At 41.1% G+C, this 60,948-nt stretch overlaps 1 protein-coding gene across 1 annotated transcript; it reads left to right on the forward strand.

Annotated features, from left to right (window-relative positions):
- Positions 1-14,163: 14,163 nt before the first annotated feature.
- Positions 14,164-60,615, forward strand: LOC114447251 (zinc finger matrin-type protein 4). Its single transcript, XM_028423414.1, has 7 exons — positions 14,164-14,663; positions 27,128-27,244; positions 33,106-33,198; positions 39,539-39,716; positions 43,032-43,292; positions 50,933-51,029; positions 58,424-60,615. The coding sequence occupies exons 2-7, from the start codon at positions 27,134-27,136 to the stop codon at positions 58,443-58,445; spliced, it is 762 nt and encodes a 253-aa protein (XP_028279215.1). The 5' UTR covers positions 14,164-14,663; positions 27,128-27,133; the 3' UTR covers positions 58,446-60,615.
- Positions 60,616-60,948: the final 333 nt, after the last annotated feature.

The following is a 60,948-nucleotide window of genomic DNA, read 5'->3' on the forward strand; positions in this document are numbered from 1 at the left end:
GGTGAGAGGTCACTGCCGAACAGTGTGTGCTTAACCCCTACGCTTCCTGGAAACTCTTCTCTCTGGAGGAGGATGAAGAGACAACAACCGCACATTTTCCATAAGTTGGGAATCCCTGTGGCTCCGGGGACTGGACATACCCCCCTCCCTTTCTCTTCATTTTCCCCTCATTCCCCTCCTCTCACCACTTTCAATGAGCTGCATCATTACCAGCAGATTTAAAGGCAGGGCAGACGAACAGCAGTACAGGGGAAAATGAGGGGCACAGGGTGGGTTAAAGGGGTGAGGGTTAGATATTAGAATGTGTCTGTTAGGCACTGGTGTCAGCAGGGAGACAGATTGGAGAAGTATTTCCTTGCCTGTCAGAGGAAAGACCCTCTCACAGGAGGGCTCAGACATCATAAATCCTCTGTGATTCTTTCCATTCCCCTCTCTCTATGTCTCCCTCTCTGAGAGCGAATTCTAGTTGTAGTGTCGAAAACAATCTGATTCATAATTTCCCCTGAGTGGCTCTGTGAATTAGTCGCTCACAGCTTAGCAAGCCTCACTTTCACACGATCTCTATTCATTAATGTCTGTCGTCACACACTCGAAACCTGCATTAACCTCCAGGCCTGTCCAGCAGCCAGAGCAGCTACACTGGACTTCTTCCACTGATACTTCATTAGGCTCAAACCAGAGCCATTTATCTCTGAGATTCTCTCTTGTATTACTATGTTAAGTATTATGTACAAGTACCGGTACTGTTTTATGAGGCCTTAATTGTGAAATACCATAGACACCCACTTTGGCTCTTTCACACGCTCTCACTTGGCTCTATATATATTCCTCCATCAAAAGCAGGGCATCCCTGATCATTAACATTCTTACACTGAAGAGTAGTTTTATCACTCCAACCACACGAACCAGCCACTCTCTTTGAAGTTCAGCTAAAGCCAGCATCAGATGGGCAAAAATAGTTGAATCGGCTTGTTTGAGAGAGAGTTAAATAAAGGGGGCCACTGTGTATCTGCTGAGTATGTGACAGAAGGATTTACACCGTCACCTCTAGACCAGTTCACTTATCAGGTCATACACGTTCCTCACATTCTATTCTGGACGGGGAAAACTGCGTGCAACCCTCAGCAGACATGATGTACAAGTACTGTTCACACATACAGATGAAACCAGCCACTGAACATAAGAACTTTATCTACAGAATCACACCAAGACTTATGTATACTGCACATGACTGCCCTCTTCTGGTTTTTAACGCTTTACTGAAAATCTTTTGAATTAATAACAATTCATTATTTTTTGCCTGAGTTATAATGTGTATCCTGCAAGCAATGTATGTGTGTATGTTTAAATGCTGGTTAAACCACATCATTCATCAAACAGTAAAATAAATTATTCTATTTATTCAATTGAACTGTTGAATAAGTAGAAATTCCCTGACAGGGAATTCCAGCTTTTCCTTAGGCAGAAGGGACGAAGAATGGCCAGGAGATCGCTAACACTCCGGGTTGTACAAAAATGTGGATATCAGAGAAATCCTACTTTTTTTCTTCTTTTTTTTTTTTTTAAACACAGCTATTGCATGCAACAGTGCCCCTGTGCTCTGCAGAGCTGAGCTGTTCCTCCATTCCCATCAGGCACGGATGTGATTTTAAAAAGAAATGTTGTTCTCCTTTCTGCTGTCAGAGGGCACCAAGCTGATGTAGTGATAACTCACAAAAATGCTTTTATTACAATAACACAACACAGCTGTTCAATACACTGGTTTTAAATACCTTAGAAACAGGACAGGACATTCTTTAGCATGGACACATCTGGGGAAGATATAGGGCTAAATATTAGGTGGTATATATTAAAGATCAGGTGCTATGAAAAAGTGCTGGACTTGATGTTCTTTTGCACTTTGGTCTCCCCCTTAACCCACCCTCCCCCTTTTTGACTTCCTCCCCTCTCAGGTGCCTGCGGAAGCAGACGGAGTCCCATGTGTTCGCTCATCTGTCCCTTGACACACATTCCCTAAACAAGCACTCTCCAAAACACTGCTGGTTGCCATGGCAGTGCTACTGGCCTGAGTAAATAAGAGAGAAGCGGAATAATGTCCTTAGAGGGAGGGAGTGTTAAATGTGGTGAGGCCAATAATGCATGTGTGTGTCTTTGCCACTCTAGTGCCCCCATGGGAGAGCTGCCTGGCAGAATCATTACAGTCTGTGCAAACACACGCTCAATGACATCTCCACTTTAGTCAGCTCTGCCACACACGAACACACATACACTTTAACAGACATACATAAACATATGCATACATCCACACGCCTTTAGCTCAACCACACATCGTCCACAAATGGGCAGTTAGGTGGTGTCAGTGTTCTGCAGATGTTCACTGCTGAATCACATATGCACATTACTTTAATTGCATACTTCCTCATGTTTGTTTGCAGAATGGCTACTTGTAAATCTGAAATAAACCACATCTACTGCCTCTTTCATTTAATTTCGTTTAGTCTGACATACAAATGTAAGGCATGTTTAGTCTGGTTTATTATTTTTCCTTTAATTTCTTCTAAAAGCTTCGTCAATTAAAACAAAAGAAGAAGCCTGGAGCACACAGTTGAGAAAAACAGGTTGTGAGTCAACGTCAGGTAATGACCAATTACAAAACATCTAAACAACAACACATGCACGTGACTAAATAGAACCTTTAATTTTTAATCGTTTCAATTGTATTTGTGTACAATTGTGTGTGGCTACTATTCTTAGGCAACACTCTGGCCAAGGCTGGGGTTTGTGCTCTGTTTTGAGTCTTTCTTTTATTCAGCTGTTTAACTTTGACATTTATTTTCACTAACAGGTTTTGCTATTAAATTACCTGATCAAGTTTACGAAAAAGACTTCATAACAATTTTAGGGCAAAGATCTCTCAGCTGCACCAAGCTTCTCTGCCATTTTCTTAGCTACCCCCTCATTTCACTTGCCTTGAACAATCACCACCTGGTGTCATGTTCTTAGGTAGGTCCAGCTGGCTCAAACTATTCTTCTTAAACAGAATAAAGGATGATGATTTTGACTTGTTTTTGTGAAATCCTTTGGCTATAATAAATGGGCTTACAAATATGGACATTAAAAGTCATTCTCACTCTCTCTCTCTCTCTCTCACACACACACACACACACTCACACACCTCACCACTGGAGCAGCTAAATGCCAATTAGACACTGATGAGAGACATGAATAGAGGAATGTTGTAGCTGAAAGTTTAGTTTGCACTTTTCCAAAATCCACTGCGAGTCCATTTTTCAGCTCAGACTTGGAGAACCTACTGTAACCTGCAGGACCCCCCTAAAGCCCTAAACCCCCTTCCCCCCTTGATCCTTAAATCCACAGCCCAACAGTAAATCCTACCAAGGTTCCTTTATGTATCACTGTTTTAGTTGGCTGCTCTGTATGTATGTATACATGCAACTGGACTTGTATTTATGTGTGCATGTGTGGTGCACATATAGCATGAGAATAGTGTATGAGCGCTTTGTTATTGCATACTATATAAAGCAATGACTGATGGAATTCAGCACTGCAGATGAAAATAAAAATGTCTGGTCTTTTAGGGATTTAGCTAATTTGTGATGTTGCAGTGTGGAAGCATTCTGCCAAATACTTAGGTTTCAGCTGAAATAATCTCTGATTCAATTTGGCCTTCTTTTCAGACATTTTATGTCTCTTAATCTTGTCAATTTTCTAAAGTCTCAGCTCTTATGCCAGCCATATTTAAATACACATGAATACTGTATAATTTAAGAATGCCAGCTCCATCAAAACACAGGAATGATGATAAAGAGCGTCTTACAAATTAGGAGATTTTAAGCACATTTGAGCTGCCTGTACATTTTTTTCCACATTAGAAATAAAAAAAAGAAACAGAAAGAAAAAAAAAAGCTCAAAATGAAGTTAACTAGTTCCTTGGTTACCGCAAGGTAGTTTGAAAACAATCCATAAAACACACCTCAGTGCACTTTACGGACACATAAAGCTTGGTTGGAACACCCCTTGGACCAATTCGCTTGCATGGCAGAACTACCCATTGCATCATCAAAAAACAATGACACCCTAGCCTATCTAAATCATACATATATATGATGTATGACCCTGGTCTGCCCTCATTTCTGACCCAGTGGGGAACCCTGGGCAGGTACGGGCTAAGTTCAGTTGGCCCATCATGATGTGCCTAATCATCCAGAGTCCAAAGACCACATCTGGAGCTAACCAAGCCCTCCAGGCCTGAGGCGAGCCAGAGTGTAGCCCGTCATGGTCAACACATGCTACAGGAGAACAGCTAAAGCACCTGGACTCGGGATACCAGAGCCCAAAGCCTGCAGGCACAGGAGACCATCCAGAGTGATGTTTCAAGCTGCATCCTAAATCCTCTGGTCAGATCAGTACAATTTAATCGTCCATCTGCAGCTAATAAATGAATGTAAAATATATTTCACCCCTCCTTCTCCCTGACTGTTAATTTAGAAAGTGTTGACATTTTTTTACACAGAAGAATGGTCTGGCTGTCTTCTTTAAGCATTTGGGGAAAAAAGTGCTTCAGTGTGTGTGGTCACATGTGAGAGTGTTTGCAGAAACGGGCCTTCATATGGCATGTGTCGTGGGATCTTCTTGGCTGTAAGTGTTTATGATTATTCTTTATCTCCATGTGCACATGAGTATTAGCAACATGAGGAAGGTGTGTGTCAGCCTCAGCACTTCATAAATCGGCTCCCCACCCTGTCCCTGGTTGATGACACATGTCTCTGTCCCACTAAACATCTTGTTCCAAAAAGTCACTTGTTCCAAATGCCACGTCAGTAAGAAACACATTTTCATTAGTAGACCAGAACACACACATTGCTTATATATACAATATACCCACACAGAGTGACACACAGCATTGTCCATGTGCTCGTGCAAAACCACCCACACACGGGTGCATACAGGCTTACAATACAAGAAAACAACTCATAATGAGTACAATCCGAAAAGCCGTTCTTTATGTAATCAACTTTTTACTGACGTTGCTACACAGTAGTCTCACAGAAAACTTCAGAGTGGACAGACAAATAAGGCTTTCTTCTCAACAGAGGACTGCCTCAAGAGGGGCAGATATCAAGCAGCAGGACACAGTGCAGTAGCCAGGAAGAGAGAGGGAGAGAGGGAGAGAGGGGAGAGAAAGCTCAAGCGATGGTGTGGTCAGCAGTCTGCTGCATGATGGATCTCCGGGTGAGATTAAGCAAACAGCGTGGTATCAGCAGCTGTGATGGATGTAGAGTATAGCAGTAACAAGACAGGTCTTCCCCCTAGACACCTTAGATCTACACTCACCTAAGAGACACCAGTGAAGCATAATACTGCACACACACATGACTGATCTGAGTATCATCTCACATTTCCCCAAAGAACTGTACGTCCACCTGAGAGACATAAATCATTGACCCACTGAGCGAGAGCCAAACATACAAATGCATCCAAGAGTACCGCCTTGGCACAGCTGTCAATCAAGTCTTGGCAAAACACACCAGAAGTGGAGGAGAAAAAATGGAAATGATGGATATTGAATTAGTAAAATAACAGTCTTCACACTCACACAAATGGACGCACACAACACAAAGTACACAAAGAGTGAGGTTAGCACAGCCCTCACAGGTAATTCTGTTTGATTACTTTAACAAGCCACCACTTCCATTTCTCTGAGACTGTCTGTTTAAACACTTGCGGTGTAATATTAAATTTTCTGTTTGGTCAGGCCAAACTGGCCATTTGGATAACTTAAAGGAACAAGGTATAAAGTATGCACCTCAGATTCCAACAAGCACAGCAGAGTGGAGCTCACTTCTAATGTGATATTGATATATTTATGAGTTTTTGAGGAGTGATGGAAGAAGAAAGACTGAGTGTTTCTAATTAAAATACATTCAAAATATACCTGCATGGAACAGATTTGGGTTTGAACACTGGCCCTCCATTAGCACCTTCAGTCCTGGGTTCAATTCACCAACTGCCCTGAGACATTTGAAGATATCAAGTTTTCCTTTGTGGTCATTACGTGACTTCAAAAATCATTTCACAAAGTTTTGACGACAGCCAGTTTTTGCATCCTGTCTCTAACCAAGTCATCAACTTCTTCTGATAAAACATCTGCTTCGTTTAATGATTGCTAAATCTGCTCTTGTCTGACATCACTGGTTGAACCATTGCCATCATCACTTTCAAAGAATACGTGGCTGCATTTTGACCAAGAAAGTGAGAATTTAACTTTGCAGATGTGTGTGTGAAGGCTTCATTCAGAGCATGATGTCTTCTTCAGTAATTGGTTTAATTGGTGGATCATGATTCTTTTGGCTGACTAAAAGCAACTCATACTTTTGCTATAACTGGTCTGAGAAACATCTAATCCAGCTGTGTATTTCTGGAAAAGACGATAGAGACATTTTTCAGCTAAATTAATACTGTACACTATCCCACGCAAATGCCATGTGGTCAACAAGTGTTGAATCAGTTAATCTTTAAACTTTTCAGAACATAACACATCTGTCCTTTGAGTTCTTTTGCACAAAATATGTCCAGCAGTCGAGTTTAGACAAAAACATGTTTGATCATTTTCCTCCTAAACAATTAACTCAATCTACTGCAGATGTGAAAGGAAGCACCATGTGGACGCAGCGTATTGACACAGTTTTTGAGACTTTAAACTGTTTGGCTGTTACATCCAAATGAATTTGGCAACAAGGACATAAACAGGAAGTCAACTATTACTCTGCAGAGTGTAGAAATTTACAACCAGTGCTGCAGATGCATTTGTCAGTGAGCTGTTTGGTTTAAACAAAAAGAACCAAAAACATTAAAATGGATAGCCTGTGACAATAATTTCAAACCTGGCCAACTAGATCAAAGATCTAAACAAACGGCAGCACGGGGCATGACGGCATGGTGTTTATTAGCAGGAGAGTTTCCAGGATCTGATTCAGTCTGGAGACACACGTTTTTTACAGTTAAGAGACTATTACAGAAAAGAAATACAGGGAGAACCCTCTGGGGGTGCAAACAGGGTGACCTAAATTATGAAGTGTATGACATAAGAATTATTTCAGCATTGTATCAAGGACAAAATCAAAGTGATAAACATACTTCTAATTATGTGTAATGGGAAGAGGAACTTCATATTGAAATAACAGGAGACGATTGGCTAAACATGTGGGCAGCTCACCAAACAACCACCAGCTGGTGTATATGAAGGGAAAAATCTGATACGTTTCTTTATTACACCCAAGGTGTAAGTAAGTAAGCAGTTACATCAACAGCAGATATGTTGGAGAGAATGTGGACGATTTGATGGTAACCATACATGTGTATTCTGAAAATGTCAGAACATCTGCATTCTGGAAAATGGTATGTGAATTGTTAAAGCAAATACTTGGATATGAGGTTCCTAAGAATTGTAAAATTTGCAGTCTCACAGTAGAAACTGTAAAAGGAAACAATCAATACTTACTTACTTAAACTTTTGTTGGCTGCATGTAAAAAAGCTATCACCAGAAACCGACAAGGAACCAATGGTCGATGGAAAAAACAGGCTTTGTAACATGAATTTATTGACTTTTTTCATTTTGTTGTTCTGATTTTGATTAAACACACTTCCCCTCTGAAGATGAGCACACACACAATGTAAATATACACGTTCCGACCTTGGGAGTCACCGGTAGACCCTTAAACCATGAATGTAATCTTCTCATCTACTGGAACAAGGGCCTGCCAGAGAGGAAATGTTGAGTACAGGTCAAAACCCCAACAAATATGTAGAAACCATCATGCACACGCATGAAAACACATGGACGCTCAAAGTCACCCACACAAATACATGGAGACCCTGCAGCGTCCGGCCCCTGTAAATGTTTTTGTTCAGTTCCAACCACAAGACCATGAGTTCAGTCCTGTTAGCTGGAAAGCTGAGTCCCTTTTGTTTAGAAGAAAGAGAATAATGGCTTGTTGGAAAGGGTTACCCTGCTTTACTTTCATGCCGGTGGTTGTTACGGATTTCTGGGGATTTAGAATAAAGCCATTTGAGGATCATGTCATTGTTCGCAGCGGTGTGGATACACAGGGAATGGAAATTCTCAGAGCTTAGGTAGAGCCTGCAGTTCAGCATGTTTGGAAATGATGATGGAGAGATTAATGTGTAAAGTCAACTGTAGGTATGCACATGTTGTATCGTCTTAAAACACAACTCAATGTGTGTGCACAAACATACATGTGGGTATCTGAATCTGAGACTTGTGGGAAAATTGTGCAGAATTCCTGCTTAAATATACCAGAGAGATGCAGATAAGATCCACCAGAGTGAGAGGAAAACATGAGAGTTGAAGGCTCGGATGTGATGAGGTAGAAAGTGACATTTAAAGGATTACGATGACCCCCACCTCCCCGGTGAGAGCCAGAGAGGAGCTTAGTCATGAGTCACACCACTTGCTGGCCAAGAGAAGTGCTATACAGTACATGTCTGTGAACATACTGCAAAAACAGCATGACAAAGAACACATAATACAATGCAGACAGAATGAGAGTATATATATGCATATGCTGTAGCATAGTTACATTCCTAAGGGCACAGACATAAACACAACAATGTAAGATTTAAATTCCAAGCAGACATCTGTAAAGAGGACCAAGTCATTTGGATGTAATTACAGACACCCAAGTGGAAAAGATGAAGTAAATCAACTTAAAGTGATTTCAGTAAAGAAAACTCTCATTCTGTGTGTAAACCCAGTTTGCCATAAATGTAATTAATGTTGGTTTAAATGGAAGCACGCTGTGTGTCATAAAACATCACTGAGGTTTTGACTTAACTCCGTCTCTCTCATTTATCCTTCCTCGTCTCTCTGCACATTGGGGAATTAACGGTGCTCTACTGCCATCTATTGTTGTCCAATGGATCCTACAACAGGTAGAGACTGTCACTCCACCCTTATTAGGAAAAATGTGAGGAAAAAAGGCACAACACTCAACTATGAATGAATCAAGTGTGCACGTTTGGACGATCTTCTTGGTTTATGCTGATCATATCATTCATGTACCACCACAGACCTATTGTAGCACATTAAATTCTGCTAAACACTGGCATGTAATGAAGAGTAAAGACCCTTCTCATTTTCCTCCTATTTCGTGTGAATGAAAGTCACCTTTAATTGTTGGCTACATACAGAAGTGTAACCTCAGTTGTAACATGTGAACCTTTAGTGTAAAACATAGTCCTGCATTGTGTTCACTTATCCTCTAGATGGCCACAGCTACCAACTGCAGACTGGATGGAGAAATCGGGACAGTATCTGCAGCACAGAAGGATTCATTAAAAATGTGTGGAGGTCGACAAAAGTCATGACTAATACTATCAATAGCACCATGCTATTGATTATATACTAATCACAATAATATACTGGGTGTAAACGCAGACTTGTTTGGGCTTATTTAAGGAATAGAAAAGTGGTTTAGATAAGAATGTAAATACAGAAAAGGCTGAACGTCTGAATGTTAGTTGCAGTATAAAAGAAATAGGATGGAAACTGTTTATCCATTGTCCAATTAATTTGTTTGTTTTCCACACACCAATCACATGAATCTCATCCATACTCTGCTGGCATAGTTACTGTAAAAATACAGCTCCAGACATCTGATGACAAGTATCATGTTTGTACAGTGGAGCTGACATAGATCTGTCTGTCACCTCACTATGAATCAAAGTCACACCCGCTGAGGTCACACATATTTTGTCACTGGTGTCGTCAGCTGTCAGAGAAGAAATAGATTAAAAGCTAAATATTTTTGTAAAGCTAAAGTTTTATTGCATCTTTCCAGCAGAGCAGGGCTTCATGTTTGGGCTGCTTTAACTTACAATAGAACAAAAAGGAACACACAACACAAGAACTGTGTTGGAGCTAATGCTCCACAGCAGATATCAGTTATTTGTCTGTTCTCGGTCATCTGGTGTTCAGAATGGTGACAAGATCACGTTCATTTTGATTTAGCTCCTTCTTGTGTGCTCTCAGCGTCAGCTGCCCTCTAAATATGGCTGTTTGTAAGCGATCTGAGCTGTAAGAGTTGCTGATGCTCCTGAAATTAAATCTCTGTCTCTGGATTTTCTCTCACCTGTTACTAATAAACAGTTTATTGGCAAGAGCATCAGAACCACGCTCATCAGTATATGTGTGGTTCTGCATCACATTGAAGACACTTCCGGTCTCATTACACACGCTCTGTCTGTGGTTTATTTCTGTGTCTCTGACCTGGGGGGGACAAACAGGCATATCACTTTTTGTCAATACTTTAGGGACACTGATTCTTGGAGCATGCCTCACTTCTTTTTCTTTTTTTGTTTCCAACTGTAATGGGCAATCCACCCCGCTCAGGCTTGCCACCAACTGGCAGCGCCAGCAGGCTGCCCCTGGACCTTGGAGCAGTATCAAGCAGACCAGGGCCAATATCCTAGCAGCCAAAACCCAACAGATGCACCGCGCTGAAGACGACATCACAAAATCAGGTGACGAACATTTATTCTGCCTCACACATAAACACACTCATATTCACTTCTAAATATAAACACAGCCTCGGAGAGGGAGTTAGCAGATGAGTGGAAATAAAATCTGGTGTATCAATTTAATCTCTCTCTGATTTCTCTTTGTCCTTGTGGTATCTATTTCAGCATGGCCTTACAAAGTTTTACTGGCAGAGGAGAAGATGAAGGTCCTTGAAGGTGAAAGGTCAGTATCCATTTTTTTTATATAATTAAGAGCAGGTTTAGGCTTATTTTGAGAAATGTTTTGTGTTATTATTTTCACATATGTGAGTCTAACTGTTGTTAAATCCTGGTATATTCAAATTAATCAAATAACAAGCATTCTTCATCCACTGGGAGAACAGGTTCACATTTTACAACATTTGTTTAGGTTTAGAACAGATCTGTGCTCACAATCTGCCCTTTCATAAAATCCAAGGTAAACTTTGCCAGTTTCTGGGTTACTGGGTCGATGAGTCCCAGCAAAGATTCCAGTGGGCACTTGGCCACAGCAGGTCACCCACATAATCTCATTATAGCTCATCCACAAACTTGATAGCACGCTGTCTGGCCTACAAGTAGGTACAAGACGGCCCTGCTGGTTCATACGTGTGTACACGTGCAATGATAACCCCTCTGAATAGTATAAAAACAATCACATTTATAACAAAAATGTTTATAATCTGTCCAAATTTGAGAATGAATATCCAGTAAAGACAAAAATACAAAAGGGCCATTTATCTATAGCACTTGTTTTTACCGTTATTCTGCTGTGTTTATATTGCATGTACTGTCAGGTCAGCAGACAAAAACAGTTTTATTTGTTGGCCTGACACTCCTTTGTTACATATAAACAGCTTTCTATCTCTGTATGAATCCTATTCATGATGTTGTCAGACAATAATAACATATAATAACAATCTGAGCCTGTCAGCTGCATATGCAGTGTTGTATGTTTTCAAGCAGACAGATGCTAAGAGATGGAAAAACATAGCCCAACCTGAAAAACCCTGAACTCATAACTCTAGTATAGATACAATTTACCAAATGAAATGTCAAAATGGCACTATGTCACAAACAGTATGAAGACAATGCAACATTCCAAAGCTAGTGTCATCACAAAACAACCCTGCTGCTGTTCCCCTCCTTTTGAACACAACCTCTTTCCAAGCACAGCTCTGTGTTTCTCTGCTGTGCAGCCTTCTAATAGTGGATTAGCTTGAGCTTGTAAATGCTGTAAAGCTCTGAAAACAAACATCAATCTTGCAGTTTAATGAGAGATAACATGGGAGAGGCCCCAGTATCACCACTTCTCTACTCTCTGTCTCTCACACACACACACACAGACTGTCACTTCTCTTCACCTGCCAGTCAAAACAATGATGAATTCCCTTGACGTGTGGCCATGTCAGCTACAATCAGCAGGTGATGTGTTACTGAAGAAAATTAGCCCAAAGGCAAAAATGCACATTATGTTAAGAGAAGCGCCTCTGCTGTCGAAGCAAATGAAAAAACTCACTCACTCACACACACACTACACGGGCACATCCTGCCCACTTTCTCCAGACTAATACTGGCACTATGCGTCCTCAGGCCTGCCTTGGCTGGTGGTTTGATAAATTGGCCCTTTCATCTCGTCGATGCGCATTGTGTCAGTGGGTTTGTGCGCATTTGAATCTGTGAGTGCATGTGTGTGCGTATGTGTGTGTGTGTGTCTGCCTGGGTACATTGTCTGAGCTGTGAAGTGTTTGGCTTCCTCACTGAGGGCTGCTGTCACAGCCTCTGAAAGCGTGTAATAGGCGCCCATTCTCCCGGAATGAATACACATCCATACACCAGCGAGAAAATGTGGCATTTCAGAAAGACTCGGGATAATCGAACAGAAAAATTAAAAAAGGGGGCATGGCAATGTCATTCTTTTCAGCTAAGCTCTAAATGTGGTACATATGATTGCTTTGGGAAATGTTTGCAAGCCACAGTGAATAAATGCCATTTTTTTTTCGAGCTCAGAGGTGGCTATTGTTGGCTGTGCAACGCCTTCTGGCACCAAACAGGAGGTTTCAGTGAGTCGGACTGTGATTCACGGCTGTGTAATGTTGTCTTGGTTTGATTGTGTCACAAATAAAACGCTTTTGTTTATTCAAATTCCACTTCAGAATAATTCCACTTGAAATATGGGTTCATTTGGAGCAATTTGTAGAATCAACCAGTGTACACACTCAAGCACCGCACTCCAGCAGGTCTGTGTTTAGGAATTAGACGTAGAGCAACACACCATATTGTTCTTTATAGTGCTGCTTTTTTATCAACATGTCTACAGAAAAACACAAAAATATGAAGAAAACCTCCTGGGGAAAAGAGAGCTGCTGATATGGAGGTATAGTGCCACATAAATTCTTTTTTCCTCCTGGCATACTAAAGTGTTTTAGTAGTATGAGATGCAATCACAGGCTTTCCAGCCTATAAAGCTCCCAATTTAAGTGGTATATCCACCTCCTCATTTTTTGTAGGTTTAAAGCTGCCAAACTTTTCAGAGTATCACAAGTCTGGAAGAAAGTATGGGCAAGTTAAAAATGCCTTTTTTTTCTTTTTTGGTAACAGGTCCTTCTATAATTTAATATCCTCCTTATGAAATTTAAAAATAGCTGTAATTCTTGCCGTTGAGTTGTTGATCATACTGCAAGCTGGGTGAGGTACCAGCTGACTGCAGATTAGAATAAAACACTTTGCCATTTGCACAGCTACCTTACACACAGGTACACCTGAGCGTTTCCCCGTGTCACGCTCACTAAAATTAGAAAAAGGATTTCTAAAAAAAGGAGGCGTACAATCCATGCATAGAAAATAAAAACCAATAGAATTAATACTTAAAAACACTAAAAACAAAAAGTGCACTTACAGCAAGAAATATTGTATAAACAATATATATAATAGAGAGAAATGTGCCCAATATAGCAGCATAGGTCCTGTTAGTGTGGTTAGCACTGTTAGCATAATTAGCTGGTTTATTAATACACAAGTTGAGAGATGCCAATGTTGCAACATGATGGATGTGACAGATGTCTTGTATCCAGTGTGTCCAGTAACACATACTAAGAGAGGCTGCAGGTAAATCTGCATGTTAGTCTGCATAGAAGACAATATTTTATTTTGCAAATCTGATTTATCCTTTATGCCAGATAATCCTGGTGGATTCCTGGTTGCATGGCCACATCCATTCACCCTGTTACATGCCATCACTGACACCACCATCATCATCATCATCACACTACTTAAAAATCAGCATAGCCTTATGCATCATAGCTCAGCTACAGATGACTGTGATTGAGTGTGACCAGGTGACAGTGGCGCATGAGGGCAACAGACGCACCTCATTAGCAGAGCATTAGGTTACGTGGAAACACTACATCAATATGACAAAGATTATGTGACAGGAAATTTGGGCGCCCTTTCTGTCTGCTCATTTTTATGTAAGATGATATTCATGTGGGTGCACTGTACGGAAACCTACAGTACTCACTCGACCAGCGCTCCCACTCACTCACTCACTCACTCACTCTACAAATCGAGCGTTCAGTGTACACTATCACGCACGCTGTGTGAGCACGGAGCGCTTTTCTCTCTGTCTTTCATTCATCCCGGTGAAGGCTGCGCACACTTTATTCTTCTTCTCTCCATCTCTCTCTCTCTCTCTCTGTGTCTCTCTCTCCCCATCACGCCGGGATAGCTGACTTTGGTGTTGATGATGTTTTCCCTCCGCGGTGCCTTTCGGTCGGAGTAGTAGTGGATGATATCAACAGAGCTCCGTGTCTTCTACACGCTGCGTCCACAGACTGGAGAGGAGTCGCCAGAGGACACGCGCATCACGAAGAGAGAGCGGCGTGAGTGAGGGAGTTTCTTTTTCTTGGAAGGACACGCGTGACCATTAAAAAAAAAAAAGAAAAAAGAAGAAGAACAAGGTTTAGAGAAAGTGCGCAGTGAGCAGCGGTGAAGTTTGGACGGATTTTATCTGACAGGGGGTACAGACAGGCAGCTGTCGGATGGTTGTCGGTTTCGTGGAGAGGAGTCGCTGCCTCTGCTCAAGGTGAGTGATGGCTGATGGCAAACGGGGACAACGGAGTTTGTTCAAGGGATGAAACATGATTTGACTTCAGTGTGATCCGCTCAGAGGAGAAAGTTGATTTTAATCAGTCAGTATTTCTGTTGTTTGTTACAACCTCTCCAAACTTAGAACGAAAATGTGTTTGCAACGCTCTTCTACTGTTGCATGCAGTGCTAGTCTTTATAAACCTTACTGATATTTGATTATGAGCTTATTGGTGTCTGTGGTTCTGAGGGTGTTGGCCACGTTGAACTATTGTGGGCTAAGTTAGGGCTTCAACTAACAAACTATAATCCAAATGTCACTTTATCTGTGGTTTTTAAAAGACACAGAGACAGATCAGAGAAGGTGAAACCTGAGAATGGATGGAAGGGTAAATTACTTGAATGATTAAAAGATTGTCAGATTAATTTCACAGCCTTACATTATTAAAACAACTTACCATACACCCCAGCCTTTAATCACCTCTTAATGAATTCAGAGAATGTTGGCACAGCATTGCCAATCTACCTTTACTGATGACCTGTCAAAAAAATGAAAATGATGCATGTGCTGGATATAATATGGATTTGTTTTGACACCTCAGAGCCCTCGCTCGCTGTGAGTATCCGTCACTTTAGGAGGAATGTCCACTTGGCCTCATACTGGGCGTCTGCAGCAGCGTGATACCAGCTTGTGGTCTTTCAAAGCACTAACCTGTCCGTCAAAAGGAGTGACACACACACACAAAGAGGAATGCACACAGTGCAGGCTATCCCCACACATCACTCATTCAGACACACTGTAATGAAGTGTCACACATTCAGAAAATTGAGTGTATTAATGTCATTATTTTGCAGCAATCATTTCTATCCTCAGAGAAGGGGACGTTTTCCGTCCTCTCTCTGTGCCTTTTCAGTTCCACTCACTTGCTCTGGGTCTATTTTTTTTTCCCACATGTAGCCCGAGCTGCGCTGAGGCTTCATGCTCTGTTTACATACACTTATTGATCATAAGTCAGATGTTCATTTCTGTGCTGATCGATTCCACCTGTGCTGGATTTTACTGTAGCCTACTTCAGGTCACTGCAGCAGACAGATAAGTCAGCAGGGCGTCTGAAGGGCTCAAGAACTCACAGTTTTTTTCATTAGTAAAAAAAAGCCCACGAAAGGTTAACTGAGTCCAGGAAACAACAGTTCTAAACAAAGCAAGAACTGTTTACCAGCAAGAAATCACATCTCTATTATCACAACATGAACCTGTAGGCTACATATACAATATGATCAGACACTTGACCTTCAGCGAGGTGACAAAGACGCAACAATAAATTGATACTTAAGTTTGGAAATTATATTATGTACTGTTTTCAAACAGTTTCCTGTAGGTTGTCACTCAGATGTGTGGTTTGAGCTGTCATCATTCTGCAGATAATCGTGTATTGTCTGGTACTTTTGGGATTTGGGTGGCTATAACATTTTAAGCTAAATACAAAACATCGCTAGCTTGTCATTGAAGAGTAATTTGCATTAAAGACTCAACCAAAGTGGACAGCTATAGCTACAATTATGACTTTACAACATGACAAAACAGAGGTTTTTTAAGTATTTTTCCCTTGCCAACTGCATAAGGAGTCTTAAAGATGTTTGTTTTGTGTGCATAACAGTGCAGCTCATATTTAAGCCAATTGCCTGTACTTAACTTCAGAGTTCATATTTTAGGAGAAAACAATGCTTAAAAAAAGAGCAGGTTAATCAGCCTGCTCACAGTGTTGGACAGTCAGTATATTCAGTAGCTCTTCTAGAAGTACAGAAGCCTGTTTCGTTCTCCTGCTGTCTTCGGGGAAGAATCTGATTAACCAACTGGCATAATTTACCCATTCCTAAAGAAGCAAACAGAGAAAGGAGCAAACAGAAATGTTTCTTGTGTACATATAAATACACACACACAGTGTCCGAGAGAACTAAGCCATAACTCTTGAAACGTGTTTCTTTGCTTTTTTTAATAGGACAGAGACTGATTGTGAGGTGTACAGCCAATGTGTGTGAGTTCACAAGCGTTCTTTAAAATTGATAGCACATTGTGTGTGTAGGTGTGTGTATGTTATCCTTTAGAGGTGCTCCATAGCAACAGGCAGCATATCTTCTTCAAATATCTCTCTTCTCTCACACCGTATGCTGTGACCTTTCTGCTGACTGTGCGCTGTGTCTTTGTACCGGTGCATCTGCATTTGTGTTAATGTGTTTGTGTGTGTGTGTGTGGGACCATGTTCATCAGCATGTGGGCCATTTGACCTTTCGTAGTGTACGTTCATTAATAGCTGCATTATAACTAGTATTGAAGCACCCGCTGTGCCTGTTTCCAAGAAGAGGAAGACGTTGAATTCATCACTGCTTTGACAGCCTTTTCCAACAAGCTTTTTTTTGTTGTTTCCTCAAACAAAGTCTATGATATTATCACAATTATGCAATATTGATAATGGTTTGACATGCTTTGAACAAGTGTCAGTTTATCATTTTTGGCTTGTTTCAAGCATCTATCTGTGAGAACAAGAGAGACATCTCTAATATATATCTCGACACGGTTGTCGTGTTATGTTAATATCATTGTAGGACTAATAACTGGTTGCATATTTCATATCCGGACATTGCAGATAGAGCTCTTTAGAAATCAATTTTCTTTTGCTCCATCACCATGCTCGGAAACTGGCCTGCTGCCAGATAGGGAGGGGAATAAAGGAAGGAGAGGGAAATGTTGTGGGTGCATTCGTGTGTGAGGAAACAAAACTATGCTTATCAGATGTAAAATTCATGCTTTTCCTCTAAATATGTCAAAGTAAGTTTATTTTTTAAAAACACACTTGACACAGACATGCAAGTTAAGGAAGCACAGACACGTTATACCTGCTATTTATATAGGCTAGGTGCTGCAAGGTCATACCCTATTTAGTTCATACCCGTGTGTGTGTGTGTGTGTGTGATCACAGCATGCACATCAATAGCATACTCCTTTGTGTGGGTCTGTGTTTGGTCATAATTTACACAGAACATGAACACAGTGCAGCGTAGTGGTTATATGTGCGTGCTATCTTTGTAGATCGAAGCAGTGCGTGACTATATAACAAATCATATAACAAATCATAATCATCTGGCCTCTCGCTTCTTTTTTTTTTTAAGTACTTCTCACAGAGAACATAAACAAACACTGTCTGCTCATTTCCCTTATCAAACTTGTATACTCTAGATACTCTGCCAGAAACAGTTATTATTACAGGTTTTAGATGGGCAAGTGGAACACTTCTGTGTAAATATTTTATTGTGAAATCTCAGTCGGTGCTGACCTGTACTGTGGAAGGACTACAACTCTACCATCTTGGATTGCAGCTGGTAGCTTTCAAAAAGATGGGTCACTGCATCCACAGCTTGCAGCAGGTGGAGAACTGTTTCATGTGCTTTAACACCAACCTGTGCCAGGCCGCAGGGCAAAAAAAGGACACCCTGAAGTTCACTCATGATGAGACAACATACTATAATCACCAGTCTGTGGGACTTTCAGGACTCACTGAAAAATCAGGTGTGGAACATCAAGTACTGCAACGACCGCTACCTGCTGCATGGAAATAATAGACGTGATAATATTAGACCAGGTGTAGCACAATGTTATAATACAGAAGATAAACAAGGCTGGATGTTAAGCACCAAACACTTCCAAGCTGCTGTTCTGATTTCATACCCACAATGCAGCCTGACAAAATAACCAATAAGCATACGTTATGCACAAGAGTTATGCTGTGTCTTCTTGTCAGAGAAAAAGACTGAACTAACAGAAAGTTGTGTTTTTGCTGTTCCTCCCTGCTGCTCATTTGCTTAACTATGTAGACAGAGAGATATGCCGTATTGATATTCAGTGCAGTTCAATTTCATTTTATGTTCGTCTCTAGGTGATTTACAGGAACCCAGCCTGACCCTGAGCAAGCACTCTGCATCCTGACCAGCCCTCTTGCCTCAGTATCTTAAGCTTTATCTATAATAACTGAGCACTGAACTGTATATGTTTCAGGTTCATTTGCTCATATGACTGTTAATTGCAGAAATTAATGTTACCAATTTCCTCTCTGTTGAGGTAGATGTAGTTAATGGAAACACTGATCTGTAATGACCACACAAATCCTTCTTTAGTCTTTCAAACTGAAAATTACCAGCAAACCTAGTCAAAACTACATTTTTACAGTTTAAAATTTTGACACACTTAATCAACCCACCATATAATTAACCAAAATTGACCTTTGATTACTTTTCCCGTACCGTTACACAGTAGATTTCACAGCCAACGATGTATTAAAGCTCGGAATTAAGGGTGCATTTGTGAGCGACAAGAAAATGCTGCACTCACGCAGGCCGAAACACACACCACATCACCTCTAACTGTTTGTAGGGATCCCTGCAGGCATGGCAGCTCACATTTAGTCACACACACAAACACACACATAACACACATACTGCGCGTAAACCAGAAGCCCGGTGATTGACAGTTGATCCTACCATGATATTTGTGCACACGTCCCCTGAGGACAAAAATACATCATCACCTCTCCGCTGAATTGTACTGTAACTATTTATACACTTTATTATAGTCCAAGTGCCAGACATGTAGTATTCATTTATATATTTGTATTGTTGAGCCTCACGTGCCACAGAACATGGAGCTTATTTTACTAATTAGTGAGAGATGAAATGTCATATTGCTAATTAGCAGGTTACAGTTAGTATAATGAAGAAGGAAAGGAAGTATTGAGAGATATGGAGGGAAGAAGGATATTACAAAGCATTTTTTGGCTTGTGTCACTTCAGTTGTTTTACTCACTGCAATTTAATGCCTGAATTCTTTTACACTTCTTATTTGTCTTTGCAATTTCATTTTGAATTTGTTATTTCGTCATTCCAGCTTTCGTGTGTGTGGAGGTGCACATTGCCTCATGGGAAATTTGTTTGCTCCTTGTTCTTGGAAATACAGAGGAATGTCATTCTTCTATGGGTGTTTGTTATAAAATATTGAATTGTAATACCATCCTTAGGTGCTCTGATCCCAGCCTCACTCACTGCCTACCAAAGAGGGTCTACGTGTATAGTTGTGTGTAAGAAACAACAGCTGCTGCCAACAGCCGAAATCCTTAAAGCACATTTTTGTGCTTGGTGCAGTACCATGTCTTTCTATTGATCGTTCCATTTTCTTGTCTTTGTTGGATCTCCAGGCTGTGCTGTGACATCACTGCAGTATTTGGTTGGAGTCTTGAGGCATTTTAGTGCAAAAGCCATGACTGTACTTAGCCTACAACTTTCAATGGGAAAAGATTCTGCAGTTATATAAAAAACATCTGGTCAAAATGTGCCAGAGTTTAAAAGCTGTGCAATTAGTTGCTAATGGAACAGAGAGACCCCAACAGTTTTGTTGCCATCCAGCATAACGTTCTCCATATGTTACAGTAATGTAACAGCCTCCTCTCAAACTTCAGACCACTTTTTTGTCTCCCACCATTAACTCAGTTTGCCTAAGAGGGTCACATACACACTCAGATAGACACACTGTGGCAGAGATGTGCTCAGTTAAACCAAGGAAAGCTTAACTTTGCCCGGGATAATGGCGTTCTTTCACCCTCTAATGAGTCCATATTGTGTCCTAAAGCAGTAGATCTGTTATTAATACCATTAACACCTAATGGACCACAGAGGCAAACTTTAACAGACAAAGCAACCAGAGAACCCTCATGGATTAAAAAAGGGTCTTATAAAGGCAGAGAGGTTATAAAATCTAAATAAATGAGATGAAAAGAGGTGACTAATAGATAGTTTGTCTTGTAAATGGCCTTACTGCCAATTCACATTACATTGAATGTATGAGGGGCACATACGCACTACTGAAGCCTTGTTTTTTTCTCAGAGACTTTGACCTCTGCCTTCAGAACTTTCCATCTGTCAACAGAAGAGGAGAGCTGAAAGAGACAAACTGTCCTCACCAGGCTGACTGACAGCATTAATTAACAGGATAAGGAACAGTTTTGTGTGTGCCCAGCAGGAAGAAATCAACAGTGTTTTAACACATGAATTCATTGATTTGATTCACACATAAACACCAAAACACTCATATCAGACTCCAGAAACAACAAGAATGGTCCTTAGATAACATACGGTAGAGGGTGACTGTAATGTTGCTCCAGACATTCACCCTGGTGACCTAAGTCCATGTGTCCCTCTGGAACTATTGATTTCTGCTTGGTTAGGTTTAGAAAAAGGTCTGAACAATACACCAATAATATTTTCATTAAACTGGGCTGTCAATATTCATAGTATTATCACTGTATTTTTAACAAACAATTCCTCCCTTTGGAGACACAAGAATCCATCCGATGTCTGCTGGGCATTTCCTTTGAAAACCATAAATGTTTGATGGTCATTTATACTTTAGCTGTTGCACTCTTCCAGGCTGGACTAGAGGTGAACAAAATGTCCAACAGACAGACGCACCAGTAGCACCACAAATACATTATTCTGTCATTCTGATGCTCTGTCCAACACACACATTTCATCCTGTAGAAAATAATCAATACACAGCTGTAGTAGCATTAGGACAAAATTATTTCCTTTGTGTAATACAATTTAAATTGCCTTTAGGCTGAAGGGTGCTATACAAATAAACCTTCCTCTGCTTGCCTCTGAGGGCCTTTTTCTTTTTTAAGCAATAAAAAATATCAGCGTGTATCCCTCCAGAGGTACGAGAGTGTCCAGCTTCTAGTTGCTCTGTAATTTATTCCACTAGTAAATTGTATAATATTGCAGCTTATCTGCTGATTTGCCTCAAGAGTAATCTAGCCGACACCGTCCCTCATGAATAATCCCTGCCCTATAGGCCATTAGGTGACAAAGGTTGTAGGAGGGAGAGAGGTGACTCTTTGTGACTGTCAGTATCAACACTGATACAAAATAGGGCACAGCAAAGAGAGTCATAAAAGAAACTCACAGACTGACTGGGAGTGTATACTTGACCTTGAAATCAAATGTGGGTCTGTCTGTACTTTCAGTCCTCCCTCCGTCCCTTTCCAATCAATTTCATCCAGTTCCTTATCTATGAGAACATCAGGGCTCATTGGGGTCTGTGTCCGGTAAACTTTGCTCAGCCCAGACGACCAGACACACGACAATATTGCCTTGAAAAGGTATATATTTTTCGGTTGCAGATCTAGTGTTCATACATCTACTGTTGTGTTCACGCATTCTAAGAACAACTGTAGGGGTCTATAAACTCAGACTAAACTGCATGTTTAAATATGTAAACATGACTTTTCTCATAGCACGCATAAAAGTCCCTCCCCTAAGTGGATTGCAGCCATCATTAGTACACCTGTTCTTTCCCTGCGAGCCAAAATGTGGAAAAAAGGTTTCCAGCATATTTGTGTCTATTTTTAAAAGTCTACAGAAAAACTTGCATGTTTGTAGCCTGGCTATATTTGAGGTAGAGCATGTATGCAGTTTGCAGCATTTAGCAAGAACAGTACAAAGCAAACTCCTGCAGTGCCAACAGAATGAATGTGGATTTGGATTCAAACTCAGGCTGCAGCTCCTTTGAAGACTTTATTCCCTCAGTCTAGTACCTTTGATTGCTACTGTACAAAAGGGAGGGTTATGAATCTTGAAGTGAGTGTGTGTGTGAGTGGGACTGACGAAGGGAAGACAGTGTTCGAATAGATTACATTACCAGGAGGGAAACGGGGAAAAAAACGGTAATGTGGAACATCAAAGTGACATGGCAGAGTGCCTTTGCGATATAGGGTTCCACTTTATTAAGCCAGCATCCTTTTTCATTGTTATTCCCACTAGTGACTCATTAGACAGGTCACTGGCTTACGGGCTGCTGTCAATATTTCAACATCTGTGTGCATAATTCGACGGCTAAATCAAAGCATTACTTTATTTAAAATGAGATAGTAGCTGTATAAAATGTGAGCAGAGGCAGACCAGCTTTACAGAAGCCGACCTACAGACGAAGCAAACTGAGGGAGAAGAAAAGGAAGGAAGCAACTTAAAAGCAGCCGTGCTACCATAACCCCCTGCTGTTCCCACAGTCTCTCTCTACAGTTTGGTACTTTGTTTTTACTTCTAGTTTATCTTCAGTCCCATGTTTACCTATAAAGTTATGTTGTCAAGCCATAAAAGAACTGAGGATTTATTCATAATAGGAGCATTGTCTCCGAGGCTTCCCACTGGGGTAATACATTACACAAATATTGCTGTAAATATAACACAATAGTGCCCTCAGATAGCACAATGCTATCTACTGCCAGTGATATTACAACCCAATTAATATTCTATGCTCAGGCGACAAAAAACAGCCTAAGTGGTTGCATTTATTAGTAAAGAACAAAAAGCCACATTCAATTCAATTCCAGCTGTTTAATGAATGGAGAGCCAGAGGCTAAGATTTAAAGAGGGCTGGGTTCACATCTATGTTAAATACTTGATGTGGTCCTGAAAGAGAATCCCTTTCAGCTTCGTTCTGTCTGAGATGCTTGAGGCTTACAAGTGCTCGCTAGTCGAGGCAGCCCTGTGTCTTATTGAGTTAAAGGCTTTTTCATTTTTAATTTGAGCTGCTGTTCTGTTCTGATCATCACTGCTCAGCTTAACTGGGTATTTTGACTACTTCTATATGAGGTCACCTCCTGATATTGCAGGTGATGTTTCAAATTTGCTAACAAGCCTTGTTTTGTGATTATGATTCATGCATTCCTCCATCTACCCACCAGATGTCCTCAGCCTTCCCCCCGCAGCCACACCTATCTCACCTGTGCCCAGTCAGCTCTTCTGTATATACTCTTTGGTACACCATCTTATCTTGCTTTGCTTAGTTATGTGCCTGTCCCTGATACGTCTGTGAGAACTGAAGCATTTTTCCATAAAAATTCACGTTAAATAAGCTACAAGAAATAGTTATATTTATAGACCTACTTTTGCAGGCCTGTGTGTGACTGATTGCTGCACAGGAATATGTAAAGGTTCCTTTTTCTCAGCCAGGCCAAATGTGTCATATGTGAAGCGCCTAAAAATAAAGCAAAGCATGGTGTGAGAAGGGCCACAGACGTTCAGCTTAAATTGGCTGATTGGCAGACATTTCATACATGGCTCATTCACAGCTATGTGGCTAATCATGCCCAATTATGGATGAACAAAACTGGCAGTTAATTTATATTGAGTTTTTAAGACATCCTCACACATAAACAACACAATGAGCTGATGATTGCGGAAACAACACGTAAGGTTGTGATTTAAGCAAGATATTATATAAACCAATAAAACAGATGAAATACCATGGATATTGGCAATAATACAGGTCCAGACATTCACATAAAAAACAGGGCTGTGATCATTATTTCTTCCTTTTACCCCCTTTTTTTCTGATGCTATACAACAATATAATTTGTTTTGACAGTTTAGGTCGAAATAGACTCACATTTCATATATAAGGCACCATTTTTCTGGCTAACCAGATGTACATGTACGTGCATTCATTCATCAAATCCCAGTGGGCACATAACTACACAAACACTGGTCATTTAAAAGTCCTATAACAAAAACTAAAAAAAAAACTATTGGATATCTTAGATGAATGTGATCTACATAGTAAAACTGAATTCTTGGTGTGAGAGTATTCTCTGATCTGTTGTTCACATGGGAACTGGCAATCACAGCGAAAACCCTGATACAAGAAAAAGTTTTCTGGTCCTTTACATCCCTGGCTAATAAGAAATCAGTTTCCATAACCACATACCCACATGAAACTATCTATAGTTATATCCATGTCTTTCGTTCATCATAAATAATTAGTCTTCAGTGACCTCTGCATTGCAGTGAAGAACTACATTATAAAGCAGCAACCTAAATGATCAACTAGAGTTAAACTCTCCTCTGACTTTTTATACTAGCTTTAAAATTGATGCTAACCTTCAGATAAAACATATAAACCAATTGAACCCTCCTCTTCCTCCTCCGTGTGGTCTTTTTCTCTCTCCTTCCCTTTTTCATTATGTTCCCCACTATCTGCCTCTCCATCTTTTCGCTTCATCGGGCCTGCCATTCTATTAATCTCCCCAACAGATTGCCTCTATTAATTAGTCTGCATCTCCTTTCTTGCATGTAATAATCAGAGGTAATAGAGATATTAGGAAGATAAGGATATTTCTGTAGTCACAGTCACTTTTAATTAGCCCAAAGATTAAAAGATAGACTCGGTTTTGGCTGACGTTCATAAACACAGTGCAAGGTTCTTTTATTGTCACAAGATCTGGGGAAGGTTATGAAATTCTGCTGCTCATTGTGTCAGTTTGTAAAATGTGTCTATTCCATCCAGCCCCATAGGAGACTTCACATCGTGGAGGTAATAATGTGTCTAGGCCTCTAGACAAAACAAGTGTACAACTTGTCATCTGTGACATTTCAGAATGAATATTATAGCTCACAGGCATGTGTAGCTTACTGAACATATGTAAACGTAATAGTAAAGTCTGTTGCTCTAAATCAAATGCACTGCCTTTTCATTGTAATGGGTTGTACTGTAGGTTCAATGAGATAATGGAGGAACTGACTGTACAGCATGTCTGCAGTTAATTGGAAGGTCCAGGGTGAACTGAAGAGACAAAATGAACAGACAGGGGTAATTACCAGCATTGTGTGTGTGTGTGTGTGTGTGTGTGTGTGTGTGTGTGTGTGTGTGTGTGTGTGTGTGTGTGTGCATGGGGGAGTTGAACAAATTGGCTAAACATCATTACACACTAGACGTGACATAAAGAATACAAATTCCTTTCACTGCTCTTCCCTGCTGACACACGGAGCACATTTGAGTCTGATCCCATCTCTGTTGTGATTCTCAGGATAACATACCAGGATCTGTTCCTACACATCTACTGCAGCTGGCCTCTGCAGCTGGCCTCTGCAGCTTCCATGTATCTTGTTTTATGAAGCACTCCCTCTAACCCCTCTGTCCTGCTGCTTCCCTGGTGAAGGGACCTCTTCAAGTTTAATGGTGGATGTTCCTGGACTATTACCTATAGCCCACCTACCTATCCTAACTCTGTCAGTGCCCCGAGGGCACATATAATTAAGAGAATAGAAAATTGAACACCATAGACCCCAAAGCACATCATTAAACCATTTTCTATTACTCAATATAAAAGCAAAAGAAAACACTGCTGTCAGGCTGTTAAGAACCCAGAGACACGGCTCCCAGTGGGCTACTCAGGTCTCAGTGGGTTAACTGGCTGAGTATTCCCAGCTCTGACAGGGTTTTAAGACACTGTTTCTCACTAGGGGACCCCGCTGGAAACATTTTAACGGTTTACTTCAGAGAATGTAATCCTCAGCACAGTCCCTCTTGGCTATATTGTTCGCTTTATAGCATTATTACTTCCTGCCAGTGACCATAAATTCATGGAAGTTTAAGTAAAGGGTTACAGTCTTTCCTCTCTATGCTGCATTCTGGAGTGGTGCACTGATACTGCTGAAATTTCACCTGGTCTATTAATGTTCACAATAAAATGGAACTACCAGAAGTTGTGTGGTTTTTAACCGAGGTGTGTCGCAGAGTGTTAAGTGATCCTGCAATCTGTGTGCACCTACACACCACACACTGTGCACACCATGTGAGCAAATAGAACTGTGCTCCTCCACATTGTTTAGGAACAGTGTTATGTCTTCATCACATTAATGCATAAATGTAAACGAATTTATTTGTTCATTGTTTACGTGAGTTGTGCAAAGAAACAAACCATCATTTTTCTCTAAAGTTTATTTATCTGACATGCAATGCTTGAAGCCTGAGAGTTAATGAAGCAAAACTGTGCTGTTTGCACAAACGATGTGCAAACAAATGAGTCACTACTTTGGAGTCATTTGAAAATAAATTAGGTGACTAGGGCCAAATTGTAGTGTTTGATTTTTACAACAACAGCAAAAACTCTCATACAGTTATCTTGCTAGTTAAAAAGTTAGACACTGTAAAAGTATATATATATATATATATATATATATATATATATATATATATATTTTTTTTTTTTTTTTTTAATTATTCAAAATTTCCCTTCCAATAAAAACATAATTTCATCTTTTTCATTTCTCCTTCATGGTCAGTCTTTTCAAAAGTTTATTCCTATATAAAATGCAGAAACTCAAGCCAAAGCCTCGGGCCATTGTTTCTAAGACTGCAGCCAAACTCATCCATGAGAGTTTTTTTCCTGACAGAGAGGATCAACATATTTTGGGCTGGACTGTCATCACGCATCTGTCATTGTGAAGAAAAAATATTTCTAAGTTGAGATGGGATATTTGCATGTTCATGCACCACTAGCACACACTGTAAGGTTTTATTCCAGTCTGCAACCTAATCATATTTATATTTGCATATTTTTTTTGTGTGTGTGTGTGTAGCCTCAGATGAAGATGAAGTCTGCGGGCGTCGTGGATGGAGGCTTGTTCACAGAAAGCTATTGTAACATCTGCAATGCCCAGCTCATCTCTGAGTCCCAGCGCACCGCTCACTATGAGGTGAGTCCCTCTCTGCTCCATTTTGAAAATAAATCTTAATAGTTTGACAGTTGTTTGTACACAAACAACACAAAAAAAGTTGCCATGATTAGTGCTTTCACAGGCAGATTCCTGTGCTGTAAACTTCGCAAGTGCCTTATTTGTACCAATTTATGCTTGTGGTGTTCAAATCAGTGCTCATCCATTATACGTAGACTTAATGCAGCTTGGGCGTAGTCTACCTTTCAGCAGACACTTTAAGAGTAATTTAATGGATGGCCATTAAATAATCAGCCCTTGCATTATTTAAATAGGATCTATATGTGTGTATGTGAGCGTGCAGGCACATAAGAGTGTGTGCTTGCATGCGTGTGGTGCATTGAGGTCGTCCTTGATTACAAGACACAATTGGGATTAACAAGCAGACTAATGAGGACAAGGCCCTTATCTAGAGAGACTAAAGCAAGGACGACAGTGTGTATGTGTCTGCATGCATGTGTACCTACCACAGTCACTTGACAGCAATCTATTTCTGTCTCTCTTCATAATTCTGACAAAAACACACGGCCTTGAGTGGAGCAGACAAATAGGCAAGCTGAGTCACTGCATGTCCTCAGCATCACCCGCCACAAAGGGTCTATGTGGAGGTCACTAGATCAAGGAGTCAGTGAAAGACATCATTTGAATGCTGGCAGATTTTACATCTTGTCCGGAGAGTATTAAAGAAAGGCAGATTAAACTTGTGAAGACATATCTTCATGTTCAATGACACAGTTGTTCTTCTAATAAAACCAAATGTTATCCTATTCTAATGTCATTGTCTCACTTAAGCTGATTTTGATGGTAATTGATGATGTTTTTGTGTACAAAAGCTAACAGCTGTTTGGATGAGATAATATATTTCAAACTAATTGAAAGAGCCTGGTGTGTAACTGCTTTTTAATAAATTGATTTAAATGAACTCCTTTAGTATTTCTCTGAACTTAAAACATCTATTACAACCAAGCTATTACTCCCTGTTGTGTTAGGTTCTGCAAATGATTTAATATTATCCCAACATGAACGACTTGCAGTTGGCTCCTGTCAGAGCTGCTTTTTTTTTTTGTTCAGACCAAAGACAACAGGAAGCTGCTTTCAGGGACTATGCTCCATTCTAAGCGTATGAGGGTAGGCAGTGCATTCAATACTGACATAACGGTTGGAATTATTTTCAACATTATGAAAGGGATCACTTTATATTCACATTTTTTCTAAGAACCCGAAGCAGTTTATTCGTATGAATTGATTTTCATAGCTAGTGATAAGTCTGTAATGTAAAAAATGGGACCTTCCCTGACTACTTCTTTGCAGCGTGCAGACTTATTTCTGTGGAAAGGATGGAAATGTTTAAAACCAACACTAGCCCAATGGTTACATAATGTAGCAAAATCTGCCTTGATCAAGGCTGATCTGGCCCCTGAACTGGCTTACCGCTTACAAATCGAAGTTATCAAACAACCAATGCCAAATGCAACTAAGTAATTAAAGGCTTTGGTGCAGAAAATATAAAAAGAAATACACTCAACAAAAATATAAACGCAACACTTTTGTTTTTGCTCCCATGTTTCATGAGATGGACTTGAAGATCTAAACTTCATTCCAGATACACAATATTACCATTCCTCTCAAACATTGTTCACAAATCTGTCTAAATGTGTGATAGTGAGCACTTCTGCTTTGCTGAGATAATCCATCCCACCTCACAGGTGTGCCACATCAAGATGCTGATCTGACATCATGATTAGTGCACAGGTGTACCTCAAACTGCCCACAATAAAAGGCCACCCTGAAATGTGCAGTTTTGTCTCACAGCAAAATGCCACAGATGCCACAAGCATTGAGGGAGCGTGCAATTGGCATGCTGACAGCAGGAATGTCAACCAGATCTGTTGCTCGTGCATTGAATGTTCATTTCTCCACCATAAGCCGTCTCCAAAGGCGTTTCAGAGAATATGGCAGTACATCCAACTGGCCTCACAACCGCAGACCACGAGTAACCACACCAGCCCAGGACCTCCACATCCAGCAGGTTCACCTCCGAGATCGTCTGAGACCAGCCACTCAGACAGCTACTGAAACAATTGGTTTGCATAACCCAACAATTTCTGCACAAACTGTCAGAAACCGTCTCAGGGAAGCTCAACTGCATGCTCGTCGTCCTCATCGGGGTCTTAACCTGACTCCAGATCGTCGCCGTAACAGACTTGAGTGGGCAAATGCTCACATTCGATGGCGTCTAGCACGTTGGAGAGGTGTTCTCTTCACGGATGAATCTCGGTTTACATTGTTCAGGGCAGATGGCAGACAGCGTGTGTGGCGTCGTGTGGGTGAGCGCTTTGCTGATGTCAATGTTGTGGATCGAGTGGCCCATGGTGGTGGTGGGGTCATGGTATGGGCAGGCATCTGTTATGGACGAAGAACACAGGTGCATTTTATTGATGGCATTTTGAATGCACAGAGATACCGTGATGAGATCCTGAGGCCCATTGTTGTGCCATACATCCATGAACATCACCTCATGTTTCAGCAAGATAATGCACGGCCCCATGTTGCAAGGATCTGTACACAATTCTTGGAAGCTGAAAATGTCCCAGTTCTTGCATGGCCAGCATACTCACCGGACATGTCACCCATTGAACATGTTTGGGATGTGCTTGACCGGCGTATACGACAGCGTGCACCAGTTCCCACTAATATCCAGCAACTTCGCACAGCCATTGAAGAGGAGTGGACCAACATTCCACAGGCCACAATAGACAATCTGATAAATTCTATGCGAAGAAGATGTGTTGCACTGCATGAGGCAAATGGTGGTCACACCAGATACTGACTGGTTCTGAGTCCCCAGACCGCCAATAAAGCAGAAACAAAATGCACATTTCAGGGTGGCCTTTTATTGTGGGCAGTTTGAGGTACACCTGTGCACTAATCATGATGTCAGATCAGCATCTTGATGTGGCACACCTGTGAGGTGGGATGGATTATCTCAGCAAAGCAGAAGTGCTCACTATCACACATTTAGACAGATTTGTGAACAATGTTTGAGAGGAATGGTAATATTGTGTATCTGGAATGAAGTTTAGATCTTCAAGTCCATCTCATGAAACATGGGAGCAAAAACAAAAGTGTTGCGTTTATATTTTTGTTGAGTGTATGTATAAAGATTGTTGATAGCTGAAAGTGATGCAAGCCAGAGGCAATTAGGTCTGTTTCTTCACTCATCGACTTGTTCACCATACTAATACACAGGGGAACAATAGAGCAAAAAGCCTATTACGGTCAAAACAATGCATGCTGGGAAGTTTTCAAGTTTCTCTTGAACAGAACTGTATGCGCCTCATCCAGTTAAGGACCTTCAGTTAGAGTCAATAATAACTTAAACACTCTATCACATTCCTCTGGGAAGTTCTACAGGGGTAAATATAAAGGTGACAGAGGGACAACAGGCCAGGAAATGTATCAGCAATAGCCTGAGTGTATTTACAAACACACAAGGATGATGTGGCAGACATTTTTACATAGGTGTCCTTTGCCCCGTCTGTCTCCTCCAACTTTATTTGACACTCAGAAAGAAGAGACAGAGACAAGCATAGTCCATTAGAGTCAGAAGAGCACTGAGGGTCAGTGCAGGGTAACCATGGCGACACAAGGTCCTGCTTTTAGCCCATATCCCAGATCCACCAACTGCACTCGAGCATTTATACACCTATAAACACTTAGACACACAAACACACAAGCTGACACTGACAAAATGCATTAACAGCAGTCTGACAAGTGAGGAGGCATTTGAGATGGAAGAATGGGGGGTGGGGTTTTTTTTACTAGGGGCAACAGGATCTAATCTAAGCACTGGAGCAGCAAGTGTAGTGTCTTGTGTAGAGTTCACTCGTGTTCTGCCATGATGTAAACTTATACTTAACATTTCGATCTGCGAAAGAGAAGCTATCACACATTCATTTAAAAAAAGGTCTAAAGTAGATATAGCATTTGACAAATGGTCTCACTCTGACTCATCCACATCCACCTCAGTCCATCTTTTCTCCTTTATTATTTGTTATTTTTCATGATCACAATCTCAACCTGTACTGCTGTCCAACGATGTCTTTTCACTGTGTGTGTCAGTGAAGGTTCAGTCTTTCAATGCATTCATCAGAAAAACAGCCTCAGCAGTGGCATTTACAGATAATGATAGATGCTGTATTGTACGAAGAAGTGACGGCCTGAGCATGCCAATAAAATAATATATATGGAGGAAAATAGCTGCGTCAACCTTGTACACTGTGCTCGTTCACTAATCTTTACCCTGCAGGACATCCAGTGATTTTCATTGTTCTACATTAAAGGGACACTTAGCAGCTTCAAGGACAGGCTCACTGTCCTCTCATATAAACACTACTGTACATTATTATAGCTTATATCCTTTTGAGTCGAACACAGGAAACCTACAGTGCGCACACACACACACACACACACACACATTTAAATAGGAGAAATAGGGCGGTGGGGGTATAACGCATGAGAAATCAGGACAAACATTTAGTTGTACAATTACATACAGGCTGTCCTTTGAAGTGGGGAAAATTCACCTGAGCACTACAGCTTAATCATCATTTCGGCATGTAAAAATGAGGATGGAGATTTTACTGGGTCGGGTCTACAGATACAAGACATAACACAACATCTCTATTTGGCACACAGTTTGAGAGAACATATTATTTTAACCCACATTGTTTACAGCACCAAAGAGAGATGCACTGTATCAAGGCTAACAAGCTACCTCTTCCTCTTCTCAACCCTCTCCAGTTAGTAGCATCAGTAGCTTAGCTAATCTCAAAATGTATTTTTGGACCAATGTCATTAATTCAGTGAAAGCAGGTCACAATTTTCTCAGCTAACGCTGAGCTAACATTATTTTTTTTATAACACACAGAAGGACAAAGTGTTCGGGTAAATTTCTACAGCTGCTAAATCAGACTATTGTATCAAAAATCACTTACTTGTCCCCCAAGTTGGCCTGAAATCTATCAGCTTCCACGCTCCAGTTTTTCACAGATGTTTGTTCTCTAACTCGTTCAGTCTTCACGCTCATTTCCCTCTGCTGTTTCTTTGACATAAAATGTAGCTGGAAATGGTCCCAACCCTACAGAGAAGCATATACAAGGTTTTAAAAAGTTACCTTTCAAGCCAGCTGCATTCTCATGAGATGTGCCGGATCACAAACTTGTGTCGCCTTTATCCAGGCACTGTACTTCTGATAACCACATGTGGTTCATCCCAATCAGAATCTAACACCCTATGTTGATGACAGCGACTGTTTTGTCATTAATGCGAATAGTTTTCTTACTAATATGGCAAAAATAAACTAAAAGAAAAATAGTAATAAAGTAATCACAACCAAATGTAACAAACTCTGTTTTTTAAGCACAAATGTATCATTTACTATTTTTTTAATTATGTATAGTCAATGTTCAGTCAATCATCTGCTTTGTTTTAATCTTCTTTGTAACTCCACTGAGTAAAAAACGTCATCCTTTCACTTTTTTGTTTTGCCACTGTGTCAGTTTGCCATGAAGCATAGTGTCCCCCCCACAACCCCCGTACTGCCACTTCTCTCTACTCAACATCTTAGTCAGGACTCCAGAAAAATAAGGCTGACCCCAACCATTAGTCACATAGCTGGGGGCAAAACGTCTGGCAGCTGAAAACAGAGATAAAAGCTTGGAATGAGTTGCCAAGGTGGAGTGACAGTCATTGATTTTTTTTTCACCCTGTTTGGCTCACTTGATGAAACAAAACTCAGTTCACTGGCTGACTACCTCTCTTTATCATTCTCTCTCTTTTAGAGTAAGAAACATGCCAACAAGGTACGTCTGTTCTACATGCTTCACCCTGAAGACGGAGGACCGCCTTCCAAAAGACTGAGGCCAGATAACCCAGTATGATGTCACTCAATGTCTGTGTGTGTGTGTGTACGTGTCATGCAGATTAATACAAACAGGAACCAGAATGGATGGCTGCAGAAAGGAATTATTTGCATGTGTGAATTTGTCCTTTATCCAAAATGACAAAAACCCAAGTTGACTCATTCTAATCCTTTTCTAAGGCTTGTCTACTCTCAGGCTTGGCCATTGTTGCCAAGTGCACATGGAGCACGTGGAGTATTTGTTTGATGTGTTGTGTGCAGTTGCGTGTTATAATTCTCCCAAGAGAGGTTATGCTTTAGCTGTGTTTTTGGTAAGATTTAGCGAAGGCAGACACCGCCAAGCTGCTCTATATCGGAGTATTGCAGGCCATAGCTAAGGAGGTCAGTGCTTCACTTGTGTGTGTGTGTGTGTGGGTGTGTGTGTGTGTGTGTGTGGGTGTGTGTGTGTGTGTGTGTGTGCATGTGCACTAGGTAGGCCATTGTGTTTGTTATATTTCTATGGTTGCGTTCTGCATCAGCAGCAAATGCTGAGGTTGCATTTGCATTTGCAGTGGATTGTTGAGATGCAAACATGAAGTATTAACTGCTATTTTGCTGCTGATTAGATTCTGACTTAGTGGTTTGTGTGTATGTGTAACAGACCATTGTGTGGAGAGAGATTCAGCATAGTACATTGTGTGCCCCATTTATCTGGCTTGTCCCATGTGGCATAAAACACAAATACACACACCAAATAGATACAGTACAGACTTTGTGGACACAGCTGGTGGAAAAGTAAAGCTTATCAAACTAACTGATTTAATGAGAGAGAGAGAGAGAGAGCAGTGAGGCGCTGAAGTGTTTCCAAAAACAGTGCAGTGACACAGTCAAGACCTTGGGACCGATAACAGAACTGGCTACCTTTGTGTAGAAATGTCTCTCAGACCAGAAATGTAACATTAATGTTTTAGGTAAAATATTTGCAAACATTGCCAATGTGATAAAATGATGATAGCAATATTTGACATGCTGATCTAGCCACATTTTGAGTAGCAAATCATCACAGACTGTTCTCTCACTTCTGCTTTGAGGCCAAGATGGCGATCGAAGAGGGTGAGAAGTGTCCATAGTTTCACATTCAGCTATAAACCTGTTATGAGTACACCATCTGCGTACTCATAGTGCATTCCATGTTACCATTCATGTCAGTGTGAACGTGGTATGTGTGCATCTTAAAATAGCATGTCTAAATACAGAAGTTATTTGAGACTTGGTCTTTTTATGCTTTTATTACCCAGAAATTCCTGATGATATAGTCTGTGGATAATGTTCACTGCCACATGTGGTGTGATCATTCTCATAGTGTTAAAAAAAAGTTACGTAAGCCTAAAGTTTGAGAACCATTTTTAAAAATAAAAATTAGAATGAAAATGAAATATAAGACATTAAAATTGTAAAAAACATGCTTTGTGCATATTTTCAAACGAGGAAGAGCTCTACAAAATTTAACACAAAAGGTAACAAATAGTGTAACAAGTAGAGTAGGCATCAAGTTGGTTTTGCAAAGTTAATTACATTTATGAAAATAAGATTTAAGAATTTAAAACAAACAAAAAGGCCTATGCTGCCTCTGCTAACTAGTCGAATGATTGACCAATCAGTACATCTTTGAGTCCAGGTTTGTCTGTGCTAAATATTAAAAACTCTCCAAAGGGGACCTCTTCTAATTCTAGAAACATGTAGTCCTCAAACTAATACTAAAACTACACATTATCAAAAATAAATACATAAATAATATGAACTGGAACAAGTACAACAGAAGAAAACAAATGTATAAGTGGAATGGAATAAATTTGCACAGTTTTTCATACTTTTAATGCTGCAGTATGAACTCCCACTACCTCTGATTACACACTAGCATATACTTCAACCACAGAGTGGTGTTCCTTATGTACCTTGTGTTCATATTCTCATATGAACATAAGGTGGCATAAAATCATTCTAAAAGCACTATAGTTCCATTTCTGTTATCTCTAAAGTTATCCTAATGGGAACCTGCAGTTATGTTTCTTGCTCATCTGACCGAGCTATAGGTTTCCACACAAACTGTACACCAAGATGTAAAAAGGTTATACACTTGCTCTATACTGCAGACACTCATCAAATCACACATGAAGGGCTTATGGTTTAACAAACACACTCACACAGACTGTAGAAATACACACACCTGCGCCTCCATCTGTCTCCCTAAGTGAATAAGACGTGACTCAGCCCATCCTGGCTTTCACCTCACATGGGACACCGAACTCACATAAACAGGCCACGTACGTCCACACAGACACACACACACACACACACACAGCCATACTGTAAAATACTGGGAGCCCTATGGCCAGCGTTTTGTTCACAACCTTTCACACAGAGATGTGACATTGATTATCTGACAGTGCCTGAAAACAGAGACGAAATTCACCTCCAGAAATGAAACTCTCAACGTTTAATTTGGAATAAAGTTTTCTTCTTCCATCTTTCTTTTTCCTCCCAGGGGAAGTTTTGCACATCTTTTCTCTGCACTTCATCTTTTTGCCCTTCTGTTTTTGTTCTGATTGACATGGTGCAGTCCAATGGGAGCTGCAGAAAAGGTTTTCTGCAGAGTGAATGAAATGCCAGTGTAAAATGCCATGCCTTGAGGTTTTCTTTTCTTTTCTTTTTTTTTGCGTTGGTGAAAGTGTTTGTCACAGAACAAACACAGAGAAAGTAGGTCGTAAAGGTGCTCCCAGATGAAAGAGGAGGAGACTTGATGTGTTTTTCTCCCTATTCTCCACCCTGTTCTTCCTCTCCCTCTGAGCAGTCTTCTACCTGCACCAGAGATAACAAAATATTTTTTCAACACCTTTTATTCTTCTGTACAGCTTTATTTGCACTGATGCTCCTTTCAATTTACACGTTCACAGCATTTTTTAACTCCAAATGAGCACTTCTGTTTCCTTGTGCTGCTCCATGTGTATATTTAGCAATGTTTCCCACAGCGCCTCAACACAGAACAGTGGGAGAAGTAAGGAGGAGCAGCAGAGAAAAAGCGAAACAGAAGGAGAGGAAGATAAACACAGCTAATTAGGAGTCTATTGTTAGGTGCATGAGCAGGATGAAGCCACCCAAACACAAAATATTCCGCGATACAGACGTCACTGTCAGCCAGTGCATAAACAGGCATACACGCAGGCCTGAGCACAGAAACACACACACACCAATTAGGTCACATGCAAAACAGTCTCAACAGATGTGTGAGGTGTGACAGGTAGTGAGGAAATCTAAAAATCCGACAACAGAGTAACAGAAAGGTTGATGACTTTCACAAGAAGATGGGCGATGGAGGGAAAACAGCGAGTCAGAAATGTGTATTGTTTTAAGTGCTTCAGTAAAGTGGCAGCTTTAATGAGTTGACAATTATTCATGTGTCAGTCACCCACACACACTTGAGATAATTTAAAACTTTCCTGGCATTGTCACTAAATCCCTAGTGTAACATCTGTCATTCTTTCAAGTCAATGCTTCTTTGTGTTTCAGCCCCATCTCTGTCGGCTGCTTTCAGTTTTTCGAGTGTTTTGACAGGTGAGACCACTGCAGACTGCCACAGAGAATCAAGCTCAGACTTTTTGTCCTTCAGTAACATACAGTTGTGGGACATCAGTTCCACTATAGTTGAGTTTCCTCATTCTGGTGCAGTAGAACAAGGTTTGGGTAGAACAAGATCTCAGCATCATAACCACAGGGAAAAGTAGACAAAGCAGGCGAGGGAGGGGAAATGGGAAGAAAGACAAATAATGATGGAGAGGAGAGAAGTACACATTAGATGACGAGGAGGAGGGATTGTAATGAGGGACACATGGGTATAGATGGACTGAGAGAAGAGAAGGCACTAATCCTCTTGGGCTTTGTGTCTCCTGTGTTACAATCATGAATAAAGATCATGCAATAAATATAGATAAGCTTTTCTGACTATATACAAGCACGCTCACTGTGACAACAAACATGCACATACTTTTCTTTGCAGCTTGTTAGCGTGAGACAATGTGGCCTAAAAAAGCACAATTTTTACCAAGTGAAAAGAGTTCACAGAGGGTGACAGAGAGGAGAGGTGGGGGAGGGGGGGCATCATAGCAAGCCTTTAACATGATCACAGCAGGGACAGACACAGGGAGGAGAGGAGGAGAGGAGGCGAGGCGGGAGAAGAGGGGGAGGAGGAGGGGAGGCGAGGGCCTGCCAATACAGATAAATATTTCATCCCACAACACATAGAGTCACTGAGACTGGTGCCCAGAGGGGGAGGGAGGATACAGGCAGACAAGGAGGAGAGCGACAAAACAGGCTGAGAGTGAGGGCAAGGCAGAAAGACGAAAATGCATGAGGAAAAAGAGAGAGAGAGGGGGAGAGAGAGGGAGAGATGGGACAGCTGAGAGACAAAGCTAAGCCTGGGAGGTAAAGGTGTCCTTAACTCTCACATCCACTGTCCGTGATGCTAACCAGGGCTGACATAAGACACACAAACACACACACGCCTGCATCCACTGAGACACACAGCATGCACCCACACACTCAGATATGGTGTTTCAGACACTTTTCTATTATTGTATTCTCTCGCTGAGACTGAAGTTTCGCTCCTCCAACTCGATTCGACACCTGGACTTAAAGAGCGCTGGTGTGAAAAAGGAAAGTCAGAATGAACAGAGTGAAGAAGGAGGATAAAAGTGAGCAGTCAGAAGAAGATATTAAAATGTGTTAGAGTTTTATTTGTTTTCATACTCTATATGCAACAGAATAATGTGTCTCTGCTTCTATGGAAAATCCTGTGGCTGACTATAAATTGTTGGTGTCTGGCTGCAGAGATTTACTTCTTTCCTATCATGTATCATGTCCAGGACCATTAGTTAGGTCAGGGATTGAGTCTAATGATGTGCTTATAGTTTACTCTGATTTGTCCGTAGGTGTTAAAATGCAAGCCAGGAGGAGGAACAATGTGTGAAATTAGTGCTCTCTCTGATAACACCACAAACCAAGGACAGTGTGTGTGCGAACAGACACACTTTAAACAACGCAGGTTGTCGCACCGTTACATTGCTCTTCTAAAAACAAAACAATATCACAATTTCTCTTACTTCATGCTCACAAGTCAGTTTGCCTGCTGGATTTAGTTGTTTTTTCCAGTTTATTTTTGGGATCATGCAGTGTGTACCCAGTACTCCCCTGTGTGGCCTAAAGCTTTCATGTTACGATAGACATGCTTGTGCAAATTCATTAAAAAGAAAGTGGCCACTGCAGCACAGTGAACCGTTCTTTCCCAGTTTGAGGTAGCTCTCCGCTGCTTCCCCTCATGGCTGGTGGTGCATGACTCTGAGCTGTGGTGGCCTCCTCCCTGTCCTTCCATCAAATCTCTTCTGACTTCTATCTGTAGCACTAAATGACTGAGTATTGCATTACACTACTGAGCCTGTGGCTATCATGCAAATAATGCTCAAATATGATTCATACAGCCCTGAAGTTAACATAAGTCTGCTGGATTATTAATGGTCAATTGGCACATCTGCTTATTTTGTGACTGTGAAGAGCAAAGGGCACTTCCATCAACCAGTGGTGTTTTCTTATTTTAAAAAAAAAAAAACTAGCTTGACTTGTGTATGTGTGTTTCTTCAAGAGGGACTGAATGTGTGTGTGTGGGTGTGTGTGTGTGTGTGCGTACTAGTGTTTCTTAAACATGGTTTAAAACAGGCAGACTGTGTGGATCTGCCTCACAGTCTGCCTAACAAAACAAGACACAAAGTAAATCATTAGATAGAATGATTGACTTCAGAATGGTCTGAGGTCAGGGTTAGCAATTAGGGTGTCTTAAGTAAGTTAATGTCTTCTGTAGTGATGAAAACATCAACACAAGTGTGTATAAATGTGTGTGTGTGTGTGTGTGTGTGTGTGTGTAGTCAGTCAGGCGGTTAGTCTTTTTGTTTGTATTCCCTCTCTCCCTCAGGGAGCAGCTCCCCCTCATCATTAGTAATGAACCAGCAGCGGTGAACTGGCCAAGCCACAATCTCAGCCCAGAGAGACAGATGAATATTTGATTAGCCCTCTCTTTGACTTTGTGTGTGTGCGAGTGTGTGAGAGTGCAAGAGAGAAAAGGCCCAGTGAGGTCAGTACATCTTTCCATTTCCCATTTCCCTTGCCTTCTTTTTTTTTTTCCTTTCTCACTTTTACTTCTCTATGCCTCTCTTTTCACATCGTTCCTTTCTTCACCTCCACTAGCATTTTTTCCATTTCACCTCCCTTTACTTCCCCTTTTCCCCTGAGATTATGTTTTTCTCAAAACACTTCTTCTTTTCCTTTAGGACTGTGCAGAGACAGAAGTGGACAGGAACAAGTGCTGCACCTTGTGTAACATGTTCTTCACGTCTGCCATTGTGGCCCAGTCCCACTACCAGGGTAAAACCCATGCCAAGAGAGTCCGCCTGGTGCTGGGGGAGCCCCCGAGTCTACCCACAGCCATGGCCAGCCCAACAAACACAGGTATCCTTATATGTGGATGTCTTGCTTTTGTGAGTTGAGCAACATGATGAAACTCAAACACTGTCTTGCTTGAACTGCAATGCTAAAAACAGCCATTATATAGCAGCTAAAAAAAAAAGAAGGGAGCTTCCAGTTGCAGTTGAGTTTTGGAAAGAGGAGGAGGGAGGTGGATGACAGAGTTATAGCACTTTTATCTCAGAAGGCTCAAGTTTGATGACCCTGTGGTTTCATGTTTTAGGGCAGTCGGCATCTAGCAGGGCTGGTTTTGGTTGAGAAAGCAATGGTAGAAGAGCAGTCTGGAGTGATGCTGGAACACTGCAGGTTCAGGTGCAAAATGCAGAATGGAGCATGAGAAGATGTAGAAATGTGAAAATAAGAGAGATATTGATTTCTTTTTGGTGGATCCAAGTGCAATTTAAACACGATTGCGGAACTTTCTAATTAGTGGCTCTTTAGTTAGACCTGAAAACTAACCATCAATGTTATGGCTATGAACTGGTACTGTGGTGATCAACCCTCAATCAGCCTTATAGCTAATCAATACCTCTATTGGATTTTAATGTTGATGTTTGCACACCGAGCCAGTTGTCACATAGGATGAAGTTAATTGACTTCAAACACCCCTCACCTCTGCTCTCAAACACTAATCCAGACATCTTTTTCTGCAACATGTATCACTGACAGCAAACTATTTTTAGTTCAAAGCATATATTTTTTTAACTGAAGTGGATTTGAAAAGCTTTAGTCACGGTTCAGTTCAACTTCTAGCCTGGAAATCAGGGGGGAAAGTGTCTGAAAATGCTAACATGCCAGAGGCCAAAGAAGTAAAACTTTGAAGGTGAAGCACAAGGCAGACCTTAATTTAGAAAGGTCTTACTGTGTGTATAGTAAACAAATCATGACATCCTCCAATTGATTTTCATTCATGGTCATGATTGTTTAGGATGAGCATTTTTTTCTTTAGGTGTCTGTGCTGCGGAGTTGTCTCTAGGGAAGCTTAACATAATGTGATTCAAATTGGATTCAAAGGAAAAAAGTCACAGAGCTATGAACGCACAATCACTACAAAATGGAGTGTTATAATCAAGCCCCTGAGTGAATCTTGCTAAACTTTGGCCTACTTTGGAAAAGTGTCACTTCCGTACAGCCACTGCTTCCGAGGTTTCTGTGGTTTTGTGACAGTGGGACCTGGAGGAAAGAAGAAACAAAAGAACAAGCACAAGAAGACGAAGAAGAAGGAGAGAGGAAGAGTGACCTGGGAGAGAAGAAGAGGATTTCAGGAGAGATTAAAGTCAAAAGTACCCTTCATGATCACTCTGAGATGAGCGCTTTGCAGGAGATGCACAGCCAAGCTGACAGGCTTAGACGCACATGGGCACAAAAACACACATGTGCACACACATTCATCAGAAACACACAAAAGCACAGTGACTGATGCATGCACATTCAAGCATTCATGACATTCCTTTGCATCTCAGGACACATGGACAGTAACAGAAGAACACACACACAGTGTGGAAGGCCATGTGTGTCAGAGAAGCCCTTGAGAGGAGTAGAGCAAAAACTATACCTGTGTTCATTCCTCACACTCCTCTTCTTCCTACACACACACACACACACACTCCCTGTGCCCCACTCCATGAACAACACTTACTTCTGCTCCAGTGTGCAGAGATCACAGTCGGGAGAAGAGAGATGGTGGGAAAACAAGGGATGGAGAGCAGAAATACATTAGAGGATCTCTCCCTGTTGCTACTCAGCACGTGCTGTTCCACAGAGCTGTCAGAGCTGAAGAGCTTCACTCACGCACGGACACACACAAACACAAGGGAAAGCTACACCAGAGACATGGCGATGGCCCTGTCTTTGGGATTAATGCCACAAAACATTGAAATGACAGTATAAGAGTTACAGGGTTGAGTTTTGTAAGTGAGATGATAGTGCAGCAAAGGCAGGCAAAGGGAATGTGAGTGGGTGTGGTTGGTGAGATGAGTGCAGAGACGCAGCCATAGATACAGTAACTATGAGAACAGAGCCTGAAGACACATCAAGGTATGAATGGCCAATCAGCTCACAAGGCTCACAAGTCAACATGGGTCCCCACATGCACACAGAAAACACACATAAACCAACACACCTCACCCTCGTAGTCACTGGTCAACAACTGATGCATGCTCCTTATTTGTTGTCTGATGACTGAGACAGAAGCGATATGACTCATTTGGGCTTAAAAAGCCTGTGCGAGTGGGCTTTTGTTTGTCATGAAAAATGTCTAAATGTGCGGCATCATGGCTGTATAGTCACACTCAGTATAAGTCTAAAGTCATTGACACATAGCGGATGGCGAATCGGCACATTTGGACATGCCATCTGGCATTATAAGCTTTCTCACACAATTTGGCTGTAAACCTAACCCCCCTTCACCACCCCCACCACCCCACAGGAGAATATCTTTGGTACACATTTTGTACCTCACACATGCAGCAACCTTTTCTGAAGCTTCATTCATGCACACACACGCAGATACACACAATACTTCACACATTTTCTCAAGCATGGATTACACATTCAGTCGGCCACCCAAACACCCACACGCACACACATACTGTAGACACACGTGCAACCACACACACACACTCTGCACTGCGTGAGCCACAACCACGTCCTGTGGACATGTCAGTGCCTCTTGGCTATTAATGGGCAATCACCATGGTAACCAGTGTCATGTCACGAGTAGCAGGTCACCTGGAAGTCTGCCATTTCCCTTTTTTTGTTCCCTTTGAGGAGAGGAGAAGAGAGGAGAGGAGAGGTAGAAAAAAATATGGTCGAAGGTTGAAATATGAAGGTTCAGAGGTTCAGAGTGTGTAGTAGGTGGGAGTAGAAAACCAGTTGCTATCACTTACAGACTGCACCCTGCAGTGCAGATGGCCTCTTTCCACACCTTATCTACAGTATGGTCCACAGATGTGGCCTAGAGCAATCGATTTGCTCTTTGCCTTCAATAACGGTCAGTAAAACCTCCAGCCATTAAATGTAAATGTATTTTTGTACACCCTCTATATATAGAGCTAGCATGCAAGCATGTATTTGAGATTTCATCTGTCTGCAAGATGTGTGCGAGCGTCTTTGCAAATGTGAATGTATCACATTTTCATGTTAATGTGATTTCATGAAAATATTTTCATTTTAAGTAATTTTCACATTAGAGCCCTATTTGCATTTGAAATGATGTTAATATCCACCCTCTCTCTCCTGTCCTCTGTGCAATCCTTCACCCCTCTCTGTTTTTTCTGTCTGTGCCCTTCCTCTTTGCAGATTCCTCCCCTTCAACCCCACTGCCCACAGACCCCGCTTCATGCCCTCCTCCTCCTCCCCCGGCCCTGCCCTGGCCCATGGCAGTGGTCAGTGGAAATGGAGGCAGAGAGGCTGGGAAGTACTGCTGCCTGTGTGGAGCCTGGTTCAACAACCCCCTGATGGCCCAACAGCACTATGAGGGCAAGAAACACCGCAGGAACGCAGCCAGGGCACGCCTCCTAGAGCAGCTAGCAGGCACTCTGGATGCCACGGAGAGCACAGGTCAGCCTCTTGGACATGAGCCCATCACAAGTGACACATGAAGGGCAGCAGGGGTGTTACGACTTTGAGGAAAGACTATAAGAGGGAGATCTGTGGCAGTGAGGGGTGGACATCTGAAATGTTATATGCCTTTCAATGTGGTGTACGTTTCAAAGATGGGAGGTAAGACACACCAGCTATTCACAGATAAAATTAGCACTATCAACACTGGTTCTTGCACTGTAAAGATGAGAGCCACCGTACAGGTGGAGAAAAACACTGGTTCTCTTTTCTGCTGTATCCTTGAGCCATGTGTCCCTAGTAAATCAGTTCACAGCTTCTCCCTCATATCATTCTCCACTACTGTCTCACTGTTTGTCTATCCAGTAAAGAAGGAATGTTCCACAGATGGTTGGAATATCCTCCTAAAATAATCTTTAAATTTAGATTTATAGTTCTGAAGGAGAGTCACCATATTCAATCATTTACAATAATAAAATGTCAAATGACCTTCCTGACTTGGAGCCATATACTCCAGCACTTTTATCCACGGTATGTGGGGTGTGAAGTCAGTCTAGTGAAAATAGCAAAAATGACTCCAGTGAAATCCTCCATATATCTCAGACTCAGACTTTGTGGCACAGAGGCCACAAATGTATTTTAGACAGACTACGTTAGAAACTTCAGTGTGGACTGACATACGATTACCAAGTAGTGGGCTCCAACAAAAAGCTGCTATAGAGTTGCATGGCTGTAACTGTAGGAGTAAGCATCTTCAGATCTTGACACACAGAGACGTTAGGATCTAAGCCTCTCTGATCATTTCGTCTTCATGGAAATGTGATATGAAATCATTTGAGCTCTGTGTGAAAGGTGTTTATTGGCTAAGTAATCTTAGGAGATCATCCATCTTCATGAGCAAATATCTGCCCCTCCCATAATTAACTGCGAAGCTCAGTTTTGACACATCTAACTCTCTTCGCCACATACAGATCTTTTCACACTGGCTGTCTTGAGTCACATTCTCCTTATATTACAGCATAGCTTTCACACTTGATAGTGCTAGCACTGCAATGTGTAAAAAAAAGTCATAAGACCTCTACTGGAATGGTACTCTATAAAAGTAGATAAGTGTTGTGATGCTGTGATGTGGCACAACTGTAAAAAAAAAAAAGGACCAAACCACCTGTAAAAACTTCCATATAAAAACGAATGTGTTGAAGACTGAATGAGGTCCTCACAGAGTTAAGTGAACTGAAATGTTGTTCATAGGTAACTGATGTTACTAGGTGAGCCCCGGGTTTTAATTCCTACGTTACACCTCTCGGCCACAATAACCCATCCATGCACAAATGCAGCAGAAAGAGGATTCACACACTATTTTGCCAAAACGACATTCTAATGAAATGATGTATAGTACTTGGCACAGTAGCTGATTTTTCTTTTCTGCTTCCTATGTGTGATATCATCTCAATATCATCCTATTTTAGCATGCACATAAGTGCTATGTAACACCTCTACCACACACAAACAAACGCACTTTGTTTTTTTGATCCTCTGAGAGCCGAAGCCGTGCCGTTCGCAACGTGCTCCAGGTGCCATGACACAAACCATCATCTCGAGGAGCCAATCATATTAAAAGCATGAGTCATGTTGCCGCCTACACTGGCTCAGAGGCTTTAAGTGGTGTCATGTTAGATATCATCCTCCATCTACACGCTGTGACCCAGATCCCCCAACCTTAGCTGTTTTTGCTTGTTTATTTACAAATTTGATTCCTAATATCAGCAAGTAGCTACAGAAAACATTCAAAGTGCCAAGTGTACATACATACAGTATTTTATTTAGTCTTTTTTTCCAGGGCAATAAAACGGTCTAGAATTTCTAAGTGAACCCACTGGCATGACCTATTATATGTGCCATCAATCAAGTGCTTGTTCCAGTGTCTTCAGTCTGCAACACTTCGTTCATCACAGCACGGCTCCATTGTCAAGACTCGTTTGTTCTTCAGCTAGACATATTTCCATTGGTGCAGATTCTCACATTTGATTGGCTTTTATCACCACTTCAGGTGTGAAGTCACAGGTGTGCTGAGTGAAATCTCTGAGGGAGGGTCTAACCGAGGCAGTAGCAGCACTGACATACAGACGAGGAGGGAGGATGAGGAGAATGAGGAAGTCAGTCTTAACCACGCACAGATTCATCTCTGTCCCTCTATCCTCCTTTTCCCTTTGTGCAGCTGTTTGTCATCTTTTTCCACCCTCTTTCTGCTGCTCTACTCTGTCTTGTCTTTTTGTTGGTTATAGTTGTGTGTAAATGTGTGTGTAAGCACCAGTAGGGGATGCAATCTGTCATCATCTCTCATCTGTCATCCTCATTAACTGCCCACTAGGCATAGGTGAATTATTAGCACACAATCCCCTCCGCAACTATGGCATACAGAATAATCAGCCTACTGTATTGTCTGGCTGTGTCCTGTTGATGATGCTGACCTTTACTTGTTGTCTTATCCGTACGATAGAAAAATATATCACAAAATCCCCACAACATTTATATAGACACAGTTTCTTACTCTGACGTTTCTGGTGTAATTGCACAGGCAGGTCACCGGGGAGAATGTCATGATTTTCCACAGTTAGGTGCAAGACAAACCCCTTTGAGATGGATTACAGAGATGGACAACAGAGTTGCAGTGGGGGAGGCTACAGCCGTGGGATGGAGCCCGGGTGGCTCGCCTGTGTCTTTACATAAATCACAACAGGGGTAGAAACCCCTCTAGACAGAGCCGGTGAATTGTCTCCACTCTCTGGAGACTCAGTGGTGAATTAGAAGCAGTGAGATAAGCGCCTAGGAGTGGAACGTGTGTGTGTGTGTCTGTGTGTGTGCATGCATCTGTGTCTATGTGTGTGAGGACCCGAGAGAGGGTGAAGCACTATAGCAGAGAGAAAATTGTGTGTAACTGATGAATGTGCTGGAGTAGCCAGACAGACCTACCCTCTTCTCCCCTGAGACAGTGTGACACATCCTACTTGCATGTACATGTAAACATGATATACTGCACTGTGGGCCACATACTACATCCAAGGTCTGAGAATCACGACTCACTTTTTAAGTATAGAATCCTATTTCAATGTAATCTCTTAAATCTTTTTTTTCCCCACTACAACAAATGATCTTGACAACAACATCAATCAAATGACACCTCTCTAAAACAATACCAATGGGCCACATATCTGTGCATATAAATCTTACAGTTGATGACATTTTAACAAGCTTCTGGTAAAGTATCTACTAAAACTGGGCAGTAGGCAGTCTGACAAAAAGTTGTAGACATTACTCCACTCCTGTGTGGTGCCTGTGTTGTGTAGTGGCCCACACTTCCTCAGGTTGGGTGGCAAGCTGTAGCAGTCCACAGATGCAGTGTACAGTCAGCCAGCTGCCTTGGTTTTTTTTCACACTGGTGGTATGCACATGAGGGTGTAAGTGAAATTCCATCATCAGAGCATAAACACAAGGCTTTGCGCGAACATCTGCATACCCATCAACACAAACTGCACGTTAAAGTAAACCGTAATATGTGCACCTCACCTTTAAAAGAATACAAAGAGAAACAGATATGCAGATCAGATTGAGAAAAAAATAACTAAATATATAATGTATGATGCTGTAGATACCAACCCTGTGAAATATATTTGAACCTTTCTCTATGCTGACGTGAGTTTGAAAATAGTACAGCTGATAAACAGCTGAACGTTGCTGGTGTCCAATTCTGTATTGATTCTCAGATGGGGCAAAAGGACATGCAATAGGCTAGATGATAAATTAAATGTCTCCTAATGGTTCTAAATTTGAATTTGAACAGATCATTACACTACAAATATTACATTTTTCCACCATTCTAGTAATGTTTGATTTTCAAATAAAAAGTGACAGCCCTAAATTAAAGCTTAATTATTAGCTTAAATAACTAAATTGTAATGCCGAAGGATTGCTGGTAGAGAGAATTATCTCCCCTTCCATTTTTAGCTCACTGTCTTTGTTAAACAGCCTCTAACTTCAGAGTTGTGCTTCAGTCTCGCTGCTCTCATCAGTGTTGTTTCCAGTGCGAGCAGGCAGCTGTTGTGATAAACCAACTCTCTTTTCAGCACCAAACATCAGACAAAGTTAGCAGCTCCCTGGTGAATGTAGCGGTGCATTTAACAGCTAAAGAGCCAGATATTTCCCTCAGGAGTTTGTGGGCAAAAACAGTGCTACAGTAAATGACAGTGAATATTAACAGAATATCCACCAAATGCATGGCACAGCAGCACAGTTTTCTGCCTGAGGTGTAAATAAGAAACACTTTTACACATATTAAAAAGTCATCTCAAAGTAAACACTCTTCTTTGTGTGGCCTGCTGTGTTATCTGGATTGTTTGACTCAGTTATAGTTATATACTCGAATTATAGCGATATCATTTGTCAAGTTTTGTTAGCAAGTTCCTTAAGTCAGTATTTCCTACCATTAACACCCAGCAATCATGACACTGCACAGAAGGCAGCAATGCATCCACCCATGAAGACACATTTGTGCTGGTGACAGCGTAGCTAGATGCAAATACTGAACTAGTGACCATACAGGGTTTATTAAAAAGTACTGATACTGCAGACAAACTTCTTATGATCCACCTTGCTAGCCACAGTTGGTTGCAGTGAGACAAGCAGTAAACAACACAAATGAATGAAATGTAGTGTAACAGAAAACCACTGCTTGTTTTATTCAAAAGCAATAGTTCAGAAAGATATTCTTCTTTGTAGTATTTTTTCATCTAAAACAGATGGTCTTTCCAATTACTGTCACATTGGCTGCAAAGCTAATTAGTCTCTGTATAAGTCCTTCAGACTTTGTTGGTAAAACTCCAGTTGGATTCTGTCGGACTTACAGAGTGCTCAGCCCTTCTCTGCTATGGTATTTGTGATATATCCCTGTGAGATGTTCTGTCAAGTCTTTGCTGCAGACTCTTGGTTTTGATTGCATCTCAGTGGGTTTCTTTGGATTTAGTTCATTATTAATCTGCACAGTGCATGGTAAACTAATGGTGCACCGCAGCACAAAGGCTCTGGGGTAGTAAAAGCTCTATAAACTAATATCCCGCCAGCACTATCAGTACAATTACAGATGAATATGTTACCTATAGTGAGATGTCTCTGTTGCAATCACATTCTGTAGCAAAGGAAAAAGGGGGACATTGAAATCATCCGAATGTAACTTGATGTTGTTTAGAGCTCATTTCTTTCTCCTGTGCCTTAAAACCAACCTACAACTTAACCAACAGATGACACCAGATTTCACTGTTGTCATAGCTGACCACTACCTGAAATCCCTCTGAGACTCACAAATTAAAAAGGAGCTGCAGTTAGGAGCTTGGCAGAGCATGCTAATGGCACAAGTCTCAAATTGGACTTCAAATGGGTCATTAATGTTGTTCAAGCTGAAGTTATCTGACACTGAAAAGGCAAATGGCTGTTTAATTTCCCTGTAATATGGCTCTTTAAATTAACTTAATTCTAGTTTTGTAAGCACAAAATGTGGTTCATTACTTTTTTTTGACAAGCATTTAGGCGTCTCCGGACCACGGGTGCCAACAGTGCCAGAAGGCTCTGTACATTAAACGACAAGCCACAAACAGCTCCACACCCACAGCGTAAGCTCATCTCACCCCCTCTTTTCTTTCTCCCTGGCATATCTTCTTGTGTAATTAACAAGGCTTAGAACACCCTCACAAATACTCACAAAAAAAAACTCATATTCACAACCCTGAGCTGTCACTTGCGTAGCACACATTTTCCCTGCATGTAATTAACATGGATTAGGGCACGGCATGGTCTTGTGCCAGACCTACATTATTAACCAAAAACACAGAATCTGTCCGTATGTTTGTGTGTTCAAAAGTCTGGCACCGACACTCACTGCAGCATATTGTACAGTCGGCCAGGAAGCGGGGAGGTGACATCAATCAGCCTGAAAGCGAGGAAGCTGCCTTGTCTGTGTGCACACATGCACATGTAACACACTTAATCGTATATACAAGAATAGAGCTCTTTGTGTAATCCTTGCAGCAGTATAGAATTACTGGGAAGAGAAAGGAAATAAGAATGAGAGGATCTCTATCATTCCTTTCCTTTCTAAAGTATCTCACCACCAATTAATAGCCTTTTCATTTAAAGAGAGTAACAGAAGTAATGACAATTTGGCAGAAGAAGATGTACTATCTCTTTTTTCTCTCTTTCATACACACAGCCTCAGTTATTACCTCCTAATAGATGCAAAATATCAACATTTAAGCCAAGACAGTGCTTACTCCAGGCAACTAATTCAGCCGTGGCATTCATGTAAATGACTGCTTGTCCTTAATCACCCCTGAAACAGACAGAGCAACTCTTGAGGCAACAGGGAGTAGATGTGGCCCATTATGCAGCCCTAGCCTAGTCTAAATGACCTCCCACCACTCCTAACTGTGTTTCAACTTCATCTCCCAACACACTTCACCAATTACCATCGCAGAAGGTCAAAAGGTGATGGAATACACAGACAAGTCATAAATCTCAAGGACAGTAATGACAGTGAGAAAAGGGCAACCACACACGAGCACCCAGACACAGTTTCAGTCAGTGACACACACCTAAAATTACACATTCATGGTTGAAAGGCAATTAGTTTCTGACTGTTTTGTCATAGTGTCAAGGTTGATCTGAGTAAAGTTCTGCAACAACGCCTCTGCAGTGTGCAGAAACAAAAATAGCACTTCATTGTACGTCTGACTGAGAATATACAGCCAGGTATGATTGTCCTGTCCTCATCGACACAGTGAGCCTTTCCTCTGAAAGAAAAACTTTAAAATCCAAGCGTAAAATTTTTTTGGAGTGTGGAAACACCTCCTGTGGTCATTAAACCTCGGCATGCATTTTACATCACTGCTGCAGTATAATAGCTCATTACTCGTCTCCTCTCCATCTTTTTGCACATTTCTTTGAGAGAAATTTCCTCCTTTTCACTTGTTACCCCACCCCCAAACGTCTCTTCCCCCGACTCCATCAGAATCCCCATCATCATCGATCTATTTTTGGGTGTTCTTTGCGACCACCTGCAAACCCTCTAATTAGTTAACATCTGTGTCTGAGCTGCACCATCTCAAGCATGCATTCACCGACACAATAAAAACGTGCCAGCATGCAAAGCCATATGCGGCGGTAGATATCTACATAGCCTAACGCAAAGTTTATTGTGTCCTAATTCTGCTGATGAACTCCGTCGAAGTTCAACAGCCTCTCACACACACACACACACACACACACACACACACAGGCACTAGAAAGAAGAAGGCACTGATCTAAGGATCCAAAAGTGTAACTTTCTGCTAATGATTAGTCTAATCAAATCTCTTTCCAGAGACTCTAATTAGGAAAATTACCCGGCACTGCGGAGTGTAAAAATAAGACTGTTACTTAGTGTCAGTTCAGATTTTTATTGTTGCTCACGTTGGCCTGGCTGCTGCTCGCTGGTGATCCGGATGATGATGCTGATGATGAAAGCTTTTAGGGATTATTATGAACCCTATTTATCATAAGTGCCCTCACAGTAACCGCTGTACCTCTGTGAATGTGTGTTTGTGTCTCTCTAGGCCTGCGCAGTAGTTACTCATGCAGCGTCTGCAGTGTGGTCCTCAACTCCATCGAGCAGTACCATGCGCACCTTCAGGGCTCCAAGCACCAGAATAAGTGAGTACAACTACTTAACATTTTGGATAAACAAAAAGATACACAGTGGATCCCTGTTAAAGAGAATGTAGCGTTCAGAAACACAAGTCCGTCACACCCAGTCTACTGGGGTGACTGCAGCATGTCTTTCAGCAGAGAGACAGACAATATTTCCATTTGTAAAAAGTGACCTGTGAGACAAAAGCTACAAAAATTGTTGTGCCAGTTTTTTTTTTTCTTTTCATAACATGGTCATTCTGGCTGCTGCATATAGGTCACTAACCAATCAGAACTTTCTGTTTTTAGTGACAGCATGTTTTTTATATTGCAGTTTTAATCCTTTATCTGGTTCAGGCTCCTAAGCCTGATTACAATCATATTATCATGATTTCAAAGCAAATTCCAAAACAATTCACACAAGAAGATTGCAAAACCTTTTTAACAGCACTGCCTACACCTTGCTTGTAGTCTGATAATCAATGACACTCGGAAATTGAATGATAGCACCTCAGAAATTCCAGCATTATTTAAACATCTAAGGATGTATGTGGTTTAATGAGATCTAACATCCACAGTATAGAGTACACCATATAAGGAAATAAGAAGCAGACAGCAGTAGCAATAGCGTAGACATATATATCATAAGGGGTGACATTAATACAATAGTGTTCGGTCATTTTCATTACTTATTTTAGAAAATGTAATCACAGCCCATGTAAAGGGGAAATTATATCCACCAGCGAAAACAGACTGCAATATGAACAGTTATATTTCATGCATTTACCATGAGATAGCTGTGAGCGTGGTTAGAGGCATTGCACTGGTGTGTGTCTGTGTTCATGTATGCGTCTCGCTCATTTAAAGCGATGTAATGGAAATCAAATGTGTTATGAATGGAGTATTTGTCAGATAAAAGGATGCTTGAGGATAGATTTTTTTGCAGCTTTTTTCTTTCTTGTCTGTTTTTAGACAGTTGATGCAGCTAAACTCTCTGTGTTTAACCACCCTAGAGCATAACATGCCTGGGATGCACACACCAAACTTCTGCAAACAAGTTAAGTCTTCAACAGAGAGTGGTGGGTGTAGTGAGAAAAACAACAGTGATAACAAGGATGAGAGAGGCAGAGAGTGAAGGAGGAGACAAAAACAGAAAACAAACAACAGGATTGAGCTTCTTTAAGCTAAGATTTAACTCTAAATATGCAGAATATTAGTGATATTTTGATATTAGTGTAAATGTTGTAGGAATTGCAGTGGTGAAGATTTCTACTCTGTTTAGGGCTAAAGGTCACAGAAGTGATTGTGATGGCGCAGGTCTATAAACTGTCACATGCCACTAAGCTAGACACAGATCACCTCATACAGTTCATCTCTCACAGCCAAGATAAGGGCGTCAGCTAAACTCTTGAAAAGTGTGATCCTCAAGTTGTATAACATTTCTGCACAGAGGCTGTAAATCACAGAAAAAAATGGTGGCTCATAATTCTCTCCTTCTGTCAGTTTTACTGTCGCAAAGCGGAAAAGAGAGCCGACACACTGAAACAGTCATGTTCATGACGAAGAACTAGAGAGTAAGCAGGACTGATAGACAAGATGCAGCACGGACATACAGGAGACAGATGGGATGAGAGATGCTGAGAGACGGAACGACAGATCATATTTGAGACAGAGGCAAATAAATAAATATATGAAAAGGACACAGAGATGGCATAAAGACTGAAATAGAGTTAATAAACACGGACATACTAACATGCAGAGAGATGCAACAAGGGAGACAGGGCCAGAATGTTCTGGAGACAAAGATGGAAAGAAAGTAAAACAAAATTGCAGCAGAGTAAATCTCCTTAAATTGAGCTGAAAGGTAGAGTCAGAGTGATATAGAAGAGATTTGTAGTGGACAATGAGGTGAGCCCACTGCTGCTGACGGCTGCAGGGCTTTACTTCCACACAAGGATGGAGAGGATAGATTCGCACGGCATCGATGGATGAGAGAGACTGAGGGAGAAGTACCTGGGAGATTTACAAGGGGGAAGCGATGATAGGTCAGTGGATGGATGAGGAGGAAGTCCCTCATTCAATTTGTCAGGAGGGCTTACTGGAAGTGGCCTGAAGTTCGGGGGAGAAGTGTGAAGAAGTCATATTTCACAGCAATGGCATTTACTAGGGATTGTTCACAGGTAGAAGACATTTTTAGAACATATTTAATGGCAAATTAGTAGCTTTATTTGACAAATTATATTTAAAAAATAAACAGCCCCCACTTCCTCTTCCTTCACCCAGTCACTCAGGTGAAACACAATACCAGCACATGAATGTCCGCTACAAACCGCTTTAGGTCAAGTCTCTTGCACTTTTCTACATCAACCTCCATTACACTTTAGCCAGTGTACGCCGTGCATAATGAGCGTATGATATGATAGCAAATAGTGCCCTTGTCACAATGCATTGTGCTGCACCCAGTGCAAAGTGTCCCTTTTCTGCTGACATAAGAATGTAAACACACACAGGCTGCAGCACAAAGACCTGACGGCATCTAAGGCACTGCAAAAGAGGACATAAATGTTTGTGTGTAGTTCAGGGGCAGTTCGGTTGGATAAAACAAATGTTTCCTTTAACAACAAGCTGTCAGTTTGAAGTGTTTTTTATATTTGTATGTGTTTTTATAAATGCAGAAATGTGGGACAACTGCTGAAATAAAAAGCTGCTTATATCGCTGTTGTTTACAGGTTGGACAAGACTTTGCCAAAGTTATGTGAAATCTTCCACCCTTAGTTGTGTGAGTGTGTGCGTAGACTGTATGTGTGTCCCTTCACACTCAGGATGAGCTTTGGCTTGTGTAAGGAGCTTTCCAGAGGAGACGAAAGCACGGCTGACAGCGGCGGGGGATTAGCTCTCACCGAAGAAACATGCATGAAAACTGCGTGTGTGTGTGTGTGTCTCTATCTGAGTATGTGTGCTTGGCATTAGGGATGTGTCATCATAAAACAACAACAGATTTCTCCATTCTTTAAACAGCTGGATGTATATCTGCCAGCTTTTCTTATCTGTACCCAGCATCTGCTTCAGACGCAGTCAGCTGCAGGTCATTTGAAAAGCTGCAGACTCCACGCAGCGCTTCAGACTGGCTGCTGTAATTGGACCTGTACAGGATGATAACTGCGCAGATATAACTTGATAAACTTGGCGGAACATTTTCACAGTTTACAGCATGTTGCAATTAAGCCAATGCACTTTCCTGGCCAGCAGACAGACACAAACAGGCATCACACAGAAGAGAAGCAGATAAATGAACATTAAATCCTCATGTTGGATTCAGACTCAAGTACTCTTAGAAACTAATGGGCAAGTAGCAAAAGAAGGAGTATAAACAAGGAACATAAGGCCATCAACTAAAAAAATAAGCTGTTTTTTTTCCAGTCCTATTGCTGCGTATAAATCTTCTCCCAGTATTAAATGTAAACCTTAAGACAAAATTCTACATCCAACAGTATAAAAGAAGGAGTTAGCAAACTTTGATCTGGAAATTTAAGATGTATCAGAATTACATGTAACAGCTACTTGTAGCTGTTACATGTAATTCTTAAGCCTTTAATATTTTCTTCAACTCAGAAGCAGTTTTAAACACCAATGATTGCAGCTGGAAAAATTGTGACATATGACCGCTAGCTAACACAACAATCACAGAAAAAGAGAACTGATACCAGTGGTGATGCTTTGGTAAAGGGAGTGGAGTGGCTCCCTCTGCAGTCTGGCAAAAATGTTTTTGAAGATTTGGACAATCTTTCTTGTAAGTGGTTTTCCATGTTGCCAAATACATTTTCTACTAGAAGGCAGATGAGGTGAAGTGAAGGCCAGAGCAGGGAAAGTAGAGGAGATATTTCTAAATATTTCTAAAGATGTTTCTAAATCTCAAGATCCCTCATATGTAAGCAAGACAGATATTTTCCCTGATCCTTACTATGCACAAATGTACTGTATGGTCAGGTCTGGTTAGGTCTAAAGAACCCCTTCTGGTGCTGGCAGATAAACAGCAACCTCCCGGTAGACAGAGCAAAAACAAAAACAAAAATAATACAAGGCAACAACTTCTCCAAACAGAAACTGAACGTACATCCTTAAAAAACTGCAGGGTCTCTTCAAATTTGGTCAAAATACACCTCAGTGGGTCTATTAAATATTCATTTCTATCTATTATATATATCCTTTTGTCTGTTTCAACATTGCTCCTCTTATTCACATTCAGTTGTCTGAACCAGAAAAAGTGGTGTTAAAAGAGCTCATAGTCATTGCACAGACTGTCCTTGGGGCTAGGGTGGCTTTTATGCAACCATTATGAGCAAATTTATACAGCCTGAGACGTTTTGTCTATGTGCATATACAATAAAACGAGGGAAATATACAAAACAAGAAATGACACTAATTAGCTACTTGGAATCCAAAAACGAAAACAAAGCCCCCAGGGAAGTGCGGTTTACATGACGTGAACTGTCAGCACACTTACATATCTGACCAATAACACTACTGGGGACTATTAGCTACCCATATAATTGTTCATATTCACATTACGCACCAGGACTGCATGGCCTTTGGTTTCTGTGTGCTTTCTGGTTACACAATTCCAACCTCTGACCTGCTTTTATGTGCGTTTATGCGCATAGCATGGACTCGTGTATGCTGATAATAACATGGCCTCAGGGGTATGATGGTAAGGCCTGGGACAATCCATTTAGCCTGCTCACCCTGGTAATTATGCAGCATCGGTATTACAGAGAACACACACCAGCAAAACACAAGCTACCAAACAAACTAATGCACATGTTAGAGAAAAGAGCTCAGAGAAAAAGAGAGAGAGAGAGCGAGAGGGGAAGGGGGGTGGGAACCAATGTTGGCGATTACAGTGCTTACTGTAAAGTAACTCTGAACGCAAATGGCTGGGTTATCGACCTGCTAATAGGCTGGGCTTTTTGCATGTGTGTGTTTGTCAAAGCCTCTGAATAAGTCTGTGTGTGTGCATCCTCTCTCCTTGAGGCAAGGTGAAAGGTTAATTCAGGACTGTTGCCAGTTAGCTCTTCTCTTACACACCTCTGTCATACTTGAACACACATACACTCATGCTTTAGGCTCCCCTCATCACCCTAAAGGCTCTTGCCCTTGTCTTCTCTAACACCTTCCACCTAAACACACACACACATACACAGTGCCTTGAGCATCACTGTCTGTGATGTTAATAAGGTGAGGATGGTGAAGGGGGGGGTCATGCCTGAATCATGACTCTCAGCTCCCTTAGCAACTGCCAGTGCTGGCCTGTATTTACCTGGCATCCTCACATAGAAATACACACACACGCAACGTGCCAAGGTGACCTTCACATCCTCACTAAGACCTCCCTCAGACACAGAGGCAGATGCACTCCCTCTGCCCTCTCTCATCCTCATATATCTTACATCTTGTGTGTTTGTGTGTGTGTGGAGGGGGGGGATTATTGGATTAGTCTATTAACCACCCCTATCACTTAGAGACCACAACCTTTAGTTTTACCCCATCTGCTGCTTCACCTTGTACTTGGCTGCTGCTTCCTTGGCTCTGTCCTTTCTGCTACCTTGTTCCTCCCCACTTAAACACTGGCTCCCTTAAGACACAATACAAACTGCTTGCAAAATAAAATAAAGCAAACAACTATGTAGAAGATTCTCTACATTCAACAAGACTATTTGGATCATGTTGTTCCCATAGAAACAGGCAAGTCTGGGGACAGTTTGAAAACAATATGACAAATAACAGAGAAAAGAATGAAATCTGTGAGTTTAAACTTACGTTGTGAAAATACAGAAACAGATTAAACAGATTTATTTTAGGCTCAGAGACCTTTTAACATATACATGTTTGAAGCTTTCTTTTTTGAGGATAAAAATAATAAAAACTAATATGTTTCTTTTCTGTCAAAAACATTCTCTCTCTCTTTCTCAGTATACAACTATCATTGCATGTCTTTGACCACTTTTTCTCATTTTGTTGTCTTCCCACTTCTTCTCGCTGCTACCTGTCCCCTCCCAAAGAACAATACAAGCTCCCAGAGTCATGCCCTCCCACTCTTCAGAGAGTCTGATCCGTTAGATGAGCCCTGACAAGAGCAGACAGGGTGTAGAGGCCACTGTTTTAACAGCCATTACCAGGATAGGTGCTGACAGCTAGGGTGCCTGTGTATGCTTCCTCTTTCTCTCACTCCATTTCAGCTATCGAAGTGTGTGTGTGTGTGTGTGTGTGTGTGGTCCAATTAGGACACAAGTGAGAGAGCGGCATTTTAGCAAGGATTGTGATGAAAATGGTGGAATTTGTTGTGCTGTTTCAGGGGGCAGGTTTTCATTTGTGGCTCAAACCGACGGCCATGGAAGGAGGCAAACATCTTCTTTTCACTTTATGTGTGTCTAATTTAGTTTGTTTCTCTCATTCACACTGAGGGCAAACATGGGTAAGCTCAAACTCAGGCAATACGAAAAAGTATTTCCAAACTACTTCATGAAAGGAAAAAAGAAACACCTTAGGCTGACAAGAGGAACAATTATAGAGGAAATGCTGCAGAGATGAAAGAGGTGTTGAGCATTAATGTTGGGATTTCTGTTGTGACATTCAGGCAACACTGCATGCTAATTTTGATATTGTCATCTCAGTGATTCTTCACAAAGAGCAGCTACGGGAAATCCCTAGATGCTCCTGTACTTAAAAAATGCCTCCTCAATTAGGTGTGTGTTGGTTAGCATGATCTTTAATCCAACTTATCTCTTTGTTTTAATTAAATGTGGTGCGTTTGCTTCTGCAGTTGCTTTGTTTCATGATGATAAAGCTAGAGAATGCAGCCGCAGCGCCTGTCATCATGAAAAACAATCAGCTGCTCAAGATAAAGGCCAAATCCACAGTAATTACTGCACCTTAAACATGAGGGTTTATGCTCCCATCTTTCTCCTTTGTTTTAATTTGGGGTACCGCCAGATAGAAGACATAATAGACGGCTGTAATTATAAAAAGATTGTGAAACAGGATTATTGGCTCATGCTTCACATATAGTCAAGCTGTCATTCCCCGTAAAGGAAAAATGTTCTCAGTGAAGCAGATAATAAAAAATAATAACAGCAACGCAAGCTTACAGTGTACAGCTCTGCATATTTGTCTGGTTGCATTAAGAGTGAGGACTTTGTTCATTCTGCTGTTTACTTTATATTAAGAATGGCATGAGATGTGGATTCACAGGTAAATGAGATTACATCCCAGGGACCAAGCATGGCAGGAAGTGAATCCCTCTATCTCTCCCCCTGGAAGGCTTGATGTTCCCTGTGGTTAAAAAGCCCTGTCCTGTCAGATCTGCCTATGTCAGAGACAGAACAAGACTAACAAATTCTATCCTGTGTTTTGTTTTCCAGCCTGAAGCAACACCAGCAGTAAGCCACCGAGACAGGCCACTCTGGAATAGAAGAAGAAATGAAGAAGACTGATTATTGGGATAAACAACTTGAGCAAAGAGGACTTGCCTCAGACTGGAGAGTATGGGAAAGTAAAGCAGAGTACCTACAGTATGTGTGTCTGTGTGTATGTATGTGGGTGTCTTAAGCATCTATGCACGCATCTGCCATATGCGTGTGTGGGTTAACCTCTATCCTTGATCTAAAAATATATCTTTGAGATTAATTCAGCACCTTGTGTTTGATGAGTTTGACACTAATGGCCGTCAGATGCGGCTGCATATTGCCATGTAACTCTTGTGTGAACCACAATCTAAAACTGAACTGATGTCAGTGTGTTGCCCAGAGTGCTAATAACTATTACAATGATCGTCATAGAAGAGAAGTAATAATAACTCTTTAACATGAAGTCTCCCAAGTGCTCTGACTGTGATCCCAGTCTGAAAATGGTCTACTTACATAAGGGTAGGGCAGATACATGGCTCACTTTCAGACCACTTGAGACCAACTCAGGCCCTGATGTTCAAATCTAAGAACTCCCAATGACCTCAGCCATTACAGACTGCATGAATTTCCATTACTTCAAAGGGGTATATTTTGGTTTAGATCTAGTGTTGTCTATCAGTGTAGTGGACTGGTCTGATATGTGTCATTTCCATCTTCGTATATTCCATAAAATCAAACCCGGAAATAAAAGAGAAAAGCAGCAAAGACAAAAACTTTTAAACTCCGCTTCTGAGGAGGGTCAACTTTTGTGAATCATCCACTGTTGAAAACATTCCCACAGCATTAAATACTGATGTCAGATGTAGTCCAGAGGTGACAAAATTCTCTCAGAGAAGGCAACATGTAGATAATATTTTCTTATTTTTCTGTTGCTAGAAAGCCAGAGGAAGAAAAAAAAAAACAAGTCCCAAATCATGTAGCAGACTATGTACAATACAGCGGGGATATAATTCAATGCATGCAAAAATGTAAAGCGTTGCATTCACTTGCCTTTTTGAAACCTATTTCTTGCGCGCTTTGGCAATAGCGCTGCTTTCTAGTGATAGTTCGTAATGCATTACTGCCTGTAACTGAACAAAGAGGTCACCTTTTTAGAGCAACATCTTGTTTATTCATCAAAAAATTTGATACCTAAATATTAGAGTCGCCATCGTATAACAGCCTCATCCGTAGTGTCTTCAGAGTGTCTGTAAAGTGACTTCCGACAATGGTCTGTAGCACCATAAATTCAGCAAAGAGAAGACATGCTCCACTTTCCTGTGCTGGCACTGGTTTGGCCCAGAGCAGTATTTCTCTTTAAGACTGACAAACACAGCACTCTCTGCTAAGCTATTCTCTGTTAGTTCTTGTTGTTTCAAGCAGTTTTTTTTTTCCTCAGTAAACACATTAAAAATGTCTTTATTTTCTGCTTTGTTGATTTCATGGTGAAGAGAGTGAACTGCACATGACCTGATTAGAAGCTGTTTTTCTTCTGCAGATGTATATGGATGAATAATGGTTTTTATGCAATTACAGTGTAATATTAACAACCATACAATGTGGGTTTGAAGTGAAATAGTTTAACAAGCAAAAAAAAAAGATAATAAGTGGTCTATGTAAATAAGCAGTAGCTGCAGGTGAAGTTTTTGTTGTAAGCAGAGTTTTGTATCCATAGTGTTTTATCTGCACTGAGCCACAGGTAAAAGGGAAATGTTTATTAAAATTCTAATGAAAAAAAAATGCAAATACACTGGCATCGGAATGGGAATAAACTCGCCGTTTTTGGTGTGTCATGTTTTTGAAAATCAAATCACATTCAAACCTGAGAGTCAGTGACAATGGACCAAATCTAGCCAGCAGTTTTTATTAAGAAAAAGGGGGGAAAAACGACATCAGTGTAAAGACAGTCCCCTCTGAGAAATATGGCTTCATAAAACTGCCAGAAATATTGATGCATGATTGGATTTTTTAAATGCCATAACTACACCACAATAACAAGATGTCATGGTGCACCTATGATGTGCATCATGCACTCTTCTGATCTGATGACCATTTTAATCTGACTCCTCTCTCTCCAGCACTGATGTATTCACAGTAGAAATTATGTCTGTGTGTGTTGATATCACAGTCTGTGCAGAGGATGACTGTGCCATGAGTCACATAATTTAGCAGATGTTACATATTATAAGACAAGAAATGTATCTATGGATAGGAATCGTGTGATATGGTGCTTTCGGGTGGGTATCTGTGGGAGAGTTGCTGTCAGCTGTGTATACCATGAGCAAATTTGTAAACATACCTGATAATGAATACAATGAAGATGACAACTATATCTATTTTCTCTTGCTAAATCCAGACCCCTTGTTTTTCTTTTTCTCTTTGTGTGCACTGCCATATAGATGTGTGACATTCGCTTTCAGTGGCAGCAGTCATCAGTTTCCAAACACACACAACCTCAAGCTCTGCATAAATCATTCTCCCTCTCCTGTCACTTACTTTAC

Source organism: Parambassis ranga, chromosome 15 (assembly GCF_900634625.1).
Source record: "Parambassis ranga chromosome 15, fParRan2.1, whole genome shotgun sequence".
Taxonomy (NCBI): Eukaryota; Metazoa; Chordata; class Actinopteri; family Ambassidae; genus Parambassis; species Parambassis ranga.

Bases quoted from the DNA above. Each gene is read 5' to 3' on its own strand.
- LOC114447251 (XM_028423414.1), top strand. From the start codon at position 27,134: ATGAAGATGAAGTCTGCGGGCGTCGTGGATGGAGGCTTGTTCACAGAA. The intron at 33,199-39,538 runs GTATGATGTCAC...CTTTTCCTTTAG, and splicing joins GACTGAGGCCAGATAACCCA to GACTGTGCAGAGACAGAAGT. The intron at 43,293-50,932 runs GTCAGCCTCTTG...GTGTCTCTCTAG, and splicing joins GGATGCCACGGAGAGCACAG to GCCTGCGCAGTAGTTACTCA.